The sequence below is a fragment of the Diceros bicornis genome, chromosome 6, assembly GCF_020826845.1.
Source record: "Diceros bicornis minor isolate mBicDic1 chromosome 6, mDicBic1.mat.cur, whole genome shotgun sequence".
In the NCBI taxonomy this organism is placed as follows: domain Eukaryota; kingdom Metazoa; phylum Chordata; class Mammalia; order Perissodactyla; family Rhinocerotidae; genus Diceros; species Diceros bicornis.
In genome coordinates, this window is record NC_080745.1 from 24,893,285 (window position 1) to 24,948,997 (window position 55,713).

General features: G+C 41.7%; 2 protein-coding genes across 3 annotated transcripts; one reads left to right on the forward strand and one right to left on the reverse strand.

The window, feature by feature from the left end:
• Positions 1–316: 316 nt before the first annotated feature.
• GNPAT (glyceronephosphate O-acyltransferase) lies at positions 317–31,178 on the reverse strand. Of its 2 annotated transcripts, XM_058543028.1 has the most exons (17): positions 30,959–31,178; positions 20,978–21,160; positions 18,567–18,638; positions 17,893–18,069; positions 15,774–15,903; positions 12,509–12,636; positions 12,122–12,197; positions 11,715–11,866; positions 11,478–11,608; positions 9,894–10,117; positions 7,464–7,706; positions 5,942–6,021; positions 4,933–5,073; positions 3,450–3,549; positions 3,272–3,365; positions 2,146–2,207; positions 317–808 (listed from the first exon to the last, which is right to left on the reverse strand). In XM_058543028.1, the coding sequence occupies exons 1-17, from the start codon at positions 31,034–31,036 to the stop codon at positions 765–767; spliced, it is 2,115 nt and encodes a 704-aa protein (XP_058399011.1). In that variant the 5' UTR covers positions 31,037–31,178; the 3' UTR covers positions 317–764. The 2 variants fall into 2 exon arrangements, with proteins under 2 accessions (XP_058399011.1, XP_058399012.1); XM_058543029.1 differs by lacking the exon at positions 18,567–18,638 and having other exon boundaries at positions 30,959–31,177.
• Positions 31,080–47,239, forward strand: C6H1orf131 (chromosome 6 C1orf131 homolog; the record flags this gene model as incomplete). The annotated part of the gene is made up of 7 exons (XM_058543031.1): positions 31,080–31,407; positions 33,501–33,847; positions 43,604–43,660; positions 44,428–44,523; positions 44,665–44,751; positions 45,342–45,394; positions 46,796–47,239. Coding segments are annotated over 7 exons (1,107 nt in total), but the record flags the coding sequence as incomplete, so codon positions are not given.
• Positions 47,240–55,713: the final 8,474 nt, after the last annotated feature.

Genomic DNA, 55,713 nt, shown 5'->3' on the forward strand with positions numbered 1-55,713 from the left:
CATTATTCTGAATGTAGACTCCACCCCTCTGTCCCCTCCTCCGTCACCCCAACTCCATACTTTGAGGGTGGCTCCTGCTTATCCTAATTCTCAGCTTAAATGTCACTTCCAGAGGTGGTTAGCCATCAAGGCTTTTGGTGTTCACCCATCTTATCTCAAACTTTTCTTCCTTTGAATTCTTCAGCCTATGACACATCACACAACTTCTCCTCGTTGCAAGCACTTTCTCTAATTCAGTTTCATTGATTAAGGCCTTTGGGTGGCAAAATTTAATATAAACTAGCTTATTTATTATACATCTCTGTCAAACTTGTACTCGTTTGAGGCAACTTCAATTAAAGAAAGCCACGAGAAATGCAAGATATGCCCTTTCCAGCAGTTTTCTTCTGATAGCCACAATCTTTAGTGTTGATGTCACACTTTAATTCAGAAATCAACGGAAAAGTTTAATACATGTAATAAGTCAAAGAGCATTAGTGAAATAGGAGCTGGGCTTTGTTTTTCCAAACATGTTTCCAAAAGACTGTTTTATTTTAAAACACACACAGAGCTGGATACAAATGCCTTTTTAACTATTGTGGTGGAGAAGATGACACTGATTACTTACACTGATCATCTCTTCCTCTCTACTGAGCCCACTGTTCTCAAAGTCTCAAGAAGTACGAGAAGATGGGTCTCTTTCTTTACTTCCCTGTTTGTTGTAATAAGAGTCCTTGAATGACAGTAATTCTATGCTCAAATTTTCCATAACTCTTTGGCAATTATTAAAGTTTTGCAGTCGCTGGTTTTCCTACTGGTGTCTTACAACCTAAGACAAAAAAAGAGAGACAGCTCATGAAATGATGTTGAGTTTGCCCTTCCTTGTACAACTGTTTAAGCCACTGGCAAAAGAGCAACACCTGACACTTTTTACAGGCTGGCAAAGCACCAGTGGAGACACGAGCCCCCTCTGCAGGAGAAGCAGCAGCGTCTCAAAGAAGTAATGGGCATGGCCAGCACACCCCAGCCAGAGGCAGAGCCAGGATTTGAACCCAGTCGTGTTTTCTGAACTTCAAGTCTAGTATGTTCTAGTATGTTCACACCCACATTATCATCCTCACCGAATGAAGGTGTTTGTGTTTGTTTTAGCTATATGCCCCCTTACCAAACTCAAAATTAGTTTCAAGGTTACATATCCTGAGATTTCAGACACAATATAAATAGAAGTCTGGGATTTCAACCTACATATTTTCTTCAAGAAGAAACTAGTATTTTCACCTTCCTTATCTATGTCAACTAGTCCTTTGCCCTTCTACCCTTTTTCTTCAACCATTCTCCTTTAACCATATGCCCCATCCAGGTTTTCCCCAAATCCCAGCAGACATCTATCTAAAGCTCTTCCATACAAGTTTGACAAATGTACTAAATTAGGATTAGGTACAAAAACACTACTTGTAAGAATATCCACTCAATGATTTAGCACTTATTCCATATAATTAGCAGATTATTTTTTTCAAACGCTAATACCTTCCCCTTCTAAGATTACCCCATCATTCCTATGAGAAGTGTTCACTACCTCCTCTGACTTTTTATATCTCTTTGTTTATATCAACACTCTTGACTCTTACTGTATACCATAAACAAATGCCCCTGCCTTTTTGGGTTGGACTATATAAGCTGACAGGATCTGGAGAAGAATAAGGGTCGGATTATTCTCCCAAGGATGTGCTATCAGCCCTCAATTCTGAGTTCAGAAAGTCTCTCTGATGTGGACACTGACCCCAACCGCTTACCTAGGAAAGAAGAGATCCAAGAGTGGAGAGGGAGAGAATGAATCCATGCACTACAATGAGAGGTATTTTCTCCATGTCCACCAGGCCTAGATGTGAAGGGTCTAGATCTCGGACCCTGATTTAGGAGCTGATAATTTTTATGTTGTATAAGACTGCCTTTTTTATGCTTGTTGTGTTTTCTCTGTTAATTTTCTTTGCATTTTCTCATTTTCCTCAAGAAAATTCTAGATAATATAAATAGTTCTGTTTATATTAAAACTCTATTGCTGTTCATTTTAATAAAGCATTTGGTGCCATAGTATACTTTCTTGTTTTACTATTTGATGATAAACACAATGTGAAAATCCATCATATTTTATTAAACGGTACTTACCAAGCATTTCTTCTAATTTTCCTGTGGCAGGTTCATTCACATTAAATATAAAGTCACTATTTCTAGAAGAAAAAGTAAGCAAGCTTTCTTATTGCATAAACTAGGGGGAAAACACAATCTTCATTATTTATATAGTAAGACTACTTTTAAATAGTTTTTCTCAAAGCCAGTCTTTTTTTTTTTTTTTTAACTTTTATTTATTTATTTTTTCCCCCAAAGCCCCAGTAGATAGTTGTATGTCATAGCTGCACATCCTTCTAGTTGCTGTATGTGGGACGCAGCCTCAGCATGGCCGGAGAAGCGGTGCGTCGGTGCGCGCCCGGGATCCGAACCTGGGCCGCCAGCAGCGGAGCGCGCACACTTAACCACTAAGCCACGGGGCCGGCCCCTTTTTTTTTTTTTTTTTTGAGGAAGATCAGCCCTTAGCTAACATCCATGCCAATCCTTCCTCTTTTTGCTGAGGAAGACTGGCCCTGGGCTAACATCTGTGCCTATCTTCCTCTCCTTTATATGGGACACCGCCACAGCATGGCCTGACAAGTGGTGCCTCGCTGGGCGACCGGGATCTGAACCCCAGGCCACCAGCAGCAGAGCGCACGCACTTAACCGCTACGCCACGGGGCTGGCCCAAAGCCAGTCTTAAATAATTAAAAAGGCCTCTTGCTCCTGTCCTACTTCCTGGATTCATGCTTCATTGTTTCGACCACATAAGAGACATACTGGGAGAGTTTACCCACTACACTTTATCACTCTTAAACTCATTCACTCAGAAGAGTAAACATCTGTCTAAGTACACATACCCATCTGTATGTGCATATATGTAAGTGTATACACACACACTACACTATACTCCCAAAAAATCCTTCTTATAATTAATCTATAAATTTCAATATTAGGTCAAAGCCAAAATGCTAGCCTAAAGCACTTTCTTTCTTTGCTTCAATATCTTTTTTATTCATAACCATATAAAATGTGCATGGTAACTCATAGTGACTTAACTATCTGGAGATGGATGAGTGAAGCACATCATGTTCACTAGATCACACATTTCTCCATCTCTCTCTGGATCAACTGTTACTAGTCATCACTGTCCCGCTGCACCCAGGGGAGTGGGCATAGTACTTACTCCTTCTTCTTCTCTACCACCCCTAGCCTCACAAAAGCTGCTAATGCATTTTTCTGTACATCAGAAGATAACACATCATAACACTGCGAGGCACCTAAAACAGAGGGGGAGGAAGAGTTAGTGGACCACTTTTTATTCTCAACTAAAAGAAATCACCACCTACAGAAGTGTGACTAACCTTGATCGAGAAGTTGACTTGCGAATTTTCTAACACCAGCCAAGTACTGTTTCTCAGTGAAGTAGTCTTCTTTTTCATTCAAGAGGTATTTGCAAATTATCTGATTTTAACAGGGAGGATGAGAGGAACAGAAAGAGAAAAAGAGCAGATAATACAACAGTAAATAATTTTACATTGCCCTCTTAACAGAATGATATATTATATTAGAGCAGAATAAAGACCCTCCAAAGTTTGAGCACAGAAAAGCTGCAGAATTTTTAGGAGGTCTCTCTTGAGCTTGTATCAGTGTTTACAATTAGAAAAAAAAAGAGTTTGAAATAATATTGACATTTATTAAAATATAATTTCTCACTTTAATGGGTTGCAGGTTAAGTAAATTTACTATCAGCTTAATATAGCCTATGCTGCTTAGGGAGAGAGGTGCCAGATTTTTTTTAACTTTGGTTTTTTTTTTTTTGTGAGAAAGCTCAGCCCTGAGCTAACATACATGCCAATCTTCCTCTTTTTGCTGAGGAAGACTGGCCGTGAGCTAACATCTGTGCCCATCTTCCTCCACTTTATGTGGGACACCGCCACAGCATGGCCTGACAAGTGGTGCGTACCCAGGATCCGAACCCGGGCCGCCAGCAGTGGAGTGCGAGCACTTAACCGCTACGCCACAGGGCCAGCCCCTGTAACTTTGTTTTTCTTCTAAAAACAGCTAATAACATGCTAGGTCCTAAAACACTTGATGATTTCTACCATAGAGAGGTGTTTAAAGGTAGAAGGAGCATTTATAAAACAGCTACCAAGTGCTAGACTTTGTGCAAGGAGGCTGATGGGTTATTTCATTGACCACAGCACTACTCTGCCAGAAAGGCGGTCCTGGGTACCTCACCAGCGCACAGAGCTGAGAGCCACTGAGTCCTCTTCTCCCAAATAAGTACGGAGCCCCTCTGAAGGATTTTATCTCAAACTCCCTGTCTCCCTCTGAACCCTTGCACAACTCCTGGTGGGCGTATATACCATCCCCTGTCTTTAACCACTCCTTAGAGCTCTGACAAACTCTCAGATACTTGCACTTGAACTTTTTCTTTCCCTTCCAGCATTAGCACTTAGTAATATAAATAACTGACTTTATGTATCCTTCAGATCTTGCATTTATTGACTGCCTAGTATGTATCAAACACCTTGCTACATGCTATGAACAAAAGATGTAAGATACAGTATGACAATGCTTGGGTATAATTGTTACAGGAATACTGTGCTTGTGGCATCATAAAGCTGTTATCCTCTTGGGTCTGTAATAGAACAAACCTCCTGTATGCAAGAAGCAAAGTCTCACCTGAGAGGTGAAAGCATTCATCCTATTAATCAATCTCTCTAGTTCTATCCACCTGGGGAAGATACTTGCCCTTCAGACCAGAAATAAATACAAGGTGGGAAAGTCTTAGTTATATTTGATATGAGAGGATGAAGGAGAATTTGCAAAAGATTTACATACCTGATAACAGTCCACAAAAGGCTTAAAGAGTCCTATTAAAAATTCTAACACAGTATTTCCTTTCTTTGTAACTAGGATGTCCCTTGTCGTCATTTGTATGGTCTCACTTTTACAAAGTAAGAAACAGCCTTCTTCAAAGTCCTGGAAGGGGAGGGGAGGAGACAGAATGCACCCACTAATTTAGGTTAACGAGTACACTGCTGGTCTCAGGATATGCAGCCATGTGCCCTCAGAACAAGAGAACACCAGCTAATTCCACCACCCTTTCCAAACAGTTCTGGTTGTTAGACACTAGCCAGAGAGCACTTGTTCTAACACTCAAAATGTTAAACCTCAAACACAGCAAACAAACAAAAAATGTGTGAGCCTTAGACATCATGACTTGGGTGATGGATTTTCTTTCACTTTGCACAGCCACACTCCATAAATTTAAATAGGAAGTGCATACAACAAGTCCTAAAAATACTTAGAATTAGGCTTATGCTCAAAAACTGCTTCCTTCATCCTCTGCTGAATGAAACCTGTGCTCCTTAGCACAGCATACAGAAATCTAACCCACTTTCTGTCTATCCTGCACCACCCCCACCGCCAGACTCCACTCCAGCAAACCAGCAGTCCAGCTCTGGGAGCCTGATCCTTCACAGCTGTCTACACCAGGTAAGACCATCGCTCTCTAATCTCAAAGCAAAAGGCCTGACTCATTTCAACAAGTTGTTAACAGGAAAATGTGTGCTGGTTGCTAAATTTTTAACAAAATAGAGTTGGTTTATTTATAGTAGCTGCACTAATGGTTCAAAGAATGACTCTCCTCTCACCAAATAATCCCTAAATTATTGATTAAACTTTAGCAGGAATCAAAATAGAGTTCGCTGAACTGTGAGTGTCCAAGTTTCTCTTTAATTCTGCTGCACATAGCCTTGAAGAAAGGGAGACACATCTGTGAATCCAAGCCTAACATTTCCAGAACTCACACTGCAAACACACTTGCTCTTTGGTTGTAAGGATTTACCTTTAGTGCGTTTCCTGGAAGGAAGATGAACTCATCTGAAAAAACATTAAGTAGGAAGCGAAAGCAACTGTAGACATCCTCTGGAAATAAAGTTATTACATAAAATTACAAAATTGCTTTTTAAATTGCTTTTCAGAGAGTATTAAGAAGTCCGTGACACTCCAAAATGCAGTATTTCAAAGACATATTAATATACCACAGACAAGAATTAAGGTCCCCAAAGGAAGCTATAACCAATCCAAATTTTACCTACAGAGCAAACTACAGTCTAGGATAGTGTTAATGGCTGATAAATTACAACCAGGCCTCTAACCAGTCAGTCTGGTAATGAGCAAGATGCCACATTCCTTAGAATTCAGGGTACGTCACTGTCCCTTAGCCATGGTTCCCTAGTAGAGAAGAAAAGGAACAGATTTCTTCATTCCCTTCTATATTCATATTTCCTGATGTCTTTACTATATCTCTAGCACTAGAATACACCACCACACAATAACAGAAAATGCTGTCTTATTCTCCAGACACATAGGTCTGGAGAATACAACTACAGAGGGTTCATCTTTCTGATATATGCTATCAACTTTCTCATTAGAAAAATATACATACATACAGATACGAAATGTTGCCTCCAATTTCAGAGTGTTCATAACATTCTAGAAGACCCTGCACGTGCCCCTTAGTTGTGGATAAATTCCAATGTTAAGAAACCTCAGATAGAACTAAGGTCAAGATTTGAATTTTCTGTGTCCTGAACTACATCACCTGACCTCTCTGGGCCCGTTTCCTCATCCTCAAAACGAGGGCATGGACACAGGACCTCTGAGTTTCCTTCCAAGGCTAAAGGTCTGTGGCTGAGCCCAGTGCTCCTCAACTCGGACTTTTCCTTAGAATTACCTAAGGACCTTTGAAAAACAAAAACAAAAACACCAATGTCTGGTCCATTCTCCAGACCAATTGAATCAGAACATTTGGGAGTGGGGCGCACCCTCCAGTGATTCTAATATGTAGTCTGGGTAGAAACTCCTGGCCTTGACTACACGCTCCTGTGAACAAAAACTGTGTTTTACTTGTTTTTACACTCCTCATTGCAACTAGAATGCTACTGTGCATCTAGCAAGCACTCATATACTGCTGGATTGTTTAGTCACCCCGTCTGCTTCTGCGAATGAGAAAACTGTTACGGCAGAAAAAGAACATCAGGCCAGGAACTGGAGAACTGTACTCTAGTCCCAGATCCTTCCTTACGTGATTATGTAACTTTCTAGGTCTAATTTTCCTTATTTATAAAAGGAGAGGTTTAGGTTAGATAATTTCTTAGGTCCCTTTCAATTCCCAAATCCTAAGCAGATGGCCACATATTTAGGGAAAAAACCTAACTTCCTCTGAGTGTTCAGGCCCCATTCCTTGCTGGGGTGTGGGCTGCACACATGTGGCTGAGTATTATAAGACTTTGAACGTTGTTCCCTACATGGAACTGAATGGCCCAGTCTCTTCCAAAATGCAAGACCACATTCCCGAAAGTTACCTTTCCTGAACCCAGGTGTCATCTGCAATGCCACAGCTACTAAGGAGGGACGAACAAAAACGTTGAGCAACTGGTTCTTATAAGTTGAGCACAGGAGGAGAGTGATGTGCTGGAAAATAAGTCCATCGACCACTTCTGAGTCCCCGGACTCCAATTTCAGAACCACCTTGTCCTTGACGAGGCTGGCGATGTTGGAATGCAGAAGAATGCTGGAATGGATAACTTCCTCAGCAGGTTCATTATCTACACACAAAGACAATTCATTCAGGCAAATGGCAAAGAAACGGGATGGGTCACTGCTGGGAGTCTTAGGCCTAGTATGCATCAATGCTAGTGACCTGATATATTTATTTTCAAGTGCCAGGTACTGGTTTTAGGTTCTACCAATTGAGGTAATGATACAATATGTGAAGGATATTTTAAAAGTACTATTTCAAAAATCAAATCTCTCTAAGGACATGTAACATACCTTCTTATCTACCCCAAATTTGGCAGCCATTCTGAAATGCACTCAATTCACACTCTGAAAACCAACACTTCCTCAGAACTAGGGTATCCAAAGTTTTGTAATAGCAAGCTAGATGACAAGAAAATCACATATATGAATTTAATAATATTAAGATAAGAAGGCCCATGATCAGGGTATAAGTATATTAAAACATGCTTAACACACACCACACCACACCCACACCCACACCCACACCCACACACACACCCCCTCGCTTAGACCAATTCCAAGATGGCAAGAATAACACTTTGCAACTTTGCAGGTGAACCAAAGAGGCCTCCCTGAGCACAGAGGGATGCTGAGAAGTTTTCTGGTTTTCATACATCAAAGATAACTAAAGAGTGGACCCATAACAGTTCCTAGTAACTCATCACCTGACACTACACTGGCCTGGAGATAGCCAAAGAGTTAGAATTCCAGAAGCATAGTGAAGAGATGGTGATATTTCAAAAATATTTTTGGTAAGGGAAATCATTTTACTGTTAACCTGGGCCAAGAGGTGGCTGACAGAGATATGTAAGCAGGCACACTGCTCAAGCTGGGCAACAAGTTCTGCTAACGCTTCATGGAAGGGACAAGTAAGAGGTGTAGTTTTCCTTCTGGACTTGATCACATTTGTTCTGGACTAATCTGCCTTGTCTCAGCTTGCTCAAGGTAATGATATAGTATACGATCATATTTTATATCTATATGCATAATATGATATAATAATATATATATATATAATAAAAAGCTCTAGATATGAGAATGCTTAGGAATATGGGATAATCTGAGTAAAAAAGAAAAAAAGGAACTGAATATATATGACATACAACTGCTTCCCATAACCTACAGATTCCAGTCCAGATCCTCAGGTATGCAGACCTATATGACCTAGCTGCCATCCATGTCCTTCACTTCCCTCACTGCCTTATTCATAGCCAACATTCTAACATTACCAAACCACTTGCAGGTTAAGGGAATACCCGGTGGTGTCACGCCATTTCCCATTTCCTAATCCCTATGTTAGCAATATCCTCTCCTGCTCATCTTCCTGAAGAGCTCCTACTTTTCCATCAAGATAGGTTCAAACATCACTTCTATGAAATCTTCCCTGAGTGTGGGCCCTCGCCTGCACAGTATTCTCAGTGACCCTCTGCAATTTGTCCATAGCTCTGTCTTTATTTCACGGAACCCTCCTTACTAGTTTACACATAACTAGTAAAGACTCACCCCTGCCCTCTACAAAACAGAAGAACCTCCAGAACAGGGGCTGCATCTTGTTCATTTTGGCATCCCTGGTGTTATCTAGCACCAACTAGGTACTCAATATAGGTGTAATGAGTACAGTAGGTACCTGACTATAAATAATTACCTGATCTTAAAAGGATTGCGTTTCCAACTGTAGTCTCTACCATTTTAAATCAGAGATTGAAAACAACTTGAGCTAACTATTGTCATACACATCCCAAACTCCCACTGTAGTATTCACAACTCCAATGAAGTTTTACCAAGTTGTTATTATCAGAGAATTGTATAAAGTTCTATGTGACCAGCCCTTTAATCCTTACAATCCAGTGAGGCAAATGGGTTGCAAATATAATGAGGTTTAAAAAGAGGTGGTGTAGAGGGAAGGACATGTGGAGTACAAGAAGATTCATTACTGATTCTCCACTCTCCTAGGTGCCAAGGAGATGGTATTCTAGTCCTCAAGACATTCAGAGTCTCGTAGGGAGAAATGACATGTGAATCATTATTCTCAAATAATCAACACGCTGTGTTCAGTGTCCTATAGTGATAAAATCAGATTAGGTTTTTGTTCTCTCTCTGAGCAATGCTTTTCTCAAAGTCCTATACAGGTTTTTCATTTCTAGGCCATAACTTTTTCAAATTAAGAAGTAAAAAAAGCATGCATTCTCATCACATATGTCCCACATACATACCAGGCCAAGTGAGAAACCCCCCGAAAGCCTGGGTTAAGCCTTTCAGCCATAAAGTCTTTTCCACCAGAGCGTCAAAGTCCATGGATGGCTGGTTCTGAAGCAGAACAGCAACTGTTAGGGCCCACGGGCTCAGAACCAAGTTTTGAATTTGCAGAAGCTGCATTTTGTAGGCAACTTCGACGACAAAGGCATGCATGTCCTCTGATTGCTTCTGAGGAATATATCTAAAAGGAAGAGTACAGAACAACAAATTACATTTCTGCTACCTAGACAAATGTGAACGGAGAGGGGAATGGGAGAAGACAGACCCTTTAGAAGGCTTCTCATACTTTCTGCCAACCAAATTCTCCCAGGTCACACTGCAAGAAGTATACCTTTGCTTTACTGTAGTGTAACCTGTCCATACACCTCTAGGGTATGCTCTGGAGAGGTGATAAAAATATACTCAAGGGAACAGGGTCCCATTATTCCTGGTTCCAAGCAAAAACTTTTTGTTGCTTTATAAATAGAATATATCACTTCTATGAAAACCGATTCCTCCCCCAGCAGAATGAACTATCCTGTCTTCTCAAAATCCACAGTACTTTGAACCTCTTGTAGAACATACTTATCAGGTTATATGATAACTGCTCACGTCTGCCCTGGATAGGCCGTAAGGTTTGCCTGACTGCTACAATGCCCTTCTGAGAAGCTTCAGGGCATCTGCCAAGTACCACCACGACCCTCACCTGACAGACTCTTCATGCATGGATCACCAAACTTTGAATTGGATGATATGGGGAACCTACCAGAGCTGGTTGGAGCAGGGCTATGCATATGACCTAAAAGCAAGCCACATAATAAGGTGGCTTAATGTGAAACGTGTAGCCAGTGAGGGTACCCTGTACTAGATAATAAATGGCCAACCCCATTTGAGATCTGTAGAGAGAAAGCAAAAAGCTAACACCTGCTTCTGATAGCTAACAAAGCTGCTAGTGAGGCACTCTAGCTGCTGTGGGACCATTGGCGCCACAGATAAATTACGAATGATGTTGCAGTTAGCGAGGCCGGGCTGGACAGATGGTTTCTATTTCCCTTACCTCCCCAGATGTATTTCTCTAAACTAAGAAAACCCCAAATATATCCTGTATCCTGAAAGAACCTAATATATTCCTTGCCCATAAAACTATAACCTTCTTGAGAACAGGGACTCACTCTCATCCATTATTATTATACAATTCTTTCTAGGTTCAAAAATAATACTTAGTACATATTTTGGCTGGCCTACCAATAGTGCTCAACAATTCCCATACACGCACTGTTAACAATGGCGTATTTCTTCCCACTCTTAAGTTAGTAGGGTACTGGTTCCCCTGAGAAGAATGAGCACTGTCTGACTTGGCAAATTTGACGTATATATTCTGCAGCTAATTGTTTTTTGGCAAACATACAATTCTTCTTGAATTGAAGCTTTCTGCTTCCCCAACGTGCGATCTCAAATAACCCAGTTTCAGTCCTAGAAGTGGTCAATTCAAGAATCACAATTCACACTTTCAGATTTTCACCATTGTTTCTATGACAGTTATGAAAACACAGGCCTTGCACCTTGGAACCAAGTTATATGGGCTTCGGCTCATCCTCCCAGCTGCCAGAGATCGAAGTGACACAGGGTCTCCAAAGTATACATGGATGTTTCCAAAATTTTCAGAGAGAATCCTCCTGGCTTTCAACAATCTCTAATAGTATCACAACAGGGGAAAAGAAAACAAAAAGGGGTAAATTCAGAAAATAGTTATGTTTAAACCAGCATTTCCTCTCAATTCCAAGCTCTCCTTTACGTACTGATGTAGATTCTTTTGGCTTAGGAATGCCCAGAAGCTCATTTACATAAAGAGTTTCTTCCAATATCTTATCATAACTGATGCTAATTGGAACAAGGTAGGTATCAAAAACTTCTCTTTTAAAAAATGGTTCCATCACAATATTCAGAAGACCTGTAGACAGGGAGAAATGGTTTTTACATACATATTGAAGAGTAGGAAAAACAGGCATATAAACAGGAAGATACTAAAAGTGTACTTTATATACTAAGCCCCAAAATATAAACAGTTAAACTTAAATAGTTACACTTATAAAGAAAAGAAAGTGTCTTGCAAAAAAAAAGTGTCAAGTTCTACTTAGCAGTTACGACGACACCACACCTAAAGCCTTTGGGTTTGTGTTTTAACTTCACTCTGTAGGTGACCTACCAAATTTAGGAGTCAATGTCTTAGAAGAACGGCTTCTTGTCCCTTCGAGGTAAAATTCAACAGGAGCATAACCATTCTTTAAAGAGAGAACACAAACAAACAAAACAAAACACAAAACCCATTGCCTATCCTCAAAGTGATACATGCTTCTTTTGATTCCTTTTCCCCAGCTCCCTCCCCAGCCCTCTGAACAAACACTGCTTACAGTGAAACTTAAACAAGAGAGCTGCACAGAGTAAACAGATTGCTGAGGTTATGCACATTCCTTGAAGGGAAAAAAAAAGCTAAGCGGTCATTAAGAAGTCAAGAATTTAAATAAGATCTTATAGCAAACTTCAATGAAAAGAAAATATAGCTTGAAAGAACTTGGTAAGTATTTGCATTTACCCGTAACATAGTTTTTACATATTCAGAGAATACAGCCCAGTAGAGTTTATTGCCACCAAACGTGCGCCGCATGAAAAAGGCACCCGACATCCGCAGCAGCTCGCCAATCATTTTCATCCCTAGGAAGTCTAAAAAATAAAAATGGGGTTAATATTCATTGGCAGATCTCGAAACTTTCTATAAAGATCTAAACTCAAACTCTATTAAGAACGATATCATGTATGTAAAACACCCCTATGATATTAATAATTATACTCTCTGAGACTAAAATCCCTAAGAAGAGACATCTCATAGAATTATGGAAAAGAAGGGACTCTGTGGGCCCCTGTTCCCTGCGAGGTCACCTTATGTCCCTCCACGAACCTCTGCATCTACAACCAGACCGGCTGGGGGTGAAGGCAACAGAAGGCAGTATGACAACCACAACAACGTCATCATGCCAATTTCTTTAGTCAGCACTGCTGCTGAACTTGACGACAGACCAACATGAGTCCCCCACACTCCAGACAGCCAGGCCAAACCAGCTCTCACCTTTCTTTTTTACCCATCAGGGAAAAATATCAACCTTCTGACTCTTGGGAACAAAAACTCAGACACATCAGTGATACGAGGGAGAGGGTTAACCATAGGAATGCACAGAAATCTCGGAAGGAAGGATCCAGGATTGGGCTAGAGGTTGGGTATGCTGACACATGGGTTAAAATTGGAATTATCTGTGTCAAAAAGGAGGAAGAAATTAATGTATTTAAGTCACTAATATTTTGTTGGAAATAGTTTATCAGATGCTTTATTCTCTTAAGGAGTAAGGATCCTGGGCAACATTGATGCCCCAGATGCCCATGAGGAAGAAGAGCCTCAGAAAGGGCCATGGGTGTTTCTGAGACAAGGACAGAAAATGCTTGAAGGAGACTGATTAAAGAGAGACCTTCTTTCAAGCATGGGGCTTCCTAGGCCCTTGGCCTCCACATTATTTCATACTAGGAGGAGACAGACGATTGACTCTGAGGGCCTCGCAATGATCTCTGCAGAAAATTGCAATTACCATATAGTAGGGATATTTACTTTCAATGCCTGTTTGCTTTGAAATGTGCTTTAAGTGAAATGAAACCAATATGAATTTTGATCCTCATCCAACTACTTTAATGATTTAAAATGTGTAATTTAGTTTTGTGCATTTGTTTGAACTGGATCTTAGGCTAAAACTGCAGTGGTCAATAGAATTTCTAAATTAAAAAAAAAAATCAACCTTCTTTTAGTGGCACAAATTAAATAAAGCAAGTCTGGAGTGAGAAGAAAAGTTCTACCATCAGATTTAAAACAGTCCTTCTTTTCATTTTCCCTAATTTCCAAATAACTTCCTCACACGTCTATACAGGTGAAAACGCTTTTAGAGTGCCTAAGTCTCAGGCAGTTTTTACCTCCCTGTTTACTGCATTTATTAACAAAGGTGTACGCTTGAATCTCAGCTTTCCTGGCTACCGTGACAGGAGATGATAAACTATTTATTTGCCTTAATAATCCTACTTTTAGGAATCAATCCTACAGAAATAGAAGCACCAACATAAAAGTATATTGTAAAATTGTCTGTAACAGCAAAACAATGAAATTATGATACATCTACACTGCTGAATATTATACAGCTATTAAAAATGTTATGCATGAAGTTGCACCCTTATCTTAAACCATATACAAAAATTAACTCAAAATGTATCAAAGACCTAAATGTAAGACCTAAAACTATAAAACTCTTAAAGGAAACATATGTAAGAAGCTTCATGACACTGGATTTGGCAATGATTTCTCAGATATATCAAAAGCACAGAAAACAAAAGAAAAAAATCCAGATAAATTGGACTATATCAAAATTAAAAACTTCTGTGCATCAAAGGACACAATCAATAGAGAGAAAAGTCAACTCACAGAATGAGAGAAAATATTTGCAAGTCATATATCTGATAAGGGGTTAATATCCAGGATATATGAAGAACTCCTACAACTCAACAAAAAAACAACCCGATTTAAAAATGGGCAAAGGACTTGAATAGATATTTCTCTGAAGAAGATATAGAAATGGCCAACAAGTATATGAAAAGATGCTCAACATTATTAATCATTAGGGAAATGCAAAGCAAAATCATGATGAGATATGACTTCACACCCATTAGGGCTATTATAAAAAAAACCAAAACAGAAAACAACAAGTGTTGGTGAGGATGTGGGGAAATGGGAAAACTTGTGCACTGCTGGTGGGAATATAAAATGGTGTGGCCACTATGGAAAATAATACGGCAGTTCTTCAAAAAGTTAAAAATAAAGTTACCATATAACCCAGAAATTCTACTTTTGGGTATACACCTGGAAGAACTGAAAGCAGAGACTTGGAACAGATATTTATACACCTGGCTTCATAGCAGCACTATTCACAATAGCCAAAAGCTGGGAGCAACCCAAGTGTCCATTTGACAGATGAATGGATAAACAAAATGTGGTGTATACATACAATGGAATATTATTCAGTCTCAAAGAGGAAGAAAATTCTGACACATGCTACAACACAAATGAACCTTGAAGACATTACGCTGAGTGAAATAAACCAGTTACAAAAAAACAAATATTGTATGATTCCACTTCTATGAGGTATCTAGCGGAGTCAAATTCATAGAAACAGAAAGTAGAACGGTGGTTGTCAGGTGCTTAGGGAGAGAGTAGAATAGAGAGTCAGTGTTTAATGGGAACAGAATTTCAGCTTTGCAAGATGAAAAGACCTGTGGATGGATGGTGGTGATGGTAGTATAACAATGTGAATATACTTAATGCCACTGAACTGAACACTTAAAAATGGTTAAGATGGAAAATTTTATGTTTAAATATGTTTAAATATGTTAAATATGTTTAAATTTACAATTTAAAAACATGTAAAAAAAAAGTTAGATCTATTTCCTGACCTATAAAAATAGTCATTGATATATTATCAAATTAAAAAAAAGCAAAAGGTAGGTAAGGTAGGTAACTCATAAAAGTAATATAATCTTATTTTTCAAACCTAAACAAGCATATATGTGCATAGGGTTTTTGGTTTATGTCTGTTTTAGGCATAATAGAGCACAGTATAGAAGGATGTAATCCAAACTATTAAACACTGGGATTAGAAAAAAGAAGGGAGAGGTTTTTTTCATCATCTTCTTCAAATACCTTGGTATTGTTAAAACCATTCCAGTGAACATTTTAATTTTTACAACAAAAAAAGTAGAAAAACAATACATACCTATTCCTGCTGCTATGACTGGTACAGGTAAATCATAGTTGTATAAAAGAAAAGACAACAACAGAAAGTCAACGTAACTTCGATGACTAGGCAGCAGAACAACTGGATGCTCCTGGATGGCTCGTTGTAGCTTTAAAATAAATGTTACATTTTTAATAATTTCAGTTTTCATATTATTAAGATCATATCTCAAATCAGAAATTGGAAGAACATGTGTATGTACAGAGGGAATACTAACAACGTTTTTCAGCATTCCCTACCACACACACAAAACTTATTTCAGAGTTCTAATTAAACAATCTCACACAATACAAGAATATTAAAAATGTAAATTTTTACGAATCACAATAATAGTAGTGATGATCACTAACATATATTAGTTGGGCACCATATTAAACATTTTACCTACTAAGCATTTATGTGCATTCTTTAATACCACATATTTGTAACTAAGCCTAAGCCTTAGCTTCCTTGTTTGTGACACGGTCCATGCATCTAATAAATGGTGGCGCTGGGAATGGGACTGATGTCAGTCTGAATTAAAAAGTCAACTGTTAACTGCTGCACTAGGCTGGTTGTCCACAGTAAGAGAGAACAAAGCTTCTCTTGGGGAGGTTAAAAAAAAAATCTATGAATTATTAGGACGAACGAGAGGAATGGATTTCTCTACTTATACACTTGACTCACTGCCAGGGAGATGGATGCCATCAAGTGGGAGGGATGCATTTGAGCTTCTAGATATATTCCTCAGGATATAAACCTCTAAAATATTCACTAGTATCAATGTATTACCTGTTTTTCTGAAATCTAAATATAACTAACCGAGGCAGGGTAATTTGTGATGAGTTAAGACATGGCCAGCCAACATTCCCTGGCCCTAAACACTGTACCAAACATTCTTTGACAGAGATCCAGAGTCAGCAATCTAAAAATAGTCATAGAAGGAAAAAGAAGAAATATTTGAAAGTAAGGTGAATGACTGAATAAAAACAACACATTAAAAAGCACAAGGACAAAGGTCAATGAAGGTAGGAGCTTCCTAGTTAGAGGAAAAAAAGTATTAAAAAATATAAATGAATAAAAATAATCTTCATAGGGAAAGCTCTTTCTTATAGAAAAAAGCAAACTATTAAATAATAGGAGTGATGGAATTAGAAAAATCACCATTTGACAATCATTAGAGTAATAACTGATTCAGGCAAAAATCAGCAGTAGATGTAAAAACTAGCAGAGGAAAGTATGATGAAAAACAGGACACTGAACCATTCTTAAAGTATCTCTCCACAAGATAATTATTAATTACACTGGGAAAAATAGTAACTTGACAGTGGAGAAATTTGGTAAATATCACCTTAACCAAATGATGAAAGTGAACATCACCGGTAATCAGACAGACACCAGGTTCTCCTGATCTGATGTACCGAGAAGGATACAACATCACTCTGAGATATTCCTGTCAAAAGTACACAATCTGAGGCTAATATTGAGAAAACATCACTCAAACCCAAATCGGGGGACACTATAAAATAGCTGGTCTGTTCTCTTCAAAAATAATATCATGAAATACCAACAAAGTCTAAGGAATTGTTCTAGATTAAAAGAGTCTAAAGAGATATGAAAGCTGAATGTAATACATGATGTAGGATTTTCTTGTGCTATCCAAGATAGCTATCCAACTGGGACAATTAATGAAATATGAATAAGGTCTGTATTAGTAGTATCGTATCAACGTTAATTTGCTTATTTTGATAATTGCACCATAAGAAAATGTCCTTGTTTATAGGAAAAACACACCAGAGTACTGATGAAAGGATAAAGGAAATGTTGTTGGAGAGTCCAAGTGAAGCAAATACAGAAATCCTTTCTATTACGTTGGTAACTCGGTGAACGTCTGACATTAGGTTAGTCTGTAGGTCTCGCCTGACTAATTAAGCTAGTCTGAAGCCTGTGGGTCTGCAGGTCAAGGGAAAAAACACACCATCCAGAAAGGGAGAGCCTCTTCTGCCAGACTGATGCCTGACAACTAGGGCCTGCTCATTTAGCGCAGTGACAAGTCTTTGAGTTGACTAAATTGTGAGGGGTTTGAAGAAGAGATTGTTTTTTAATAAGCAATACTTACTTTCTGAATACCCTCTTCATTTACACACACTTTCAAGAAAATCTGTTTAAATATTTTGCTCAGGGCAAAGGCAAAAAACCGGATGGCTCCCAGACGCAGTTTGTGGCTCATCTCATCTAAGATCTCACAAACTTCCTCTCGGAGGACATCAACAGATTGAAGGGATTCCTTGGAAAGCTAAAAGGAAAAGGAAAGCAGGGATAAATTTCTGGAAAAATAGGGGCCAGAACTCCTTTTACTTAAACCAGTATGACTAATTCCATATGGATCAATATTGTATAACTAGGGGCCGGCCCCGTGGCTTCGCGGTTAAGTGCGCGCGCTCCGCTGCTGGCGGCCCGGGTTCGGATCCCGGCGAGCACCGACACACCGCTTCTCCGGCCATGCTGAGGCCGCGTCCCACATACAGCAACTAGAATGGATGCGCAACTACGACATACAACTATCCACCGGGGCTTTGGGGGAAAAATAAATAAATAAAATCTTTAAAAAAAAAAAAAATATATTGTATAACTCAAAAATGGTATGTTTTCTCCTTAATTTAAATTGACATAATTTATTTTCCAACATAACAAAAGTAGATACACGATCCTATTTAGACAAGTTTAAAGACTAGAAATTCCAAGAGAATCGGTTTTCCAGAATAGCATTTTAGACTAAAGAAAACATCTCACCTTTCCATTAGATTTGTTAATGAGATTACGTGCAAATTCTCTAAAATAAGTTGTTGCCCATAATGTAGTGTCCTAGAATATACATTTAGTAGTTTCTGTCAGTAGATTGTTGCAGCACTTCATCAGCTTGCTCAATGCTATTACAAGGTAATATACAAGGTAAAAATACAAGATTATATTGAAATAACCATTCCGGCCGTATCAGATATATAGGAAACTGGTACAAAAATCCCCAAACCATCACAGGATAATTAGTGAAAGCAATGATCTCACAATGGAACTCTCTTTATTCACAGGTCATACCACATCTTTAAGAGAACAAAATGTTGGCTGTGTGCCAGGACTGCCAAGGGCCTGGAGATGAACAAGTCACAGTTCCTGTCCTCAAGCCTAATTTGATCCTTTTAACTTTCCCCTAAACAAGCACTTTGAAAAAGAGTAAAGTCTATGTGATAAATAATATTCATCCTTCCCAAAGGAGAATGCTCTGCTTTAGGATGAGGCACAGAATATTAGAGGATGGGATGCTGGAGTCCCAACTTCCCCAATTACATGCAGTGAAGAAGTATCTCCTCCTTCTCTAAAAATTGAAGTGAAATTAACATAACATAAAATTAGCCATTTTAAAGTAAACAATTCAGTGGCATTTAGTACATTCACAAATGTGCAATCATCCTCTACCTAGCTCCATATCTTATCTTTTTGAGGGCTCAATTCAATAGACTCAAGGGTGTGGGACTAGGATAACTGTTTCCTCTTAACCTGTATTCCTTTATTTTACTCAAAGGTTATCTAAAACAGTGATGTAGCAAGAAAGGTTTAGTAATAGGGCCAGAAGATAACCCATATGGAATATAAATGGACTGAAGACTAAATAAACAGGAGGTAGGGAAGTAAAGACAGTGGCCATAGAATGAGTAACTGAAAAGTCTGAATGAGAAGGAGGAGAGGGAGGATAACAGTCAAAGCAAAAACGCTTTCCCAAGCTGGAAAAGCCTTGGACCTATTTTTTGTTTTTTTAATCATCATCCCATTTTTAAAAATTATGATAAAATATACATAACATAAAATTTTCCATTTTACCCATTTCTAAATGTACAGTTCAGTGGCCTTGGATCTGTTTATAGACTAAAGGGAAGAAGTCAACTGAGAAAGAAAGGCTGAAGATAGAGGGAAGGGAGAGGATGCCTGCCAGAAGGTCGTAGAAGAGACTGAAAGGGATGGCATCAAGGCACAGATGTGTGGTTAGCCTTGTCTCTGAGCCTAGACTAAAAAGCATACATGGGAATGGATAGAGATATAGATACATTTGAAGACAAGGAACAGGAATTTGAGGAAGATAATTTCTAATATTTTTCATTATTCCAAAGAAAAATATATGATTGTTTACTAATGGCAAGGGAGGTAGGGTCTAATAACAGCTTAAGGCAGCATGAAGGTTGGGTAGAGCTGAGGGGAAGGGAGGGAGAAGCAACATTAGAAAAGGGACTGACATAAGAAGGGACCCTGTGTTTGAAGAGCATCGATCTGCATAACTCTGCCCATCCTCCTGGGAGCAGCCAGGTAGGTACCTGGTTATATGAACAGAGAAGGTGCAGTGGCACAGATCCTGGGCTGTTTTTTTTTTTCTGGGCAGTCTGGAAGGCAGATTGGGGCACAGGAAAAGTAAGGATGTTGGTGAAACAGCTATTAAGATAATCCTAACAAAGGCTGGAAAGGAAGAGAGGGCAGAAACCCACTTCACCTGCAAAACCTCTAATCACCTTTAGGGCCTCATTTTAAAAACCACTTCTGTAATTCAATACACAAAATGAGTTGCCCCTGTAACTAATTAGTGTTCCTAGACATTGGGCTCCCACTAGCATGTCTTATACTTCATTCTAATTGAGTGTACAACTCATCATTCCCTCTCAGACTACAGTTAAGAGGTCAAGAACTCTGTTCAACTTGCTCACTGTCAGACCCCCAGTGTTTCTAGCAAAGAGGCCAACACACATTATGAGTATGATAAACATCTGATGAATGGGCTGAATATAGCAAAATTTAAAAAGATGCGTTAAAGGGGTCGGCCTGTGGCGTAGTGGTTAAGCGCGCGCGCTCCACTTCGGCGGCCCAGGGTTCATAGGTTTGGATCCCAGGCGTGGACCTACATACTGCTCATCAAGCCATGCTGTGTTGGCATCCCACATACAAAGAGAGGGAGATTAGCACAGATATTAGTTCAGGGACAACCTTCCTCAAGCAAAAAGAGGAAGACTGGCAATAGATGTTAGCTCAGGGCCAATTTTCCTCACCAAAAAAAAAAAAAATCCATTAAAGATACCAAAATAAATTCATAGAATCAAGAAGAGAAAGAACTTGTTGACAATGAACAAATCTGGCTATGGTTAAAGAGGGAATCACTTACTTACCTGTTTAATGATGTAATGAACCTGTTCAGAATTGAGAACGCTACTTTTAATATCACTTGGCTTGCAAGGAGTAATTCCCTTATAGACAAGAGGTGTGTAGCATTTCATTGCAAATTTCAAGTCACTGACATGCCTCCTCTCCTCTAAAATATCTTCAAACTCATCCCACTTTTTGAGCTCCTTCTGTGGATGAAGCAAATCAAAAAAAGTAATGCACATACTGTAAAATAAATTAAGACAGATTAGGAACTACATTGGTAAGGTTTCACCTTTGCCAGAATTTTTATTCTATGACATATGAACCACAGCAGAGTGTTCTGATGTTAGATTTTTATATACTAAGAAAAAGAAATGTAATGATAATTAGGATCAATAAACTGATACTGAATTATCATAACAGTTTATTATTATTTTTCTGATTGCTATCTTTGTAAAGCTAGTACCTCTTTGGGAAAGTTAACAAAGACAGTAAAGATGAGATATTAAACTCTAGAGTAATCTGATCAATTTTACAAGGTTTCATCAATCACACTGTTAAACTTGTTCTGTCTGCCTCTTCTACTCAGCTTTAAAAATTAAATCAAAGAATACATTAGAAACTCAAAATTATTTCAAATCAAATAAAACTACATGGGAGCAAACAAAAGGAAAATTCACTCAAGAAAAAAGTGCTCCCATATAAGCTCTTATTGAGCAGTCTGCATTTGCTGTGAGGACTTTCTTATCTGCATTCAACCCACTGCAATTCAGCTTCTACCCAACCAGCCCCTGAAACTGCTGTTTATCAGGCTACGAATGACTTCTGTCTGCATTGTTAATTCTTTTTTTTTTTTATAATTTTATTTATTTATTTATTTTTCCCCCAAAGCCCCAGTATATAGTTGTATGTCATAGTTGCACATCCTTCTAGTTGCTGTATGTGGGATGTGGCCTCAGCATGGCCGGAGAAGCGGTGCGTCTGTGCGCGCCTGGGATCCGAACCCCGGCCGCCAGCATCGGAGTACGAGCACTTACCCGTTAAGCCACGGGGCCGGCCCGGCATTGTTAATTCTTAAGAGTTTGTTTTTCTGATTATAAAAGTCATAGTAGGAATAATAATAATACTTATAGCTAACAGGTATAGTTGTTTACTAAGCGTCAGGCACTATTCTAAGAACTTTACATACATTCAGGAACAATCCTCAAAATAAACCTATGAAGTAGTTGTTAACATTACCCCCATTTTACGATGGGGCAACCAAGGCATGGGGAAGTGAAATAACTCACCTAAGGTCCCACAGCTCACAAAAGAGACATTATTCAGACTCGAGCCTTATGGCTTCACAGACCTTACTCCTAACCACTATCCTACACTCCTCATCACGTTTAATTGTGGAAAATTTGGAAACAGAAAGAAACAAGTGAATACAAACTGCCCATAATTTTACACCCCAGGCATAGCTACTCTTAACACTTAGTAGCTTCCTTATTTTATTTCATTCATAGCTACAGAAATACATATTTTTTTATTCAAGACATGGACCACACCAAATAAAGTTTATCTTACCTTTTCAATTATGAGTATTTCCCTATATTAAATATTGTTTTAAAACATTTTAGTGGCTGCATAATCGCCTTTATGTTCCCTTAACTTCTTAAAATAATTTTTTCTAATTATCGAAGTGATACATGTTCATTGTAAAAATTTAGAAGATACAGCAAAACACAAACAAAAATAAAATCACCTGTCATCCAATGATCCAGAGACCATTTTAGTGAGTGCTTTTTTCTGTGCATGTAGACACATTCCCTCCGCCTGCCACACATACATTTTGATTCGCCACCTGATTTTTTCACTTAATGTCACAAACACTCCTCCATGTCATTTAAGTTTCTTCCAGAACATTATGTTTAATGTTGGACATATGGATTATTTTTCACTCATTGCTATTATAAAAAGTGCAATAACCATTATTACTTCTTTCGAATTTAATCATTAAACTCTGGCCTCTTTCTAGTCTTTATCCTGCTGGCCCTCTCTATGGCATGCCACCATTCTCAAGTGCTCCCTTCTTTCTCTACCTCCAGCAATCCTGAAATTTTCCTACTTTGGTTTTTAATTCATGACTCTCCCTGTCTCAGTGGAAAATATACCTCATTTCTCTAATCCAGTGATTCTCAACTTGGGGGAGATTTTCCCTCCAAACCTACAAATATGTTTCTTTCCTCCCACTTTCCTTAATATGTTAACATCCCCAACTCTCTTCTTCACACAGTATGCTGAGTACTCTACCTACTCAACTGGTTTAAAATACTAATTATATGTGTTTCTGAATCTTTGCCTTCTTCTCCCATCTGAGCTCCCAATACACATATTTAGTTGCAAACACTTCACACTTGGCCTTTCCAAAACTGAACTCATTCCCCGCTCTGCACACTCTTACAACCTGATTATTTTCCTGAAATCTCAATCAGCAACCACCAAGCCATCTACATCACTTTGCATCATTCTAGACCTCTACTCCCTCACCCTTTACAAATCTAATCCATCCAATCCTGTTAACACAACCTTTAGGAATATATCGTGTCTACTCCACATTCACACGTCCAGCCTGTGCTCTTTATCACAGTAGCCTCTTCACTGGTCTCCTTGCCTGTTTTGCTACCTCTGAATCAATCCTCCATGCTGCCATGTGCTCTTTTCAAAACACAATTCTGACCAGATTGTTCCCTGTTTAAAATACTTAAATGACTCCCCACCTCCTTCAGAATAAGACCTAAGCCACTTCTGACATCATCTGAGAACCTCTATGACCTGGTCTTTCCTTCTCTTCCAGACTCATGGCCCACCATGCTCTGGTCTACTCAACAGCGAGTGATTTGCATTTCCCCAATATAGTTCACTATTGACACGCCTTTGGGCCTTGGCACATGCTCATCTCTCCGCCTGGAATACCCTTCTGTTCCTCTGTCATCCTTGCTTAGGCATCACTATTTTGTGAAAACTGAGTTCCCGAGATAGAATTACTCTGCCTTCCGCCTTAGGACTTCTTTACCTACTACAGATCTTCCTCGACTGATGGGGTTACACCCTGATAAACCCATCGTTAAGTTGAAAATATCCTAAGTCAAAAAGGTATTTAATACACCTAACCTACTGAACATCATACTTTAGCCTAGCCTACCTTATTACGCTCAGAATACTTACATTAGCCTACAGTTGGGCAAAACTATCTAACACAAAGCCTATTTTATAATAAAGTGTTGAATATCTCATGCAATTTATTGACTACTGTACTGAAAGTGAAAAACAGAATGGTTGTCAGTGTATCAGTTGTTTACCTTCATGACTGTGTAGCTGACTGAGAACTGTGGCTTCCTGCCACTGCCCAGCATCACAAGAGAGTATCGTACTGCATATTGTGAGCCTGGGAAAAAATCAAAATTCAAAATCTGAAGTACGATTTCTACTGAATGTGTAGAATTCTAAGTGCCATGGTAAGTCTGGGACTGTACATATATCTACTATGGTACGTATCCCATAACACTGTACTCGTTTGCATGTCTGTCTCCCTACTAAAATGTTATTATCTTGAGGACAAGTCGGTTCGGGCCCTCTTTGTATTTCCAACATCTAGCTGTGTTTGGAATACGGCATTATTGGTCAATAATTAAAGGACTAAATGTTGAGGTAATAAAAAAATACAGAATGTTAAACTGAGACTATGATCAGGCATAATGAGAATATAAATAGAAGCAAAGAGCATTTATGGGGAGTTTCAATATAAGAGGGTAGCATGTAAAATATGTGAAATATGCAAACGAACATTTTTATGCCCACATATATAAAGTATAGAGAATATAAGAGGGAAAAATTTTCTAACTGCTGGAATTCTGGTGTAAAACTGCACTCAGTGTAACATACCACATACTCTTGCTTATAAGGCTGGAGAACCTTCTCAAATTTCACATTAATAAAGTAATATATAGTTATATGGGCTCAGACTTGGCAGAATGCAACAAACTACCATTATAAATTATATAATTTTAGGGACAAAAAGGATCTTAGAGACTTCTCATTTAGTGGTCCTGGGGGTGGGAAGAGAAAAGGATCAATTGGGGATATATATATATAAGGTGGGGGGAAGGTGTGAGTCAGTCCTCAGGATAAGAACTCATAAAGGAGAGCAACAAGCATGTATATTTTGAAAAGCTTGCCAGACATGATCATCTACAATCCTTCTATGGTTCTGTTACCAGCAGGATCATGTCCACACTTCTTAGAATATGACCCCAGGCCTTTCACGATCCCTCTACCAACTGCCTCTCTACCATTCCCCTCTCTCCAACAGTCCAGCTATACAAAGACCCGTAGTTCTCTAAACAAACTATATCTCATGGCTCCCCAAATCTTTAAGTTGCTATCTCTAAGAATAGCATTCATTAATCAAATATTTGAGCACCTATTACAGGCTCGGCATTGTGGTATGTGCGGGGGATATAGTGGTGATCAAGATAGACAAAGTCTCTTTTATGAGTAACAAGGTGCACGGTGGGACCAGTTACTGAGACAGGGCATTTACAAATGGCCTGTCCCCACTGTTCACCTGCAAAATACTTAGCCATCAACCACAGCTCCTGTTCGCCTCCTCTGTGTACTATTTCCCAATTCTCTCCTTAACCTAAACTGAACTGGTCATCTTCTCCCTTGAGTTTTTACTGAACTCTCAATACATTTTCATGGCAGCATCTAAAATACTTCATTAAACTTGTACTTGGTGTTTCCCCTACAAGACTGTGAACTTCTTGTCTAAGTAGGTAATGTGTCATACATTCTTATATTCCCAATTTATGGTAGGAAATGAATCACTGTTTATAGAATGAAAAAACAAATTACTGAATGAAGCCACTTCTTGAACCCTGTTGATGATGGCTCCCCAATATTCACAGGCTATAGCTCGAACTTCTCCCAATCTGGCCCCAACCCAATGTCTACTCCAGTGGTTTTTAACCCAAGCTGCACATTAAAATAACGTGAGGCACTTTAAAAAAATACTGATGCCTAGACACCCCTAGAAATTCTTTGATTTGGTCTGTGACTGGTACCTGGGCATCAGAATCATTTTTAAAAGTACTCCAGGTGATTCCTACACACAGCCAGGGTTGAGTGTTTCTGCTCATTAATTGGACTTCCCTATACCATGCTGGAGAAGTACTTACCATCACAAAATATATTTACACAGCTACTCACCCAGGAGCACAATACAAAGAGTAGCTGAAGTAAGAAGATTTAGGTGAAGTATTTTCACCCTTGTTTGTTTTCCCTATCTTAATTTGTACAGCAGGCCCCTCCTTATTGACAGCTAAACAGGTCTCTCCTTGTACCTCCCTTTCAACTGCTCTGGAGGATTCATTCATTCGACAGAGTTACTGGGAGCCCACAACATACCAGGCACAGTTCTACAGGCTGAGAACACAGCATGAACAAGGTGGACAAGGAACATGCACTGAGGGAGCTGACATTCCCTTAAGGGAAGACAGACAACAAACAAACAAAGCAAGTTCACTTAAGGACACCACCAGTAGCGTGCTGGGAGCTGTTTAACTATGAGAGAGCCCTGATTTATAGCATTTGCCAATTTCTGTAGTACATACATACTCCCATCATGGCAGATTTCAAGCTGCTGACATGATCTCAGTGAACATGGAGTTAGGGAGAGATGTGCCATTGCCACTGTTATATAGTATTTCCACCTTACAGTATGATAGACATCAATAACCTCAAGAGCATAGATAAAAGTAACATTTAGTAAAATAGGAAGTGCTGAGTTTTGAGTATTTATTACTTTTGTTTTTACAGAATTTATTTAATTGTAAATTTATATAAAAATCTTTAATTTTTAATAATGGCTGTGTTTTAAAAATGGGCTTACAAACTTCAAAGAAATTTAACAATCAGCTTTGAGAGCCAGTACAAGACTACTGCAGCACAACACTGGGAAGAACATATATAAAGAAAATAAAATAGAATAACTAAAGAAGAAGAGTGAATGGAAAGCTAAACTTTAGGTTGAATGGTTGGGAAAGGCCTCTCTGGGGAGGTGATGTTTGAGCTGGCATTTCAATAATAAAAAAAAGCCAGCAATGCAAAATTCTGGGAAAACATAGCATGCCACACAGAGGGGGCTACAAGCACTGCGGAGAGGGCATGCTTACTGTCTGAAAAACAGAAGGCCAGTGTGGCTGAAGCTCAATGAGCAAGATTACCAAATCAGAGAGGCAGCAGTTGCCAGATTATGTAGAGTCTTGTAGGGCATTGTAAGGAGTCCAGATTTTTCATTCAGACTCTAACAGGAAGCCATAATTTGGTTTACGGGTACACCAGTGATTACCCATCCCCAGTTTTCTTTTTATTCTGTGGTCTCATGGAAAGATTTCAAGCAGACCTACGGCTTCAGATACAACCTATTTGCTGATGGCTGCCAAATCCATATATTTAGGTGTGGGGGATCAGAACTGGCCACCTCAAAATGTCTCTTTACCTTGATTATTTTCTCTGAAAGAAGCTTTGACCTCCTCCCACCACACCCCACTAACTGCCTAAAAGAATTTAAGATAGAAGGCCTGTCCCCAGGACAAACCATCACCATAGATAACTCTGGGTATGGGTATTCTGGGAGGGTCCTTGCTAAGCCCATTCTTATCCAAGTTCTGATTACCAAACATTTAAATTTGTAAGGGAAATCTCCATTTCTAAAGTTATCTCCCTCTCAGTAGGGAAGGAGGAGGGATGACCTCATCTCTAGAAACATCAGTGTGGAAGGCAAGGCCTTAAATCTGCATAATAACCTTACTCTTGTTTACTGTGCTTTTCTGGTAATCTCCCATAGCTGACTTCCCCCTCCCCCAACATCCTCTTTTGTCTTTAGCTGAATATGCTATTTAAGATGAGAACCTCTGCCCTTTTGTTGAGTTACCCAGCTTTTCCTGGGTCTCTCCTGTGTATACATGTTATAAAGCTTTGTTTGATTTTCTCCTGTTATTCTATCTCATGTTAATTTAATTCGTAGCCCAGCCAGAAAGGACCCAGAGTGGGTAGAGGATAGGTCTTCCTCCCCTCCAAAGGTCAGACCTTCCTCTTTTGTTCTGGTACTATATTTCTAACTCTATCTGGATGTCTCCCAAACACCTTGTGATGTATCTGGTCCATAACATGATAATCCACAAGTTAAAAATCATTAAGTTTGCCTCCCACATCTCAAACCGAACACATCCCAAATTGAAATTATTATATAACCCTGACTAAACTTGCTCCCCTCCCCATATTTCATATCAGCAAAAGGCATCATCATCCACTCAGTTGCCAAACCACAGAAACCAGGAGTTAACTTCAGACTGCCTCCTTTTCCTTAGCCACTGCATTCAACTGTCCTAAATATCAGACAAATTCACCCATCTCCCTTCTCCCCAGATTCAGTGCCCCTGCCTTATTTCAGGCTTTCATCACTTCTCTGGATTACTGAAATAGCATTCTAATTGATCTCTACACTCATGGCATCAATTCCTTTCCCAACCAGATACTCTTTCTATCATCTCTACTTAAGTAGAAGAGGTTATCCATACAAATAACCATACCAGAAACCTAGTAGTCTTCTTAGACTTTCAAAAATACAAATCTGATCATCCTTAAATCATCCCCTATAAAGTTAAGATTTAAATCTTAAGGCTGTGTAAACATGATATATAAAACTTCTTTAGGAAATATCCTCTGCTTACTTCCTTAATTTCATTTCTCACGTCCCCTTTATTCTACTCTTACCTAACTACTTGGTTCCCCCAAACATGCAAGGGAGTGGTCTTCTGATATCAATGCCTAGCACAGTCTTCCTCTCCCTCATCTCTCATTCACAGCTCAAAAACTCAGCTCAGGGGCTGCCCCGGTTGTGTAGTGGTTAAGTTTGTGAGCTCTGCTTCCGCGGCCCGGGGTTCACAGGTTCAGATCTCGGGCGTGGAGCTACGCACCGCTTATCAAGCCATGCTCTGGTGGCATCCCACATATAAAGTAGAGGAAGATGAGCATGGATGTTAGCCCAGGGCCAATCTTCCTTAGCAAAAAGAGGAGGACTGGCAACAGATGTTAGCTCAGGGCTACTCTTCCTCACCAAAACACAAAGAAACAAAAAAAACCTCAGCTCAGGTGTCACCTTCTCTTAGAAGCCTTTTCCAAGTCTCCAAACAGGTCAGGTGCTCCTTCTCATTTCTCCAACAGCATACTGTACATGCTTCAATCATTACCCTTATCTCACTTAACTGTAATTATGTTTACTTTTATGACTTTTTTTGAAGTCTTTAAAGGCAAGGGTTGGATCTTTAACTTCCACATCTTGAACACCGAGAATGACTAGGACACGGTAAGTAGCCATTGCTGCAATGTTTGCTGCAATCAGCAGTATCGTAAATGTCTCTAAAATACTACTCTCAGACTAGATAGAGTATTGCACAACAACAGTTTGGCTGAGAAAATAAATAAGGACAGCCTGAAATAGTAAGAAAAAGTTCAGGTTGTCATGAAAGTAAAGAATGTGCAGTCACAAGAGTAGCGAGGATTGCTGTCTAGTTTCAGAACTAGGAAAAACTCACATACAATTGCCTTAGTCTTTCACATGAAGAAGTTGACGAAAGTCTGATCATTAAAGAACTACTAGTGAACAGGGAAGTAAAAAATCAACTCTTTCCTTTAATACTCGTGGAAAATTGCAATCAATTCACAAAGCAGTTTAGGGCTGAAAAAGCTACCTATGGTGAATCAGATCTACACAGCAATCCTCTTCCCTACACTCCTGTAGGGAAAGGTCAAAATATTTCCACCACAGAACCACGGGGTGAGAAGATCAAGGAGGAGAAAAGTTCAAGTGGTAAGCCTCAGAGAAGTGGACAATTAATAGTAATTATAAGCCCAGAGCTCTCAACAGCAGGGAAACAGAAGTTTCCCCATGTTCCAAAGAATATTGGTGTCCCAATTTGAAGGTAGCCATATATACATATATATTCTCTTTTGAAGTTGAGTTTTTTGTTTATCTTGCTCTTTTGTGTTTTGTCTGTTTTGACCTTCCTACACAAATTAACATATTTAAGTCAGAAACTGACACTAATCGCCAGAACATGGTAATTTGCCTTTAAAATGCATTCCTTTATTTCCTCCTAAAGTAGATAATAATTTAGCGGTTAAAAAAAAAAAAAACAAAAAAAGATCAGTTGCCCCAGGATTGTGCAAACCTGAGAGCTACAAAGCTTCCACCATAATTTCTTCATGAAAATTGGGAATGACCAACATTCTGTTGGCAAAAGAGACCGGTTAAAATCAAGAGAGGGGGAGGGAGTTGGTGGTGAAACGGTGAGATGGAGAGAGGCTGGATGGCACTGTCTTCCAAAATGACTTGTGGAAAAAGCACAATGACAGATTATGACAAAAACAGGCAACAAGAATTTCCAGAAGTTTCAAATCTTCCTAGACTAAAAACTTAAAGTCTTAAAAACTCTATGCTCACCTACAAGCCAAATACTTTTCTCCCAGGAATATCACAGCAGCAAAAGGGCGTGGTGGGAGCTATCTCACAAGGGATCAGATCCCCAAGTTTCTCAGGTTTGCCTAAAAGCCAGCCCGACACACCTCCGCTAGAGACGGAGAGACTGCACTCCCACGCCTCATTCCTGTGTCAGGGGCGTTCTGAAGGCCCAGTGCCTGGTGGAGGGAAAGAGAAGGAAGGAAGGAAAGGAACCAGAGGAACCACCACCAGTAGAAACTTCTAAAAGCATGCACACATTTACACACACAGCGATACACTGTTGCCTTGGAAACCAAGTCAACCACCTAACCCCTCCTCGGGGGCGTCGGGACCCACTTTTTGGGGATAGGGGTCTTGGGCTGGAGGAAGCCGGGACCGTGAGAATGGGGTCCTCTCTCGCGGCCCCGCCCCGGGCCTCGTTTTCCTGGGCGCCTACCGAGTAGAGGAGCACGACAGCGCCAGGACTGGTGGAGCCGACGGAGAAAAAAGAGTTAGGTGAACTGGAAGAATCCATGGTGTAGCTGCCGTTCTGGGCAGGGCCTGGAATTCTTTGCTAAGCGGTGGTGCTGCTGCTGCCGGGGGCGGTTCTTCCGCGCAGGGAGGCCCGACCTCGTCTAAGGCGGCGGCACCCTCTGTGGCCGCTCCACAAGCCCCCGGGCACCGCCATCTTAATTAGAACGGAAGCCGCGTGGGGACCTGCGGCGCGCGCGCGCAGCCCGTCAGAACCCGGAAGCGGCGGCTCCGCGCGGCCGGAATCCCGGCAGACTTTGGGCTGTACCGCCGCCGCAGACCCCACGATGGCGCAGGATCAAGGGCTGGGGTCCTCTGCGCCTGCCTGTTCTCAGACACTTCTGGATGCTGTGCTCCAGAACCTCTACGACTTTGGTGAGTGCGGGGCCTCGGAACCCACGTGGACAGAGGACTTGAGGAGCCGAGGGGCTACTGGCGCCTTGAACTGGCCCGGCCTCCGGTTTCAAGCTGAAGGTTCTTGTAGGTCGAGCATCCCTCAGTTCGTCCAACCTGGTTCCGATAACGGGTCCAGCACACACCTGCGTCTGAGATCACCCTTCTCCCGCCCCCATGGTCGGGCTCTGTTGAGTTATTCTTCATGAGTCAAACCTCCCAACTCGTCCCTGAGTGTCGGGACCAACCTAGTTGCTTGTCGGAAGCACCAGAGCTTTCACACTTAACGGGGGTGATGCACACAGGACGATGGTCTCTCGAAATAGCCCACCTTTTCACTTTTCCGGACCTCTGGGAAGCCCCCTCACCCCACGCCACCCCCAGACCCGCCTGACCCTGGTGCATTGGTGCCACCTTGTCACGTTGGGGCCTCATCCTTCAGTCCTTCGCCAAGGACTTAAGAGAACGTTTTCACACAAAGCTTTTCACAACCTTTTCTTCCATAAGTTGGCCGACCTATGCTTTCCTTCATTTATCTTGATGGGGGAAAAGGAAAAAAAAGCTTGTCATTAAAGATGTGCAACCGCCTGGCATTAGTACATTTAAGGACCAAACATATTTCTTAAATGGGTATCATGGTGTTGCAAAAGCAGTTTTATTTTGGAGTCATTGCTGAAAATTCTAAGCTCACTTAAACGTAAAAATGGTAGCTAAAAAGTATTGAGAGTTTACTATGTACTCCATGCTTTTTGTGTATTCACTCATTTAATTTTCACAACAACCCTATGAAATAGATACTGTCTTTAATCGCATTATTGTAAATGTAGAAACAAGCACTAGAGGTTAAAAAATTTGCTCAAGTTTACTTAGCTAATAATTTCCAATCCCCAGACCGTCTAGCTCCAGTCCCTGCACTTGTATTGACTTGTGCTGTGGACAGAATATCTCTGTGCCTTTAGGAATATTGGAGGACAGAGAAGACTTAGTCTCTGACCTTGAGAAGTTTAAAACCTAGAGGAAAAGACTGTTCTGCAAAATCCTAAATACAGTTTATGTCAACAAAGGCTAGAAATTATAGTAGGAGCTCTGAAGGCACGGGCTGTATCTACTCATTTTTATATCCGTAATGCCAAAATTTAGTTGACTCTTAATATGTATTTATTGAATAAAAGACTAAGCATTTGGAAGCAAACATTAACGATCAGCTGATTGTTAGAGAGTTCTGTGATATTCGTACTGTAGGTGAGTAATGAAGCCTAGAATTTTTGTCAGAATCTTCAGGTGACTGGTTAGGGTTCAAACAGTTGAAACAGAGAAGATATGGGGATTTAGTAGAAAATAAACGCACTCAAATTAAGCCAGTTGTCTTAGGTTCATCTTAATTCATAATTGTGACAGAAAATAAGAAAACTCTAATACCTAACAGCAAACCTAGAAAATGTGAAACACTGGCTGCAGTGGCAGACAGACATTTTCAGTACAAATGAGTACGTGAGCCAACTGGGATTGCCAGTCCTTGGGACTATGGCCATGGTGACACTTTTAGTAAAGACAAAGGTGAGATAAATGTAAAATAATTGTGCTAATAAGAAGTTAAAGACATAAATATGGTCACTTAGGAAAAGATGACTGCGTTTTGGATTCTATAAATTGTGCAAATACAACTCGATTTAAGAAAAACAAATAGGGCCGGCCCGGTGGCGCAAGCGGTTAAGTGCGCGCGCTCCGCTGCGGCGGCCTGGGGTTCGCTGGTTCGGATCCCGGGCGCGCACCGACGCACTGCTTGGTAAGCCATGCTGTGGCGGCGTCCCATATAAAGTGGAGGAAGATGGGCACCGATGTTAGCCCAGGGCCGTCTTCCTCAGCAAAAAAAAGAGGAGGATTGGTGGATGTTAGCTCAGGGCTGATCTCCTCACAAAAAAAATAAAAAAAGAAAAACAAATAGTTTTTTTCTTGGTACGTATTCCTGGGTGTTTATCGCTGTGACATATGTACAAGTGCATTCACATGAGCTGATGTTGTTGATAGCTAAAACCCAGAATATTTATTTTTCCTTTTTGTGTTTGAACAAACAGGAGAGACAGAAGATGAAGCAGAACAGAAAAAGATCAGAAAGAAAAGGGAAAACAAGAAGAGAGATGTGGGGACTCCAGCAGCCTTGGCAGCAGAGCCAGCTTCCTCACCTGGTTCTCTTATAAAAGGCCAGCGAAAGAGTGCTTGCAGCTTCTTCAAGGAACTCAGAGAAGAGCTGCAGTGTGCTCCTGCTGTGACCCCCAGTGGTTCCCCTTCAGGACCAGAAGTCCCTAGTGCTGCAGTATTTCCCTCTCCTCTGAAGAACAATATAGAGCGAGTAGAAGTGGTAGAATTTCACAGCAGAAGTAAACAAAAAAAACAGAATCCAGATCAAGAGGAGAACACAAAGGTAACGAGTTGGTTAGTTTATGTTTATGGTGAAAACCCTGATATTGTAATATTAGTGAATATCTTTATAGACTGTGTCGGGGTCCCCAAATCCTCAGGCTCAAGGAGTTGCTTAAAGCACTCACAGGACTCAGAACTCAGCATATAATCATCACGGTTCCGATTTGTTACAGCAAGAGGATACAGAGTAAAATCAGCAAAAGGAAAAGGTGCATGGGGCAAAGTCTGGAGGAAACCAGGTGCAGGCATCCAGGTGTCCTCCCCAGTGGAGTTGCGTGAGTTGTGCTTAATTTCCCCAGCCATGATGTGTGACAGCATGTGCCAAGTGTTACCAACCAGGGAAGCCTGCCCCAGCTTGGGTGTCCAGGGTTTGTATTGGGGGTTAGTCATGTAGGCATACAGACTGACCTTAGTTGATCAAGCTCTAGACCCCCAGAGGAAAAGGAGGTGTTCACTGTAAATCACATTGTTAGTATAAACTATCGGGGCATGCTTGGTACAGTGTGGCTCAAGGTCTCAGGTATGCAAAAACACTCTTAACAAACAGAATATTCCAATTGCTGAGTTTCCAGGAGCCAGCCAAGGGCCAGTCCTGAAAACAGGACATTCTTGGGAATGTGCAGGGTTCAATAAACTCAAGCCTGCCGAGTTAACGCTTTCTGTTTATAAGCCTTCTGCTTGATCGTGTTCAGAGAAATAAAAACTCGATCATTCAACAACTATTTCTGGCCACTGTTCTGGGCACTGGGATGTAGCATTGAAGAAAATAGGCAAAACTCCTTGCTTTCAAGGAACTTTCCTTCTGTTGGAAAAGCAGTTTGATTTTAGTGAGCAGCAATCTCTTTCAGACTAAATTTGTAAATCTAACTCGAAATTCAGTCCATGAGGGAGGTGTGGTTGCTCATCCAGACTTTTCACAAGGATAGCATAATGGTTTTGTCAAATTCATTGCTAAAAATCAGATTTTCCGTTTCTATACCATTCCCTGTGTCTTATAAACTTCTGTCTATCATAAAAGGAAAGGAGGATTGTATTAGTTTCCTGCAGCTGCTCTACAGAAATTTATTCTCTCAGTTCTGGAGGCCAGAAGTCCAGAATTAAGGTGTTGGCAGACACACTCCCCTCCGAAAGGGGAGAATCCTTCCTTATTTCTTCTAGCTTCTGGTGGCTCCAGGCATGCCTTGGCTTGTGGCTGCATAATTCTGACCTCTGCCTCTGTCTTCACATGGCCTTCATCCCTGTGTGTCTGAGTCTCTCATCTCCCTCTGCCTTTCTCTTGGAAGGACACCTGTCACTAGATTTAGGGCCCACTCTAAATCTAGGATGGATCTTATCCTGAGATCCTTAACTTAATTACACTACAAAGACCCTTTTTCCAAATAAGGCCACGTTCAAAGATTCTGAGGATTAGAACATGGACATGGTCTTTTTGGAAACCGCAATTCAACCCCTGACAGAGATAGTTAGGCTTGCATTGTTCTTTATGAACGTGTGAACACATGTTAGTGCCTGGTGTTTACATCTTTTTTATGGTTTAAAAAACTATCTATAAAATCTTTTCTAGAATTCAAGTAGCACTTTATGTCAAGCTTACCAACCAGCATCTCTTCCTCAAAGATTATTAGTGCATTCTATAATCATATCTACCTTTTTTTTTAGGCTTCTAAGTCAGCTTTCCAACTCTTAAACTCTAAATACTGGGGCACTGGGAACTGTTAGCGGCAGGCCAAGAAATGGATTCCCTCATCCCTCAGGGCAACCAGAGCCCCCATGCTGGCCAGCCAGGGAAGCTTACAATTATTAGTATTACCACAGTGTACCTCAGTGTACCATACAAATATTAGTATTTTCTGTGTGTCATGATATGAAAAAGATTGGAAAGCACTGCTTTGTAATATAATTCTGTGTTTGGAGAATTTAACTAACATAAAGCATCTAGGCACCCTCCCTTCAGTTTCCTTGTACACTGGTTTATGTTCCTCTTCCTGGAATGGAAAGTTTTCTCTTTGATGGAAAGGACAAAAAGTTGGCATTGAATAAGCCTGCATTTCTCTTAATAATAGAACATCTGCAGCAGGCTCTTGAATTGTCTTTTCTTCTTGCTCCTAATGAGCCCTTTTTTCATTGTAGTTGGCTTTTCTCAGGAACCTCAGCTCATTCTACATTTTGGACTCCCTGACTTGAATGAAATTTTTCGGTTCTTGGTGCTCTCCCCTTTCATCCTTTTAAAAATTTATCCTTTGAAAATGTGAATGTGTCTGGCTGAGAAGACAGAATACGGACACAGTGAAACACATATGCCCATAAAAAGACTTTAGAATGTTGACATTGCAACATGTAAATAAATACAAATGAATATAACGCCAGTTATTATGGTATATCCTGGGCATAGGGAATGCAGGTAAAGAATAGTCAGTCGGGGCTAATTAGGATATGTAATGCTATGCTAAGAGTTTGTGTAACATGGTAAAGTATAGTTATGGCTCCTGCTCTCTAAAAGCTTTCAGGTCATTGTAGGACAGTTCAAACAGGCATGGAATCAGCAAACATTTATAATAAGATAATGATAGCCTCCATTGATCAGTCATGGAATCTGCTGGTCATCTTTGAAGAACACTTGAGAATGGAAGAGGTCCTAGTGAGTTTGACGGCAGTCCGGCTGGGCCGGCCTAAACCCAGGAAATAACCTTCTTTTCCCAGAACTTAGGCTTATGCTATAAATACTGTCAACCTACAGAAACAGAAACCAGTTTAAGAGGCAAAGCGTTTATTTGGAATCAAAGAATTGCAATTTGGGGAACACAGATTCAGGTAGAAACCCAAATAGTGTCCCAGTTACAGGAGAGAGGTTCAGGGTTTTTATGGGAAAAAGGGAAGATGAGGTGAGTTGTACTGAGGAAGAGTTCATTGGTGCTAGATGAGGTGAGGCCAGGTTCACAGATTAGCTTAAGATTCGATCATCAGGCAAAAGGCGGGACTTGTACTTCATTGATTGGTTAGCGATCAGTCATCAGCAAAGTCCAGTTCCATCAGTTCTTACAGACAAGGTGTTCTTGTCCTTACTGACTTCTTGGAATGTTGGTGGTTTGGTCCAGTTTGGAAGATAAAGAAAACAAGACCTGCAAGGCAGTTCCTCTGAAATGGCTCCTCTGGCTCTGTTGTCATATGGCTCCACTCATGTCATCTTTCACAATATTGTGATTAAACTGCATTGTGTATTGAAACAGTGATTTATAATAAGAAACATACATCTGGTCTTTGTCTCCGTTTCTGGCACAGAGCTCCTAAAACCTTTGGGATTTCCTAAGAGTTGAGAGCTATAAAGGTGTGTTTTGTCATGTTAATGAATTGACTTTTGGAAGCACCCAAGGATGGGGACTGGTTGCTAGGAGAACCAACTCTATGATTAGGGGGTTGGAACGTTCAGTCTCACCCCCTGATCTCTAGGGAGAGGGGAGGGGCTGGAATCAGTGGCCAATTGCCAATGATTTAATCACTCATACCTGTATAATGAAGCCTCTGTAAAAACCCAAAAGGACAGGCTTCAGGGTTCAGAGAGCTTTCAGGTTGGTGAACACGTGGAGGTGCTGGGAGAGGGCATGGGAGCTCCACGCCCTTTCTTCACGCATTGCCCTGTGCATCTCTTCCATCTGGCTGTTCCTGAGTTGTATCCTTCTATAATAAACTGGTGATTGAGTAAGTAAAGGGATGTCCAGAGTTCTGTGAACCACTCTAGCAAATTAATTGAACTCAAGGAGGGGTCATGGGGACCTCTGATTTATAGCCAGTGGGTTAGAAGTACAGGTAACAACTTGGGCTTTCAAATGGCATCTGAAGTAGAGGGCAGTCTTGTAGGACTGAGCCCTTGACCTGTGGGATCTGACACTATCTTCAGGTAGATAGTGTCAGAATTGATTAGAATTGTAGGACAGCCAGCTGGTGTCAGAGTGTTGCTTGTTGGATATGTGGGGAAACCCCCCAACACACACACATCAGAATTGGTGACCAGAACTTCTTTTAATGGGCTGATCTGGGAGTTTGTCCACTATTTATATAACATTTTACTCATTCTAAATGTCTAACCTACAAATAAACTTCCTGATAATGTCCCATGTATAAGCAGTGACTATGGAAATAGTTGGACAGGAAATAGTAGGTAAGAGATTGCTTATTCAGTCATTCATTTATTCCACAAACAATTGGGTGCCTACTGTTTGCCAGCCCCAGGAGATCCAGCAGTGTACAAGATATAGTCCTTTGCCCTCGTGGAGTATGCCATCTACTGGTGGAGTCAGGCAAACCCCAGGTAAATTAATAGTATAATTAAAGAGTTGTAAACACTCAAGGAAAGAAATAGGGTCCTGAGAGTAATGGGCAGAACCTCCTTTAGATAGAGTGGTTGGTAAGTGTCTGAGGAGGTGACATCAGGCTAGCGCTCTGTTAAAGGGTGCTGTGCTGGTGAAGGGAGCTGAGAAGAGTAATGCGGACAGAGAGAGTGCAGCATTGCAAATGCCCTGTGGTGTGAAGAGGCCTGCCGTGTTCCAGAAGCTCCAAGGCTAGTGGGAGTAGGACAGAGGGAAGAATGGTCAGCAGAGGGAAAGCAGCACTGCAAATGCCCTGCGGTGTGTAGGTCCGAGGGGAGAGTGGTGTGAGCTGTCGTAGGAGAGACAGGCTGAGACCAGCCCTTGCCGGGTCTTATAGGCAATGGTGAGGCCTTTGGATTTTAGTTTAAAGTATATGGGAATCAAAGAATTGTAAGCAAGGACATGAGGTGGTCTGATTTATATTTTAAAAAGATCTTTGTGGCCCCTGTATGGTAAAGAGATTATAGGTATGGCCTGGACTTGTAATTTGAGGAATGAGTGGGAAAACCCACTCTGTAATGAGTATTGCAAGGCTGCGTGTGAGAAAGACAATTCTTATGCTGTTAAGAAATGAAAGTGTCATGTGTAGCTTAAATGATCCAAGTAGTGTTTGGCCCTTAGGGATATGTCTTACTAACGCTATTTCTCCTCCATTAGCATTGGTCCATCTTCATATAGGTCAGTCACCGCCCCTGTTTCGGGAACCTTAGCCTCCTTTGTGGCCTACATAGAAAAGGCATTAGAGAGACATAATAGAAATAATAGAATAGTGTACTATAGATCAGAAGAGACTCTTGGATCCTGTGGCCTGGACTGAGGTACACATAGACTGCTTCTGAGCATATAACGAATTGCTGATAATAGCTAATATTTACTGAGTGCTTACTGTGTACTAAAAGTGATTATTTATATTCATTAACTAATTCATTATCTCACTGAATCCTCACAATTTATGTGACCTCTCTTCATTTTACAGGGGAGATTGATGCCTAGGCAGGTTAAATTATTTGCCAGCGTCCCATATCTGCAATTCCAAAACCCCAGAGCTTTGGAAATCACAAGTTAGTTGGTTTTTTTTTTTTTTAAGTTTGGTGCAGATTTATTTGGCAGCAAAACCTGACCTGAACTGATATGAAGCTTACGAATTATTTTTGTTCCATTTGGCATGAATATTCATAGATGTTACTATAGACATATGAATGTAGTTAATTATGAGTTGTTGTCTTGGACCCCACTGGAAGTGGTATATAACACTCGGTATATTCACAGTGTTAACTTTCTAAAATGTAAAAACTTCTGAATTTTCTAAAGATTCCAGATAAAGGACTGTGGATGTGAAGTAAGTGCCAGAGTCAGGTTCAGACCCCAGGCTTTCTGGCTTAAAAGCTGTGTGCCTAACTAGTACACTAGAGAGAGAATATAGGTTAGGTTAGGCTCTTTGTCCTTGAGTAACACAAGTACACTTGACCCAGAACCTTCACCCTGCATTACCATTGTCCCCAGTTATTGCCCCAGGTTCTAACCACCCTCATAATCTCTGCGTTATCTAGATCACTCGCAAGGACTCTACCCTGAAGTCCTCCACACTCCAGCGTCACCCTTCAACTTTGTACCACATTCCCTGTTCCCTGTTCTTTAGTAGATGCAATGTGAGATAGGTGTTAGGAAGAAAGTAATCTGGTTGAAGTAATTTACACTCAATAAGATATGAATTAATTTCTTAATATTCCTAGAACTGCTTGCATTTTAAAAAGAGAGTGTTTATTTACCCAGCTATTCTCTAGTTGGACAAACGTTGGACAGTGTAACTAATAGAATAAAAAATCTGATCACTGTAGGAGAAAATACTTTTGGTCAGCAAGGCAGCCCGTAGACAAGTTCATTGAGCCTGGTGGGCTCCCTGCCTTCCTCCCTCACCCCCACACATTTCTCCCAAACTGTTCCTTCTTTTTGTAGCTTTCTTCCTTCTTCATTGCCTAACATACAAGTTCTCAAAATCTCCAAACATTTCTCTCTACCATAGGCTTTATTAGTCAGGATAGGTTAGGCAGTGGTTTGATTACAAGTAGTCCCTACGTCTCAATGGTTTAAAGGCAAAAGTTAATTTTTTCTTGTGTTGCATGTCCATCAGGATTGGCAGGGGTGGAGTGCTCTGCTCCACACCTTCCTCGTCTACAGACCCAGGATAATAGGGTCTCCACCACCTGGAAGAGTCTTAGTGGCTTTGGTGGAGAAGGGGAGTTGATGACTGGCTTTTAGAGGTTCCATGTGGAAGGGGCATACTTCCCCTCTGCTCACATTTCTTTGGCCAAAGAAAGTCACGTAGCCCTGCCTAAGTTCAGGTAGACAGCGAAGCCCAGTTCTCCTGTGTATCTAGAAGTAGAGAAGGACCCAATATTGCCTATAGGTACAAGTGCTTCCTACTACAGTGAGTGTGAGGGGAAAGAACACAGAGGAAACCGCTGACTGTTTCCAAATCAGGGAATGCATTATGAATAATGTACTGAAGTGGTTTTAAAGCTATGCATAAAAATTAAAGTTAGATGGTGGTGGGGTCATGCTAATAGACTCAGCATCATGAAATAATTAGCCAAGAATTTTTTTCCAAATTTTGCTTTTGTTATAAACGAGAATCTAGAACCCAGATCCTTTCTCAGAAACACATCAACAGCTATAAAGCTAAGAAGTTTCTGGTGAAATGTTAACAGAAGGTTTGGGAATACCAAGATCTCTATGTCTGGCCAGACCTGCCACCCAGGTCTGCCCTTGATCTACGCAGGACCCCTCAGCCCACGTGTCCCCACAGTCAGGATGAACTGAGACCTGCAGTGCAAGGACTGGGTGTTCTGTGGGGCTAGTGTTGGGGAGAGCAAGGACATCAGGACCCAGGGGTTTCAGCCTCACAATAACTACCACACAGTTGGCAGAGAATTTTATTACAGAGCCTAGGTCCTCTTTAGGACCTGTCGCTCCATTCTCATGCTGATCTTATAGTAACAGGTCAGCCAAGGGCATCTGTGACATCTCCAGTATTGCTAGAAATCTGATGTTCCTGAAAGAAGTTTTCAACTCGAAAGAGTTTAGTCAGTCATCACTTATTGGATGGATGGGAGAAAGGAAAAGAGAGGAAGAACTATTTAAATATTTAGAAAAGGAGGTAAATGGGATTTTAGAGGTCTGTGAACAGTATACATTTTTTAATATGTATATATAAAATGTGTATTTGAGGATTTGGATATGATCCTGACATCATGAAGATTTAATCCATTTGTTTTTCAAAAATATTATTACTGTTGATCATACTAAATGGATTAGATGTGCATGCCAATGGAAAAGATATCCTAAGTGTGGAATTTTTTCCAATCATGGAAAAGGAGATAAGACTGTCTCGGGTAGATACATGGAAGTGCCCCATGCAGCGTCCTCCCTGCTGCACCCATGCTCTTTTTTTTTTTTTTGTGAGGAAGATCAGCCTTGAGCTAACATCTGCCAATCCTCCTCTTTTTGCTGAGGAAGACTGGCCCTGCGCTAACACCCATGCCCATCTTCCTCCACTTTATATGGGACGCCGCCACAGCATGGCTTGACAAGCGGGATGTTGGTGCGTGCCCGGGACCCGAACCTTGGGCCGCCGCAGCGGAGCGTGTTCACTTAACCGCTGCACCACCAGGCCAGCCCCTGCACCCATGCTCTTAAGTAAGGCATTTGATTCTGTGAAATATGTGATTGTCTGAAGAAAATCATAAGCATAATAAAAGCCAGGAGTCTCAATAAAGTAATGTGGAAGATGCATTTATTGTGACTAACAGCACAGAGCGGGGCCACATGCCTAGAGCATGACAGTCATCCTCTACGATGTGATCCTCTGTTGCCACCAGCACCCAGGTCCATCTTGAGTCGGCGTCCGGTGTGACAGCAGATGGGCAGTGCTGTAGGGATTACTGGGAGGCTGTTGATTTATAGTCAGTGGATTAGTTAATATGAGAGCATTGGCCAAGTCTTCCTGTTTACGGGACCTGGGCTGCACACTTACTATTTACTTTATCCTATTTCATCATCATAACCCCCTGTGAAGTTTGTACAGGGGTCCTCATTGAAACAGAAGCTGTCATCTATGGAAACATTCAGTGACTGACCCACACACCCAAAATACAGTAGTGGGGGGAGAAAACAGGATAAGCTGAAGCACAACTCCTGTTCCGAGAAGGAGAAACCAGGGCTCCTTCGTGTGTGCAGTGTGCACGGCACCTCTCAGTGTGGCGTGGGGCGGAGTCCCACGCTCTCATCCTGGCACAGACCCCACCCTGCTGAGCAGGAATGGCAGGATGCCGCACCCTGGCATGCAGCCAGCTCGCAGCTCAGGGCCGAACATCCCCCTTCACCATTGTCCTGCAAGGGAAACAGTGCCTTTTCTAGAGGCTGCACACTTTTACAGCCTCCTGCCTGCTGGTACAGATTTCGGGGCTGGAGTTGAGTAGTGACTGCTGTTGTTGGCCAGACATGACAACAGTTTTCTTAAAATCTTAAGCTTCTGGTCAATTCTATGGGTTGGTAACCACAGCCAAGGGATATATTGATGTAAAGAGTCACATATTTTGAAGGCATTTGCAGTATCGTTATTTTCTGTTGGGAATTACAAACCCAATCACCACTATTTCTGGAAATCTGATGTTCCTGAAAGAAATTTTCAACTCAAGAGAATTTTTTTAGCCATTATTCTAATGGCTGATGGGAGGAAAGGAAAGAGAGAAAGAATTATTTAAACATGACTTTTTTTTTTTTTTTTTCCAATGAGGAAGATCAGCCCTTAGCTAACATCCATGCCAATCCTCCTCTTTTTGCTGAGGAAGACTGGCCCTGGACTAACATCCATGCCCATCTTCCTCCACTTTATATGGGACGCCGCCAGAGCATGGCCTGATGAGCGGTGTGTAGGTGCGTGCCTGGGATCCGAACCCGGGCTGCCAGCAGCAGAGTGTGCGCACTTAACCGCTACGCCACGGGGCCAGCCCCAAACGTGACATTTTTTTACCGTCTAAAATCCCTGCTCAAACAATTGTCTTTTTCTAAACCCCCCACCCGCCTCCCCCTGAACAGAATTTTCTACATATGGTGCATGAGATACAGACGTTGGTCTCTCTCTGACCATCTTTTCTTTTTTCTTAGTTTCTCATCAATCCTTTCTCTTAAGCTTTGAGATCTTAAAAATTTTTTTCTCCATTTTTCTTCCATTAGCTGTTAATTAGGCTTTTGTGCAACATGCTTGTATTATTGTTTGATATTAGGCATCTGGGCCAGTTTCAAGGCTTTTAAAAACATGACTCTCTGTTGGTGATGGATGCTATAATGATATAGTAACAGATGATCTTAATAAGAGTTTTTTTTCCTTTCAGACCAAAACTAGTATCCTTGAGAAAGATATGGATATACAAGAATTTAACTTAGAAAAGGTATGTGTTTTGAAATTGTTAATTTTTTCAGCTTTATAATAACAACAAAAAAAATTGAATATATTTACATGCCCAATAGTTGGGGAAATGGTTAAGCACATCACACTACATTTAGTTGATTGAATATTATGCAACTGTTTAAAACACGGTGGTTTTGTGACTGCAATGCCAATGATACAGTGGTAAGAAAAGCAGAGTTGTGTGTATTCTGTGATTGTAACTAGGTTTTAAAAATGCATGAGAAAAAAGACAGGAGGAAGTAATTCAACTGCTAAGAGTGGGTATTGGTGGCTTTTTCTCTTCTTCTACAGTATCTTTTTAAAGAAAAAACACAGATATGTTCAAAGCTGCTGTGATAAATGGTTTCTAAGTATGAGTAAATATGTTTGGAGAGGTACCTTTAAGAGGTACCTTTATTGTCTTTATGGGTAGTAGCTTGTTTTAGAGAGCATCTAAAGTCCTGCTGAGCTCTGCATTTGATCCTAGTTCTGCCACTGATTTGTGCAGAGATAAGTCTTTGCTTCAACTGTCCAAATTGTCAGAGAATGGTGTTGTGAGATCCTGGTAGTGTTGTAAGAGAACTCCACAGAGCTCCTTAAGCCACACCGTATCAGAGTTCTTGCTAGCTGTAGTCACTGCAGGTCGTGAGAATACATAAAAGTATTTGGTGTGCAGCACATCGTGTCTGACATGCAGTCCTCCTAGGAAACTCCTGTGGAGTTTTGGAATGCACTGTAGAATTTTTGGATTCTGCTTTGTGTCTACAGGCTCGTTTGGAAGTGCACCGGTTTGGGATCACAGGCTATGGAAAAGGAAGGGAAAGAGTCCTAGAACAGGAACGTGCCATTATGCTGGGTGCCAAGGTAAGGAGCTGCTTCTGCCTTCCATTACCAGACAGGATACAGAAAAGGGGTGAGAGAGCCCAGGGCAAGTCAGTGCAAGGGACACGGGAAATTTTTGCAAAATAGAAAATGATAATATGTGTCCTTTTTCTTTCATTTCAGCCTCCCAAAAATAGTTATGTGAATTATAGGGTTTTACAGGAGCAAATCAAAGAAAAAAAGGCAGCAAAGGAAGAAGAAAAGAGAAGGGTAGGTGTGATAGTCTTCTCTTTACTCTATTAAACTTCTAGAACAGAAACATGGTTGTAATTTGCCACAATGGAAGGCTGTACCCCACTGCTTGGAAAGCAGTCTAGACAATGACAAGATCTAGAGTTAAATGAGCAAATTCTGTCTACTTCTTCAAGTCAGCTGTATTTTGTAATACCAGCCAAGTGATCTGGCATATTCACATGAAAAGTTTGCTCTGAAATGCAAACTCCTGCTCAAATGATGTAAGCTGCTTTGATCTTTTCCCTAGACTCAGTCTTTTTCTTGCATTTCACATCGTATGAAACACAAGAGCTTATGAAAGACCACCAGAGGAATACATATAGTATTGCCTTCCTTTCACCTAAAGTGGAAGATTTGACATTTCTATTGTCAGTCTTCTCTGGAATGGACTTTCACATTCTTGAAAGGGTTTTAGGACGAAACTTGGAGTCTATTTGTTTAATATGCCTACTTGAAAAAATATCAAATATAGTATCTCAGTGGCTTTTGGTCACAAACCTCTTGCCTTTTTCTGAATCTCTATTATCCATTACTGACAAATATGTTATCTTAAATTCTGACATCAGGCCCAGGACACAGATATTTTCAAGAAAAAGAAGAGGAAAGGGCAGGAAGACAGGTGAGTGATACCATTAGATACTAGGGTGGAATGATCTGGATAAACCTATTGATTAGTTCTGAAAATAGTACCCTGCATTTATGTGGTGTTTCTAGCCTGTGAGAATGCCTTGCTGTCTTCACTTATCCTAATCAAGCCCTTTAAGGGGAACAGGATTTAGTAAATTGTCCAAGATCAAACAACTACCTCAGGACTGAGTTAGACATTCTCCAGGCTCCCATTTGCGAAGACCAGACGCCTCAAGTGACTAGTGGGAAAGCTGAGGTTGACATTTCCAACCAAAGACTTCTTTTTTTTTTTTTTTTGTGAGGAAGATCAGCCCTGAGCTAACATCCATGCTAATCCTCCTCTTTTTGCTTAGGAAGACCTGCTCTGAGCTAACATCTATTGCCAATCCTCCTCTTTTTTTTTTTCTTCCCCCAAAGCCCCAGTAGATAGTTGTATGTCATAGTTGCACATCCTTCTAGTTGCTGTATGTGGGATGTGGCTTCAGCATGGCCGGAGAAGCGGTGCTTCGGTGCGCGCCCGGAATCCGAACCCGGGCCACCAGTAGCAGAGCGCGCGCACTTAACTGCTAAGCCACGGGGCCAGCCCTAACCAAAGACTTCTGTTCCCTGCTAAGAAAGCCTGCTGATATGACAGCACGGTCTGGGTCTGTATTGCCTGTTCTTTGACATTCCACATGAACTAGAGCACCATAATTTAAGTAATGGAATGTTGATCTTGTTCCTTTATTCTTGTTTCTTAGCTTTTGTTCGAGTGCCTTTTTCTCTCTTCTCAAATTACTGTTTCAAAATGGACTTCTTTTGTCGTAACTTTTTTTTTGGCCTCCTGGTGAGCTTGCACATGCTGTTAAGTGGCTGTTTGTTCTGGCCATGTATGTGTGTTGAAGGCCCACCGTGTGCCAGGCACATAGGTGTCTTAGGTGTTGGAGATGACGCCATGATCACACTGAGGGTATCCCTGCCCTTGAGGACCTTACATTGTAGTGAGGGAAACACACCAAAACATACAAACACATAAGTAAGGAGATGTTAGGTACTGGCAAGTTCTGTGAAGAGGTTAAATAAAGCGTTGTGAAAGAAAATCACTGGGATGGGCTGGGATGTCATTCTAAGGAGGTGACATCTGATTTGGGAATTGAATGAAGAAGGGGAGACAGCCTGGAAATATCTGGTAACAGAACATTCCACGTAGAAGAAACCAGTGCAAAGGCCCTGAGGCAAGGATGCAGTTGGCATGTTTCGGGGACTGCAGAAGGCCAGTGGTGTTGCAGTAGGGCAGGGGGCGGTGCATGGGAGGGACTGGGAGTTTGCAGGAGCAGGCCACCGTCGCCTGGTTGGTGATGCTGCAATCCTTTATAAGCTTAGCTGTGGTGCCTTTCTCTCACTTTAAATGCAGGAAATCCAAAAGGAAGAAATCAGCTCCCAGTATTTTGTCAAGTGGACGGACTGGACAGGTTGGAAAATTCAAAAATGGGACGTTGATTCTGAGCCGAGTTGATATTAAGAAAATAAATTCTTCCCGAGTGGCTAAATGAAGTACTTTATAAAATAAAGAGAGGAATGGGAAAGTGCCGTGGTACTGAAGCCGGACCTCTACAAGACTACCAGATTATTATTTATTTCATATTTCATATTTCATTTTTTATTTTAGGGAAAAAAATTAAATAGAAATAATAAAATTTCTAGTTGCTGAAGTGTCTGTTTTGTGCCAATAACCGTGTTGGGCCAACTGCCATGTGAATATAAAGTAAACCTATTGAAAAGAATGTTACTATTCTCCTGTGAGGTTCACTCTAGTTTCACTTTCACTGGTGTTTTGTGCATTTGCTCCTAAGAAGATTTTTCATAGTTTTACTCATTTGTAAAGGCTAATAATTAGCTTTAAATTGCCTTTTAATTTTTAAAAAATGATTTAATGTGACTATATCATGAAAGAACTAAGAATGTGATCATTTGTCAGTAGTTTTGTGGGAAAAGCAGTTTTAATTTTCAGCCTACCAAGTATATAAAATCTACTTCGTAAGAAGTTATGTAAACAAAGTACAACTTTTGTGGTATACATGACCATGACTATTAAGTAGCACAACAGATGAGTTTAACTCATGTCCTAGTACCTTCATTTAAGCAAATGATATCTCCTTCAAAGCAATCACCTTTGGCAGCTATACATATCTCTTGCTGAAAGTGTCTGGAACTTCTCAAAGTTTGTGGCACATTAAAAGAAAAGTTTTCAATGATGGTAATCAATTTTGGCTTTTTTTTTCATTGGCAAAAAATTCAGATAAACCTAGTGAATAATAATGAACCTGGTAAGTAATAAAGTTTTGGTGAAATCAGGGTATTAATGGCTAACTTTCTTATGTGACTCATATGGTGACTCTGAAGGCATTGCCAAATGAGGAGCTCAAAAAATATTTTGAATTGAAGCAAAATTGGAATTAGTGTTTTATTTTCCAGCTTTATTTTGAATGGTTGTATTTATTAGGATATATATTTTGGCAGTTTTTAAGGGTAATTTTTTTTAAAGGTGTAGAAGATCCCAAACATGACAAAGCACTAGGAAAAATCTCAGGACCTAGAAATGACCTCTTAGAGTGGGCGCTGGATCCATTTAACTCCCTTTCTTTTTCAACAGGGAGCTGGGGAGACCGAGGTGGCCTCACCTCACCCCACCTCCCAAGAGCCATTATGGCTCAGACACCTGAGCACTTGGCCAGACTCTGGACCAGAGCCCCAAGCTAGTCAATTCTGGAAAAGCATGCACATTTCAGATGTAAGTTTCTCACCTTGTTTTTGTTTCACCTTTTAATTTACTGAATAAATATTTAAAGAGCAGTTTTGTGACCATTGTGTGCTCTGGAAACACTTAGAGGTTTAGGGGCTAAAAGAAAGCAACCTGTCCTGTAAGGACTGAAGACCATACTTTTTGTTTCCCCATTGATAAAGTTTCCTCCAGCAAGGTTAGCCACAGAGAGAAGTGACAATAAACAGTCATCCAAAGGAAAATGGTTATGACTAAGATTCTTGCAACAGCCACAACGGGAAGAAACCCGGGCTTCAGTGCAGTGGGTAAATGTCCCCTCACTGTGTCTTCCATACTGCCATTTCCCCTTCACAGGGGTTTCTTCCCTGCCATGGTTGCGTCTGCATAGATCAGTCTTTGCTCCGCACAACACTTCCACCTAATGTGACTCCCAGTGACCCACTTAGGGAACTTGTGATTCTCGTCCCCACAGCTCTTGGCCCTGTGGACCTAGAGACCCTGCTTCCCAAAGGGAGAAGCAAGAGAACACAGCATGTGTCCCCCTGAACCAAGGTTGTTGCCTGGGTGAGAAGAGCCACCAGCTCGCAGGGGGCATTGACCCTGACCATCAAGAGGAGGTAGCGCTGCTGTTGCCCAGTGGGGCAGGGTCTCTTTGCACCCAGGCAGTCCACTCGGGCATTGCTTGATACTCCCTTTGCCCAAATCTGATGGTAAATAGACAAGTGCAGCAACGCTGGACTGAGAAGGGCCTGGTGACCTGAGGCTCAGACTCCCCAGGGATGAGGGTCTGGATCACAATTAGCAGAGCTGCCAGGTGAGGGTGAGGGGAGGCAGACAATGGGTGTCCAATGCAGCTCCAAGACCAGCTACAGTGGCAGGGAACGTCGTTTGTCCCCCTAACTTTCCTCATCTAAGCTTCCCTCCTTGGAATTCTGGAAGAGCTTCTCCCCAAACTTAAGTGAAGCATAGATCTGTGGCACAGTGGGTGGACTGTGGTGGATGCAGTATGTCCCACTCAGATCCTCTTTCAAGAATAAGGACTTGCTCGCTCAGCTGCTGAGAGTGCTGAAGGCACAGCCTTCCGCTGTTCGCCCTCTTCAGGGATTGCCTCACCCCTTCCCAGAGTGGCCCACAGTCAATGAAAGATTGATGTGAGGGTATTAAAGCCCAGTCCTCTCGTCCCAACTCAGGACAACTCCAGAGCTGAGTTGGCCAAGGCCTTGGCTGTGTCTGTATCAGAGCTCAACACCTCCCTCGGCCCAATCCTGCTTCCTTCCCTTTGGTTCCAAGGGTGTTGATCCCAAGAGCACCTGCTGCTCTCTAATCTGAGAGATTAGATTGGGCCAGAGCACACAATGGTCACAAAACTGCTCTTTAAATATTTATTCAGTAAATTAAAAGGTGAAACAAAAACAAGGTGAGAAACTTACACCTGAAATGTGCATGCTTTTCCAGGGGCCACTGCCCCCTACCCAGCCTAGCCCAGCTGTTCAGTAATCCGCAGGTAACTGAAGGGTGAGGCCGGGTCTTGGGGTTGTTGGGGGCATGTGAGATGGCTGCTCTTGAGGATCATGACTTGAGGAACGCAGCAAGGGACAGAGTTTTCAGGTCAGACACAGGCTCATTCTGTGTGGTTGAAGGGGCTGATTAGTCTCCTCGATGCTTGCAGATTAGGATGTTTTCCCCATGGCTCAGTTTCCACTTGTAACCCATGATCAATTTTTTATTTATGAATTTATCTTAACCATATGTTAATTGTTATCAATTTCCAGCCTTAGTACCTCTTGCACAAATGAATCCCATGAACTCCCCACTGTTTGATGTGGTACCTTATAATTTAGAGTCATCTGTAATCACGATTTCCTGCAGCAGATCCACATTGACCCTGATGCCTAACAATGCCTGGGCCCTCTGGGTGAGAGACAGGCTGGCCTCCCCTCCTGCAGCTTGTCCTGTCTGGCTGACATCAGGGCCAGTTTGGAGAAAGGCAGACTTTGCCACTGAGCATAATTATAGACCATACCACGTATTCCGGTTGTTGGCAGTGTCAAAAGAATTTATTTCAAATCTGCTTAAGACTGTGGTAAAACTCAGGTTTTCCAAAAGGCAATACACAAAATTCAACCAACCCCCAAAGACCAGAAAACAGTGTTTGCAATTCAAAAAATACAAACGCTTGTGGATACCAATACAAAAATTAGAAAAAAGTTGCTTTCCTTACCCCCTCTTCCCCCGTTCCATGTTTCTAGTGGAACATGAACACCAGTGGGACCAAGAGGTGCCACCAAATACCAACAACTAGAGACAGAAAGTGGATGTGATGAGGGGAAGGGAGAAAACGGGTAGAGAAAGGCAGGAAAATGGAAGTTCTGTCAACAGCCAAAACAAGGACACAAAGCTTTTCGTTACTTGTTAAATTCCTTTGCCAACGTTAAACAAACATCTCTCATGCGTAATACAACAGTTTAGTGCGAAAGCAGCGATTCTACATCATGCATTTAACATTTTTTGCTTTGCTCACTCTGCACTTCCTCTCAGTGCTGAGAAAGTCGGGCTTGGGACGTCCAGTCACCGTTTTTGTGGGAAGAGTCTGAAAGGCCTTCTCCAGGCTGGTGTCTCACCCAGGAAGCACCTGCCATGTTCCTGTTTCCACAGCCACAAACAGTCACTTTTCCAAACCTGAAGACTGGTCTTTGACTCTCCTCAGAGTCTTCCTGAGGGTCTGGCCTGGTGAGCAGCACCCACCTCGCTTGCCACGAGCCCCCTGGGTCTTCCCCAGGACAAGGTGAGGCAGCCTGGCCCTCAATGAGCTGCACCCTTTGAGAGAAGAGTGATGCCTCCAGACGAGACTTCCCTGTAGGTCTCAACTCCCAACTCCTCCTTCTGACTGAAGTCAACATCTTTCATGGAAAAAGCCAGGAACTCCCCTTAACAGATAGTGCAAGTGTAGTCCCGGCGATGTGACGACCACCAGCCCCCTTCGCCTTTTTGCCCAACCAGCCTTCTAGATGCAGCTCAGTTGCATCTCATCTTACTCGCCGACATTGGTTTTCAAAGCTGCTCCCTCTGCTGAGATCTTTGGAAACAAAGGAGACACACTATGGTTGGGGGACCCCTTAGACACTAGAACTTAAGGTAACCAAGGAGGCAGAAAGGCAGGTTAATCTTCCATGCAGGCAGATGTCTTTGAGACTAACAATGAGAATGCTGATATGTAGCCTGTTTACAGCACTTCGTACAAAGGGTATCATTAAACAGGCCTCACTGGGAATGGGAACATTTGGGGTGTTGCTTTCTATGGTCACATGAAGCCTGTTTTAAATGTCAATTTTACTCCCTCAAGGCCAGGCAGCTGTGTAATAAATACATGCTCCCAGTCATAAGAGGTTTGGATGGAAGACACTGTGGTCAGAGAACACTCTGGAAAGTTACCACACAGGCTTGATTCACTGAATGTGAACCATTAGCCTAGACTCAATAGATGAAAGATTACACTCTTTTCCTTAAAAAGTGATATTCTATAATCCTCACAACACATCAGAGGAGGTAGGTTATTATGACTAGTCCCACTTTCAGGGGGGGATATTGAGGCACAGAAAGATTTAAGAGATTTGCCCCCACACATACCATGAATCAATATCAAAGCCAGGTCAAAAGAGATGAGTTTCTAAGGACTAAATTTGGTATCTGATCAATATACCCTGCCCCAAACCTACTCTCCTATATCTTACAGTCCATTTAAAGTTAAAGCTGCCAGGATCCTTTTCTCTTCAAGGAGGAACTGTCAAGGAATGTGATCAATGAAAATAGCTATTGGTTTACTTGCAAAAGAAAAGTCAAGATTTCCCAGGATCAGCATAGACCTTGAATATCTTCTAATGATATCTGATTTGATTTTTTTTAACCAGTTAAAGGCCATAAATCCATAAAGAAGTTTCTGTTGCTTCCAGCCAAAAGTGGCCAAGGAAAACGAAGGTAACAGGTTTCACTGTCTAGGAATGGGGGTGGGAGTTGGGGGGCATCTTCAGTGAATACGAAGTGAGAACTGACAGGTTACCTTCTGTTCGTGGCTCACCCCATTTTTCCCTACCTGCCCCAGCTGGCAGAAGGCTGCAGACCTATGGGAAATCCCAGACTTGGGCATTAAGACAAAGGCCCACAGCCTTGTGATACAGGTTGTCCATGTAACACTCAAGTGGACGCCCCACACATCACTCTGCATATCGACACATGACAAACCACTAGCATAACCCAGTGGTTCTCAACCAAGAGTGTCCCCCAGGGGACATTTGGCAATGTCTGTAGACACTTTTAGTTGTCACAACTAACTTGGGGGTTGTTAACCAGCATCTAGTGGGTGGATCCCAGGGATGCTGCTAAACATCCTACAGTGCACAGGACAGCCCCTCACAACAGAGAATTACCCATCCCCAAATGTCAATAGTCCTGAGGTTTAGAAACCCTGGCATCGTTCACGGGTCTTGTAATAGTGTTCTTCAGCATTCACATGTTGAGTCCCCCCGAGGATTTTATCTACCCTCAATATCTCATAGCCAGCAGGTGGCCATGGAACACACAGCAGCTTCATCGATAAGCCACCTGCTGACCTGTGCTGAAACACACCTTCACAGGGGACTAAGCCTTTCCTTTGCAATTAGAATTAAGACAAATGCAAATATCCCTAGAAGAAGTCCACATAGATCCTGCAACTGATCCTTTCCTGAGAGTGCCCTGTTAGGCAGAGGGCAGGGGGTACCAAGAGTATGGAGGGTGGGCCTGTGCCCATTGCTCTTGGTAAAGTCCACCGTTTTGCCCACGTTCACTCGCCTCCCCAACCTTGGTGGGCCACGAGGCACCTGAGGGCATTGTCGCAACTCCAGAGTACACACAGGGCTGAAGATTCAGCTAGAACTATATATGGTTTTCTAGTTTTGGGTCAGTTTCTCTGCGGATCAGGATTACTGATGTCTGCTTTAATTGGAATCATTATTTTCCCAAGCAGGACAGGAAGGGGAAAAGCAGGGCGGTGTGTAATGTCTTATCTTGCTTTGAATTAGGGGCTAGAAGGCTATGCAGTGAGATGCTATTGGAAACTTTTGAAGAGATTAATTCTAAAAGGAAAGGCATACACTTGGACCAAACTTGCTCACTAGCAAAGAATAAACTGCAGAACCACATCACAGAAGCATTATTTACAATGCAGTGGAACTTGACATTTTGGATCACTATGAATTGCTTTCTCACTGAAACTGCTTGAGATGAACACCTGGTTTTTCCTCAGCCAGTCCAACAAAAGCATCATCTTGATATAATTTTTATGTACAAAAATGTCACCATATTGTAAAGAAACAGGGAATTCGATGGCGGATGAGAAGCCCATGACCCGTCATTTCCACTCTGAATTCCAGGGGCTTCCTGGGATGGTGACATAAGGCCATGAGTTGTTGATGAGTTCCCTCTTCATTTTGCTGAACCCTCAAAAACACGAGTGTGTGGCACGGACCCGCCTTCTCTTTTAGGTCCATTAATATCCCCAAAAGGTGTTTTGTGCTGAGGACAAGAGAGGTGGCTGTAGGACAGCCTGACACAGTCCCCAGTATCAGCTGTATTGCTTCTGGGCTCCTGGAGGAGTACGAAAAGGTCGAATGGCGCCTGCTCCTGGCACTCAGAGGACCTCCCGGGACTGCTGACTGTGGCAGGTAGGGAGGGAGTCCTGGCGGCTTCTCTCAGAACTTCAGGCAATTTTCTTCCTAAAGAGGTCACCTGAAATTGCGGGAATTTCCCTTCTCCCTTTTCCACATCTCCCTCTGATCTAGGTGCTGCCTCTCCCAAGGGTATCCCCAGTCTGGGCTGATCTCAAGTAGCTCCTCTCCAAAGATGCAGAGCCAGTGCCGCCTGGTGACCCTGGCTTCAAGGATTCTGGGAGCTCCCCAGGCTTTCATCTGGACTCCACTGTAAAAAGCCACTTCTGCCAGGTGGCCCTGCCTAGCCCACCCTCCCAGCCACACTCTCACTCCCCGTGCGCTGGCCTCATCTTTTCTAAAAGACAAGACATTTCCCAAAGCTGATGCATCTGGACCTGCCAGCCACAGCTTCCTCAGCCCCAGGAAGGCCATGGCTCCTCTGCGTCCTCCAATCTTTAGGAATCTTCCCCACCCTCCACGCTGAGTCCACCCAGAGCGATGGCTAAGGAGTGACACTGAAGGAAAGTGGAAGCAGAGGAGAGAGAGGCAGCTGCACAGACAGGAATACGTGGCAGCCCCGGGCAGCCTAGGTCGTATGCATCACCTGGCCGGCTCTGGCCCGAGCACCTCCATGTGCCCTAGAAACCACTTGGAGGGACAAGAAGGAAGAGGCAAGACCTGACTTCCCCTAAGAAGACGATTGCCGGGACCTCGGCGGCAGAGGCTTAAACACAGCACCAAGCAGCTCCTGAAGACACTGGGCAGCTGGCCTTGCCGGCCACACTGGTGGACACAGCCGGAGAAGGCAGCCTCGCAGTCCAAGAGCCCGGGCTTTGAGGTAGGATTGTCGGATCTGCTGAATAGAGGGTAGGATCTGCGCAGCATTGGCCGGGGTTACTCGGAGAGCAAGTGTGGTGTCTAAACAAGCAGGTAGAACTGAGTCAACACAGTTGGTGCCGGTTTATGGGCTAAGGTGTATAAAAATCCAACCCAGCAAAAAGTTACTCCTCAACCTCAAAAATAAAACGCTTGATAAAATATATTCTTTTAAAAAGGAGAGAGAAAGGTTTACTACCAGATGGAGATGGAGGTGGCAGGTGACAAGGAAGAAGAGAGGGAGGAGCAGGGGAAAGTGCTCTGGGGACAGGCTCCTTCCGAGAGATGGAAATGACTCAACATGGGTCTCAAGGGAGAAGGTTAGTGTTCCCAGCAAGCAGGGGAGGGCTCACCCCCAAAGCCCCGCCCTGGCCACAGGGACTCAGCACACCCAGGCTCACACTCAGAAGCTGGGAGACGAGGAACATGATATTGCTGTATTTCCTGCCTTCTTCAGAGGTCCTGCCCGCCTGGCATGGCAGAACCACCCCTGCCATCGGGCCCACTTCTTGCTTTCATGATGCTTTCCTGATGACAGTAGGATGGATCTCAAAGCAAAGGTGGACTGAGTATCAGAGGTTCCCCCAGCGTCTCTCATCTTACACGCTTAGGAGTCTGAGAGTGGCACAGCTCAGAAGGGCAACTCAGACAGGTTTGCAGGTAACCTCTTGGGGAGCCGTTTCCAGAAAAAAGCCACAACCAGGCAGAGACGCATCACATAGTCATTCAAATTCCAGTGTTTTCTTTTGTGTTTAAGAACTAAGAACTAAGTGAGTGAATGCTAGCAGACTGTCATGTATGTGTGTGTGTGCTCATGCATGCGGGTGTGTGTGTGTGAGAGAGAGAGAGATAGAAAGAGAGAGAGAGATTGGTTGGTTAATGAAAGACCTAAGGAAACCACTTTAAAAGGTTCTCAGCAGTGTGACGAGAGAAGCAAAGATCAGGATGAATGATTAATGCCCCTTTCCACCGATCCTGGACTGAGTCTGC

Coding starts and splice junctions, on each gene's coding strand:
- GNPAT (XM_058543028.1), bottom strand. CDS start 31,036: ATGGATTCTTCCAGTTCACCTAACTCTTTTTTCTCCGTCGGCTCCACC. Junction 3,550..4,932: donor CTTTTGTGGACTGTTATCAG/GTATGTAAATCT, acceptor TGTTAAAATCAG/ATAATTTGCAAATACCTCTT. Junction 3,366..3,449: donor AAGTCAACTTCTCGATCAAG/GTTAGTCACACT, acceptor CCTCTGTTTTAG/GTGCCTCGCAGTGTTATGAT.